We start from the raw sequence: 69,870 nt of genomic DNA, 5'->3' as shown, positions 1-69,870 counted from the left end.
CTTCAGATCCTATCTTAGTTGGAGCATCAGAAAACTCATCTCACCCAACACTTAGCTCTCACTTCAAGAATGTCAGCATGGCCTCTGAGAAGTTATGAAAGAAAAATAAATCCAATAAGTTTGGTCCTTTCCCCATCTCCTGCCACCAGTGTAGAGACCAAGTATCCAGGATTGAGGACTCCTAGTCAAAGGAAAGGGCCTCCCAGGCTGGTTGCCTCTTTAGCTAGCTTCTGCAGAGCTGGAGAGAGAGAGAAGGAGCCTCAACCCACTGTAACAGAGGCAAGTCCAGAATCCTGACTCCAGACTTCTAGTCCTTTCTTCAAAGAAGAGCACAGAGATGTTCACAGCAGCCAGATTACTTGGCAATAAGCACGGCTTCTGCTCCTGAGTAATTTAGTATTAGATGTCCAACTAACATTGAGATGGTGAAGACTCTCACCTCTGCTACAGCTAATGATGCAGCTTGGCAACCAGGCCCACCTCGTGACTCCTGGAACATGCGCCACCGAGAAGGAAAATCTTTCCATAGCAGGAAAGGTACCTTGCCTAAAAAATGTTTATATTAAAAACAAAGCAAAACAACCCAGCCAGTGTGACTCAGTGGATGAGGGTTGACCCATGAACCAGGAGGTCACGGTTCAATTCCTGATCAGGGCACGTGCCCAAGTTGTGGGCTTGATTCCCAGTGCAGGAAGCAGCCGATCAAGGATTCTCTCTTCCTCTCTCTTTCCCTTTCTGCATATATATATGTATGTATGTGTGTATATATATATATATATATATATATATATATATATATATACACATACATATATATATGTGTATATATATGTATATATGCACATATATATATTTAAAAAACACAAAGCAAAATGAAATCTATAGAGTCAAAGCTATTGCCAGTTCTTTGTGCTGCTAAACATAGACCCTGAGGAGACTGACAAATACTTATCAAAGTCTCTTATGCATTTTGAGCTACGAAGACGAACCCAGAACTTGATTGGATTGCAAACCAGAATATTCTGGAATTTTGGTTGAAGTGAGCTGGAGATGAGAGAGTTGTGGAGAGGATGTGGAGAGAAGGGTCCAAGAAGATGGTGGTTGCCCTGACTGGTTTGGCTCAGTGGATAGAGCGTCGGCCTGTGGACTGAAAGGTCCCAGGTTCGATTCTGGTCAAGGGCATGTACCTTGGTTGCAGGCACATCCCCAGTGGGAGGTGTGCAGGAGGCAGCTGATTGATGTTTCTCTCCCATCGATGTTTCTGACTCTCTATCCCTCTCCCTTCCTCTCTGTAAAAAATCAATAAAATATATTTTAAAAAAAAAGATGGAAGCAAGCTGGGGCCAAAGAGGAGACCAGCGAGCAAGCAACTCCTATTGGTGAGGAATGGCAAGTGAACTTTAGAACTATGTGGTCTTGGAGTTTGCTAAGAACTGTTAAGAATTATTTTTGAACTTCCAGTCAAGATGGTGGAGTAGGCTCCACAATAGTGACAAAGAGAAGAAGGTTATGGCAATTCTACTTTTCTTTTCCCCAAATATGTTTGATACTATTGAATATTGTTGAATTTTAAATATCTCCTGGGGTTTTCACTGAAAGTAGCAAAATAAAGTACAATATCATGCTTACCAAAAAAACAAAACCAAAACTATTTAGTGTTAAGAATTTATTGTTAAGAACTTGCTGTTACTATCACTTATTGTTAAGAACTTACTCTCAAAACAAACCTGTGTAACTGAGTTCACTTTTACCAGTCCACTGAATTACTGGGAGCTCTCCTAATTAAATTCCATGTAGCATACTAGTATACTGTTTATTAAAAGACTAGAGGCCTGGTGCACAAAATTCGTGCATGGGGGGTGTCCCTCAACCCAGCCTGCACCCTCTCCAATCTGGGACCCCTCGAGAGATGTCCTACTGCCCATCAGACCTGATCCAGGTCTGATCCAGGTAGGATCGGGCCTAAACGGGCAGTCGGACATCCCTCTCACAATCCAGGACTTCTGGCTCCCAACTGCTCGCCTGCCTGCCTTCCTGATTGCCCCTAACCACTCCCCTGCCAGCCTGATTGATGCCTAACTGCTCCCCTGCCAGCCTGTTTGCCCCTAACTGCCCTCCCCTGCAGGCCCGGTCGCCCCCAACTTCCCTCCTCTGCCAGCCTGATCACCCCTAACTGCCCTCCTCTGCAGGTCTGATCACCCCCAACTGCCCTCCCTTGCAGGCCTGGTCCCTCCCAACTGCCCTCCCCTGCTGGCCATCTTGTGGTGGCTATCTTGTGTCCACATGGGGGCAGCCATCTTTGACCACATGGGGGCAGCCATCTTGTGTGTTGGAGTGATGGTCAATTTGCATATTATTCTTTTATTAGATAGGATAAGTAACACAAAGGTGATCATTTGGAAACTTACATAAATATTAAGACTCAACAAAACCAGAGCTATGACTTAGAACTTGGATTTACAGAAAATTTGGGGGAGGAAAGGAGTGTTTCATGTCAAGCAAACACAAGACAAGGCCAAGGCCAAGGCCTAAGTGATTCCTCTAGTAAAAATACAGAAAGCCACCTTTAGATTCAGGCAGTTCATCCCTGACACAGACAGTGAAAGGAAGCGTAGCCAAAGGTGCCAGCAGCCCCATGATCCCTGTCCTACACATCAAAAAGGATCGCATTAAAACAAAAGGGGCCAGCCTGACTGGTGTGGCTCAGTGGTTGAGCATTGACCTATGAACCAGAAAGTCACCGTTTCCTAGTCAGGGCACATGCCCAGGTTGCAGGTTTGCTCCCAGTGGCGGGTCTGCAGGAGGCAGACAATCAATAATTCTCTCTCATCATTGATGTTTCTCTCTCTCTCCCTTCCTCTCTGAAAATCAATAAAAATATATTAAAAATTAAAAAAAATAAAACAAAAGGGGCCAGATGACTGCAACATGCACTGTAGGATAGACGGTTGCTGAGGAACCAATTCTAGACTGCAGCTAAGAAGGCTCATGCACTGCAGCTCTACCCTGAGGCAAGCAGGGCAGAAAGCCCCATAATGCATCAGAGTCCAGAAGGTAATGATAAACTGCCCACAATAGCCTCCCAGGGAAGATGGGTGTTAGGTCCATTTTGACGGGAGCCAGTCCAAGAGACGTTTTGAGAGTTTAAAAAATTTTATTGCATTCTCTCACAGAGGGCTGAGACCAGTGTGTTGATGTCAGCCCTGAGGGGGTGGTTAGGTTCTCTTATATAGGGTAAAAGTATGCAGTAGAGGGTCAGGATGTGGGTGCACCAGCTGGTCAAGCGGAGGGGAGGGCTCGAGTGGGTGGAGTCAAAGGAGGGGAGTGCACAGGTCAGTCAGGTGGAGAGGAGTTTTTCTTCTCTTGTCTGCCCCAAACTATGAGAAAAGGCTTAAAACAGTATATATTTCAGAAAACATGTCCTAGCAGGAGAGATTAAGGTAGTTCACCCTAACATTCTTCCCTTTTTCTTTGTTTTAATGATATTAATCTTAATAATCAACTCAGAACTGGGGAGCATGGGTGAAGGTCTGTCTTCTATAGTGTCTTCCATGCTGTTAAGGGGCATGAACCCTGACTGAGAGTCTGAGAGTCCGAATGAGAGTCACCTAGGGAGAGGAGTTTGTAGTGAACAGTCCAGAAAGCTAGCACTGTGGCAGGAGGGTGGCTATGCTGTAAGGAGTGGAGGACAATTATATCAATGTTTAGTTATTATATTATTTATCTGTACTAAGTTTTTGTTTCTTAAAGAGGAGCTTGAGGTCCTCAATGGGCTCACAAGAGTAGGTCTCAGGTTGAGGTTCCTGTGGGGACTTACAAGAAATAGGTTTAATTCAAGATAAAGAAGTAATCAGGTACCAGTATTTAATAAAGTCATAGGCATATACCCTATGAAAATAGGAAGAATAATACAAAGGTTAACCAATATATAAAATTATAAACCAGTTGAGAAGATTTCTAAATGCAAAGCTTTTGCTGGAAAGAAAGCAAGCAGTGACAATTGATAGATTGTCTGTAGGTGGAATATCTCTGGTGATGTTATTAGGTGCTAAGGTCTGTACAGCATATGATACAGCCTTAAAACTTTGAAGGCAGCTAATTGTACTTGAGTTTAATATTATAATTGGGCATTGTGATTTTTATTGGAACAGAATTTTTCTCCCTAAAATCATCCTCATTTTTTTTTTTATCAACGAGACTATTAGGTTTTAACTTGCCCTGATTATTTGTATAACCACACTAACAATAGTAATTTATTATATAGGCTTTTTCAGATTTACTTTGCTGGAATTCCACTTATAAAAAATATTCAGAGTGAGCTTCAGTCAGCCCCTCAGGCACAGAAGACAAGCCACACAGTTGCCTTCTGGCTTTGCCTGTAAAGGTCTGGGTGAATTCCTCAAGTTCTTGAGGTCCCCCAAATGTCTTGAGGTTCTTTCTGCCATCTCTCAGGAAAGCAACCTTCGTCCCTTACCTGGAAAGATTGCTATGAACCAAGGTAACAAGGAAGGCACCAGGCCATTTCTCCAAGGTGATTTTATTGGTTTTAAAGCCAATCTTTTATTCCTTAAGGCTTCTCAGTGACATCCAGAGTCCTGGCATGTCTCTCTCAGATATGGCCTTCCAGTCAAAGTCTTGTTTATTAAAACCGTAATGGGAACCTGATTTTATAAAGAGAATAGGATATATATATAATTAATTTTTTACAGAGAGGAAGGGAGAGGGATAGAGAGCTAGAAACATTGATGAGAGAGAAACATCAATCAGCTGCCTCCTGCACAGCCCCCACTGGGGATGTGCCAGCAACTAAGGTACATGCCCTTGACCAGAATTGAACCTGTGACCCCTCAGTCTGCAGGCCGACGCTCTATCCACTGAGCCAAACTGGTCTCGGTGAGAATAGATTCTTATTGGATTTATGCAAACAAACATATTGCCATAAGAACAATTATACTCACTCATTGAGAGTTGTCAAATTCTGGAGGGATCATGTAAGGAGAAAAATAAAAATGCTTCCACATTGCTTATGAAGATACTAGAGGCCCAGTGCATGAAATTCACGCACAGTCGGGGGGGAGTCCCTCAGCCAGGCCTGTGCCCTCTAACAGTCCAGGAGCCCCACGATGGATCGCCCCAAAGAGGTAAGCCCTGCCCACCTGGTTGGGGCTTCGTGATGGATCGCCTCCACAGAGGGAGACCCCACACACCTGCTGCAGTACTGCCACAGGGTAGCCTGGGCCTCCCTCTTTGGGGTGATCAATCGCACCTGGCAGAGGGAGACCCCACCCACCCACCACAGCCTGCCAGTTGGTGGCCTGGGCTTGCCTCCCTCTTTGGGGCAATTGTGGACACCCCCCTGCCCCCGCAATTGACTGATCACCCTGCAAGCCAGTGGCCTGGGCCTCCCACTGCAGGGCAATCATGGGGCAATGGCTGGGCCCCTGACCAATCGCATTGCACCCACCTTGGCTGGCCTGGTGCCAGTGAGTGTCATAACGTGGTCGTCTGGATGGTTGTTCCGCTGTTTGGCCGTTCAGTTGATTTCCATATTACGCTTTTATTATTATAGATAATTTACCAAATCAGTCTAGGGAAATAAATAAGCTTCCTTATATCTGGAATAAACTATAAACTTAAAATGACATGGTTATAGACTTGACCATAAATCAACTGACAAAGAACCTTGCTTTTCTGTAAGATATAACATTCCAAGATAACAATTTCTTGGCAAATAAAAATTATTATGAAATGACGTGAAGTTCATATTCTTAGATTCAATATAGAATTTTAATATATAAAGAATAAACAATATGTAAGATTTAAAAATGCTGCACATAGCTTATTGGAAGTGTTCATGGAGTACTGGAAGCAATTCATAAATGTCTCAATGTGTGGATCACACACATCTGGAGTACTACTGCCAGATGCCTCCCATAGGGAACCATTACTCTAGGCTTGTCTGGTGTCAATGATAGGACACCTGATACTCCTGAGAATTTCCTGTTTGAACTTGGTTCTGAATCTTTTAAGTTCCTTCCTAGAAAAAGACTAAAATTTCCAGAACACTTATTTTAATATTGATATATGTATATCATTAAACATACTTATTATTTTTTATTTGGCAAAGCTTCCCATGTCATGTGTCAAGCATCTTTTGAAATTTAAACTTTGGTAAGGCTATCAAATATACTTAACCAAAAGATCTATATATATAAAAGCCTAAGCGACCAGTTGACCAGCTGACCTGCCAGTAGCTATGATGCACACTGACCACCAGGGAGCAGACACTCAATGCAGGAGCTGCCGAGCTGCGGTGATTTAGCAGCTGCAGTTCTCGGGTGACGCACCCAGAACCAGAGAGGAGGGAGCCCGATTCCGGAATGCATCACCCGAGAACTGCCCTCTTGTAATTCAGGACCCCTTGAGGGATGTTGGAAAGCCAGTTTCAGATTGATCCACACTGCCCAGGCCGAGGGACCCCACCAGTGCACGAATCCATGCACTGGGCCTCTAGTTATATTATAAGTCTTTTGTACATTTAGGTCAAAGAAATGTACAGTTTTATGATAACTTTAAAAGATATTAATTATAGTTAAACCAGTTTTAATATCAAATATTTTGTCTAGACTATAGGATCTTATTTAATTTTCTGTTGGTCAACAAAATATTATATCCTAGTAGTACCAGCTGGAGCCAGAAAACACATTATAGATAATATATAGACAAATACATAAAGACCATATATATGATTCAAATTTCTAATTTTGTAGAGAAGATGTAAGATTTTTCATTTGCTTCTAATGATTTTTAAGAAGGCTAGAAAAGGGAAGTTCCCAAATACCAAGCAGAAAGACCTGCTGAAATTTTTAAGTGTTAAGGGCTGTGAATGAGCAGTGGAAACAAAGAAAGTCCAGGCTCCAATCTAAGGGCTTAAGCAATAAGAGAGAGCCTGGGAGGGGCCATTTTGGCTTTGCTGAAGAGTCAGAAATCACGATGACTTAATATGTGACATGAACCTCCTGTGTGGTGGGTAGGGAGTAGGTATAAGAGGAGGTATATATGCAAGCACTCTACACCAGAATGGCGTGAGGCTGTCATAGCAGGGCCAGGACTAGGGTGAGGTTAGTAAGAAACCTGGGCACAACATCCAGGAGGTACTAACTCTCGGAGTCATGCAAGTGCAGGGGTGGCATCAGAGTGTTTCCTCAGCCAGCATCATGGCTCCTGGTCAGAGTGGGGATTCAAGAAGGCCAGGTGATAAATTAAGCTCTTGCTCAAGTCTTTTCAAGGTGGTTCCAAGGGATCCACCCTCTGGCTATTTCGCCATCCTCAAATGTATAATTGAGACTGATTTTCTTAGCAGCTCCTCGTCTTCATATTGTTTTCCTGCCCTTAACATTATATAGAGAGGGCACATGAAAGTTCCTATGTTAGTGCCCTCTCCTAATAACCAAGATGGCAAATCAATAGAAATAATGAATCTTTGCTGAGTGAATTATTCTAAAAAATTTAAAGAATGCCGGGGTGGTAATACCCATTATTTCCCCCATTCAATTAACTTGTATGCCCCCTACAACACCACAGTTGTGGCAGATAATGGTGTACTAACTGAAGACTCAACCAAGTGGTATCTATAATTACAGCTACTGTGCCAGGTGTTATAGGTTTACTAAAACAGATATAATACTTAGTCTGTGACTAATGTGTTGGAAAATGCAATATTTTTTATCTCCATCAATATAAAAGAGCAAATTAAATAATATTTACATGGAAAGAACAGAAGTGTGTATAGACGTGCTCACTGTATTGCCCCAGGCTATATTAACGCTCCTGTTCCCTGTCACAATACAGTCCAGAGAGACTTTGATCATTTTAACATTTCACACTATATCTTGCGAGTCAACTATATTGATAAAATGTCATGATAATTATATTTGGTAAACAAGAAGTGAGACGGTCTAACGAAATGTGCCAGAGGGTAGGAGGTTTATTCTATCACAATTCTGGAGTCTGTCAGATCAGGTGAATAGTCTGACCACGCCAATTTATCCTTCCATAAGATCAACCCTTTGTATCTCTCATCCCTTAATACTAAGAAACAAACATAGCACCTAATGGGTTTCTGGATTTTGTAGACAACACGTACTTCTTCAGGGAATATTGCTACAACCCATTTATTGGGTACCTTAGAAGGCTATCAGTTTTGAGTGAGCCTCTGATCAAGAGAGAGCTCTATTGCAGGTCCAGGTTTTGAGCAGCCCTGACATTTAGATGCTGTAATCCAGCCTAGCCAAGGTGCTAGAGATACCCATGGTAGATAAGCACACTATGAAGAGTCTCTGGCAAGTCCCAACAAAAAAACTCATCATTCAGACCTCAGCTTCCAGAGCAAAGCCCTACCTTCTGCAGCAGAAAAGAAGGTCCTGTTCAGAAAGGAGGACCTGTTTGAAAAGAAGATTCTGAAGTGAATCTTAATAAAGAATGAGCACCTAACTGTGGAACATAAGCAACTATGAAACTGGAGTTATACATATTGTCAGATCCACCATGTCAAGAAATGGACCAATGCAGCAGTAATCCTTTGTATGATGGAAATGATATATTCAGGATTGAGCTCAAGTAGACACAGAAGGCACAGATAAGCTACATAAACAAGTGAGATGTTTGTCTCCCACATCTTTTGCAGCAGCACCTTACCTCAAACTTCGTGGGGTCCACACAACCTGATAAAGGAAGAAGGAAAACTTGGGTCTGATTTATGGATGGGTCAGGTTGGTATATTGGTATGAGCCAACTACTGCCCCAGCACATCCCCACTCAGGGGTGTAACTAAAGAACAGGACTGAGTGATGGTGAAGAATCCTCTCTGTGCCTAGGGCTTGGTGAAGAACAGCCATCAGGCTTATATGGACAGGAGTCCCCACCCCTGCTCCATAACTGGTCCATCCTAATGCAACTGAGGAATCCAAATCCTCACAACTTGATTGGTCCAAAAGGCACTTTTTTGATTGGTCAGAACAGAGCCCCTCTGATTGGCAAGGGCTGTACAGCTCTGATTGGATGGGGAAAGCCTTAGTCCTATTAGTTCTAATAGGATTCCAAGAACTCCTTAATAAGGGCTGACTAGATGGAAGAAATACAGTGCAGGCAGGCAATTCAGTGTAGGCTTGTCTGTGAAAAGCAGATTGTGTGAGAGGCCTCTGTGCAGAAATGACTGCACAATTAATATATCTAGGTAACGATGATCCAAGGTTGAAAAAATTACAAAAGGGGCCACAACCAGATGATCAAATACAATACCATCTTGAAAAAAAAAAAAAAGGAACAGAAAAAGAAAGACAAATTGAGTCTGACAAAGTTTCTACCAATTTACAGAAAATACAGAGGACAGGAAAATATATATTAAGTGGCATTATGGGGATACAATCAGCAAAACTCATATTGTGTAAAACCATAGGTCAAATGACAAATTTCTTTGATAAATAAATTTCAAGAACAGAGGTGGAAGAAAATCTTTAGATTAAAAGAGACTTATGAGTCAAATCAACCAGTCTCAGTGTGTGAACTTTATTTGGATCTTAATTCATACAAATTCTAAATTTAAAAGATTAGAAAATTAGAAATTTTAACATTGACTGGATATTTGATTATATTAAAGAATTATTAAATTTTTATGTGATGATATTGTAGAACTGGTTTTTAATAAAGCTTATAGAGCTTCAGTTATATTTACAGATGAAAAAGTGATCAAAGGTTTATTTCAACATAAAATATGAAAGAGGGGAAGGGGTAGGTGTAGGGAAATAAGACTGGTCATTAACAGATAATTGTTGAAACTGTTTAGTTTTGAACGTTTGAAATTTTCCATAGCAAATTATTTTTAAAAATAAGCATCATCAGCCCGGCCAGTGTTGCTCAGTGGTTGTGTTGACCTATGAACCAGGAACATTTCAAATCAGTAACATTTGATTCCCTGTCAGGGCACATGCCTGGGTTGTGGGCTCGGTCTCCTGTAGGGGGCATGCAGGAAGCAGCCAATCAATGATTCTCTCTCATCATTGATGTTTCTCTCTCTTCCTTTCCCTTCCTCTCTGAAATGAAATAGATATAGATATATATAGATATAGATATAATGCAATAATAGCAAATAATAAAGTTATAAAACAAAAACTAAGTAGTCTTTTTATAATATAGCTAATTGTGAGTCAATTATTTTTTCTCTCTACTATTCCCTCTGTCCCATATCCATTCAACTACTAAAATTCTGTTGATTCTACCCTTTTATTGCCATTTCTTTCCATCTAGTCCAAGCTAAATCTGTATATAGTGTACTTCTATTTTTATCTACCTCCAAAACTGTAGCCAGAATGGTATTTTTTAAAAAAACCATTTAATCATAGCCATCATACCCATGCTTTGTTTAAAATCCATGAGTGACTTCTTATTGATCATAGGATAAAGGCTAAAATTTTCAATATGCAGTGCAATGCCTTTCCGACCTCTGCCCTCACCAGCTTTATAATGAGGCACACTCCCTTGCCTTTCTATATACTCCAGCTACTTCTTGAATCTGCCATATTCATTCTCAACTCAGAGCATTCACACATGCTGGTTCCTCTGCCTGGAATGCCCCCTTCCCCCTACATACACCTCCATCCTTTAGATCTCACCTAAATGCTACCTTCTCAGAGTAGCTTTTCCATTATTCTTGGTCTAGGTGAAGTCAAATTTCTCACACCTTCATAACAACTTGTCACAACTGAAATTTAAATATTGTTAAAGTTATTTGTTTAGTGTCTGTCTTTCCTGCTATGATATAATCTCAAAGAGAAAAGAAACTAGATCTTATTATTATATCCCAAAAGCCTGCTATTTTGTCCAGTACATAGTAAAAGGTCAATATATCTTTATTAAACTAATAATGACTGGATTGATGAATAAATAAATAAATTTAAATACTGGTCCAATTATAAAACAGAGTTACCTGCACCATAATTACAATATTATACAGTTAACTTTAATGATGTTAGTCATACTCCCAAATAAAAGATTTGCAAAGCTTCAATGTACACGTACAGTATATAAACAAACAAAGGAGGAAATAAATGAGAAGAACTTTACTACCAATTCTGGTTATAGTTCCTCACTGATAATCCAAAAGTACTTACCAACAAAGAAAAAGATATATCTTAATGTATCATCCACTTTTCAAAGGAGGCACACATATATCCAGATAAATGTAGTTTTGATACAAGCTCTACTTTTCTATGCTAGTCGGACAGAAAACTCAGATTCTCTCAAAGAGTAATAAAGCCATACACCCTAAACATTTATACGCACTCATTTAAAACAAGCTACATATATAGATTGCACAGTCCTTAACTCTTATTAAATGAGTGAATCTAACCAATTTATTCAAGTAAAACCAAAGCTTAAATATTTTAAAGATTAGATCTTCATAATTTTAAAAATCAATTAATGAAAGAAAACTACAAACTCCTGAACCAAACTTTTATTTTAAATTTTTAGGCATATTAGTGCATATGAAAAATGTTCATAACATATGACATGTAAAGATGTTAGCACATTGAACTACAATAGAAAATATTTTATACAACTTTTGAATCACTAGTATGCTTATTTCTCCTGTTAATGAATGCCCAGTTTTCTTAGGTCACCTTTGTTATGGAACATCAAGTAGGTTTAAAATTTTTATATTATTGTTTAATAACTTCCTAATAAGGTTTTGAGTTTCTAGTTGATTTGAACATAATCTGTTTTTCAATATATGGATTACTGTAGTAGCTTTCTGTCTCATCTCCAATGGAACATATTTAATATCTAAATACTGAGATAACTTAGATCTAGAATTATACAGTGTGTTAATAATAGTTTCAATGTCATCACTTAGAAAACTGCTGCGTCCTACTGGTAAAAACTGGGATCTATACATTTTTTGTAATCTGTGTTCTGCTGCTTCTGCTAAAGCAAGGCTTCGTTTTAGGTTCTCTCTAGAGGCTCGAATGTCCTCTCTATATTCTGGCTTGAGGCTCTCACCAATAGGTACGTGTCGTGCTTCCGAACGAATATCTGATATTTTATCCAAAATTTCTTCATTACTCAAAATTAGTGGCTCACTTTCATATATTGGTATTTCATATTCCCCCGAGAGCTGAGGAACATCTTCTAGTTCTGTGGAGGTATCCCAGTCAGTGCTCCTACTTGAAGGACTTGGAGGTAATTCAGTAACATTTGGCCATAACATTGGTGCCTCAATTTGTGACTCCTCTGATTCTGGCTCTGGCTCTGGCTCTGGCTCTGGCTCTTCTCTTTCAATATAAGGTACTTTTGAACTTAAAATAACAGAAATATTATTTGGTTTAATCGACCAGAATGGTGTACTTTTAGTATGTTTGTTCCTCCTTACTTCAGGTTGGAAGTCTCTAGTAGGGAAAGGTGTAGCTTTATCACTGATAGGGTCACTTAAAACATCATTCTCAGTTGAAGCTTTGTCATGTGAAATTAACTCCTTAAATTGTGATACCTTCGGTCTCATAGAATAAACATTACTTGAAGACTTCGGTCTCATGGAATAAATGTTATTTGGAGACTTTGATATTTTCTCTTGGCCTGGCTCCCTAGTGGGAACACTTAGTAGTAGATTCTGTAAAACTTGTACATAATGATTCAAGTTTTTTTCTTCATCAGGTGTCACAGTTATTCCTTAAGGGGAGAAAAATAAAATAATAAGTAACATTTATTATCATATATGATATACTGACAAAATCTACTGACCCATATTTACTTCATATGCTACCACTTGAAAGTTAAAATAAAGAACCAAGGAATAAAGCATATCTGACAGTCAACTCTCACTTAAAATTATTCTTTCAGATTCTTATTTAAAACAAATGAGCAAGATCAGTGCAAAAGTTGCATATTAACACAATTCTGTTTTTTTGCTATTACTCTCCCATATAACTTATGATTCAGTATGTAACTTATCAAGACAAAATTCGTGATTATGTCCTCCAACTCAGTGGTGTGATGAATTAGATTCATAATGACTCACCAGAGCCAATTGTTACATTTTAGGAACTTTGTGAGCCAGATATTACACATAGACATCATTCATAATTAAATTATCTGAATTTGCATTTAAATAAATTGTATTGAAAAGGAAAGTAATAAATATTCAAACTCATCACTTTCTTATTTTATTTCATTTTACTATTATCTATGTTTTGAGGTTATTTACATCTAGGGTATCTGTATGATGAAACGCTATATAATGGTGTGCTACTATATATCTCTTTCTACCTTTCTGTTCAGTGATGTCAAGTAGGTAGCTTGAAATCAACCATGATGGGGCAAATGCTGTAAATCAGGCCTTACCCTTCTTTCCAAAAAGCCAGTTAAACATTTACCAGTACACCACTGCCTTCAAACCAAAAATGATCTAACTATAGCCTGTGGGTCATTTCCACCCAATTGGGGTTTTTTTTGTAAATAAAGTTTTATTGCAACTAGCCAGTCTTACCCATTTGTTTCTTTATTATCTACTAGAGGCCCGGTGCACGAAATTCGTGGATGGTGGGGGGGGGGGGGTGTCGCTCAGCCTAGCCTGCACCCTCTACAATCCAGGACTGCTGGCTCCCAACTGCTCGCCTGCCTGATTGCCCCTCACAACTTCTGCCTGCCAGCCTGACCACCCCCTAACCACTCACCTGCCAGCCTGATGTATGCCTAAGTGCTCCCCTGCTGGCCCAATTGCCCCTAACTGCCCTCCCTTGCCAGCCTGGTCTCCCCTAACTGTCCTCCCCTGCAGGCCTGGTCACCCCCAACTGCCCTCCCCTGCTGGCCCGGTCACCCCTAACTGCCCTCCCCTGCTGGCCTGGTCACCCCTAACTGCCCTCCCCTGCTGGCTAGTTGCCCCCAACTGCCCTTCCCTGCAGGTCTGGTCCCCCCCAACTGCCCTCCCCTGCAGGTCTGGTCCCCCCCAACTGCCTTCCCCTGCAGGCCTGGGTCCCCCCCAACTGTCATCCCCTGTAAGCCTGGTTGCCCCCAACTGCCCTCCTCTGCCAGCCCAGTCACCCCTAACTGCCCTCCCCTGCAGGTCTGATCGCCCCCAACTGCCCTCCCTTTCAGGTCTGGTCCCTCCCAACTGCCATCCCCTGCAGGCCATCTTGTGGTGGCCATCTTGTGTCCACATGGGGGCAGCCATCTTTGACCACATGGGGGTGGCCATCTTGTGTGTTGGAGTGACAGTCCAACAACATATAACCACTTTATTAGATAGGATAGTTGGCTCCAACAGCAGAGTTGAGTAGTTGAAACAGAGACCACATGGCCTGAGAAGCTGAAAATACTTACTACTTAGCCCTTTACAGAAAAGTTTGCAGATTCCTGTCTAAACCATCAATATTTAATTCTTACAACAAAAATGGCAGTTCTATACTGGTTTTATAGTGGTATTTTGCAACATCTGAGTGGTGAAGCTTCTCATATCCAATGTGGAAAACAAAAAAAGACTTCTGAATAAGATATTCTGATATTCTGCCCAACTTCCCTACTCCTAGTCAGGAGTTTTAAATTTTAAGGGTTGGAACTTTGTATTGCATATCATTTTGAATAGATTTTGCCACTATCATGGATACAAATTGATTTAATTCAAGGAAGTAAGTCACTTTTAAAATATATATATTTTTTATTTCAGAGAGTAAGGGAGAGGGAAAGAGAGATGGAAACATCAATGATGAGAGAGAGCCATTAATCAACTGCCTCCTGCACGTCCCACACTGGGGGTCAAGCCCACAACCCAGGCATATGCCCTGAACCAGGAATCAACCCCTGACCTCCTGATACATAGGTTGATGCTCAACCATTGAGCCATGCCGGCCAGGTGTAAGTCACTTTTTACCAAACTCTAATGTATAACATGTACCTGAACCCTCCTTCTGCAGGCAAAACGAATCACAGTAGTAACAAACTTTCTGTTAAGGAGGCACTTTTTATTCAGCTGTTTGACAAGCACAAAATAGTCCAAAAATGCTTTATATTTACATGTTTCACCTCTCTCCCTTAACTCTTCTGTTACAACTTAGAAAGACCAGATGAAGTTTAATCAAAACTGAAAGCATATTTCTAAATTTTAAAAGTCTTAATGAAATAGCTTGGTGAGGCAATATGATAATGGGAAGACACTAGACTTGTCTAGAGATCTAGATTCTAAAAGTTGATTCCTCATTTTATGTCATGCTGAGAAAAGTCTTGCATACTCCAAGATCCATTTAATGATGATGGGTGAAAAAAGGGAAGATACAGAACATAAGGTAGATTTTGGTATTATCCTTAATCACTAACATAGTATCATACATTTTGTTTGTGAATTATGGATTTTTAAAAAATGGACAGAAGGGTAACATACCAAACTCATGTGGGTAGTTGTCTCTGAGGAGAGGGAATGGGACTGAAGTTGGTCATTAAAGAGGACTTTAGACTTATCTATAACTAGAGGTCTGGTGGGGTCCCTCAGTCCAGCCTGCACCCTCTTGCAGTCCGGGAGCCCTCGGGGGATGTCCGACTGATGGCTTAGGCCCGCTCCCCACTGGACATCCTTAGTACTGCTGCAGAGGCGGGAGAGGCTCCCACCACCACTGCTGTGCTCGCCAGCCATCAGCCCAGCTTGTGGCTGAACAGCGCTTTCCCTGTGGGAGCGCACTGACCACCAGGGGAGCTCAGGCCCCCTCCCCATCGCCCCCTGCCACTGGTGGCCTCCCTCTGTGGGAGGTGACCAGCTGGCTGATCAGGAGATGGCGCTGGCAGGCAAGCGGCTGGCCCTGCCCCCTGATCGCCCCTCCACTGCTGCTGGTCGCTACAGACCCACTCCCCACCCCTGATTGCAATCCCCTCTCTCTGCCTGCTGGCACCCATCTTGGCTGGCCTGGCGCTGCCCACTTGCTGGCCCCACCCCCGCCAACCAGTCATTCTGCCATTTGGTCGATTTGCATATTAGGCTTTTATTATATAGGATGTTTTACTCTCAAAAAAAAAAAAGAATAAACCACACACACACAAGCACACACACTTAATAACCACTAAAAGTTACATTTTAAAAAGTAAAATAACTTATTTATATATTCTCCTATGTATAAAAAGCATTGTCCTAAATCTAGAGTTTTCCTGAAGGAAAAGTAAGTATGTAGCCTTGAGTACAGAAAAAAAAGAGCAAGTCCTGGCTCTACCACTTTCTAACATCATGACCTAAGGCAATTACTTAATTTCTCCAAACTATAAAATTAAAATGCTATATTTGCCCTTTTATCTCACAAAACCAAATAAATTAAATATTTAAAAATACTTCAAAAGCTACAGAGCACTATGTAAGACAATAATATTCCCTATAAAGGTAACTGCTTACACTCTAATTTTAAAATATAAACTTAAGTACCTAAAAAGAACATTAAAAACATGTTTTGTATCCTATTTGGTAAAACACTAGAAGCTTTTCCCCTAAAGACAAGAACAAGGTCAGGATACCAATATCTCCATTACTATATAACAGGGTGTTGGAGGTATTAGTCAATGTAATTAGATAGGGGAAAGGAATGGAAGCATGAGACTTCAGAAGACAAAGGCAAAACTATCTTTATATGTAGATACTAGAGGCCTGATGCACAAAATTCATGCAAAAATAGGCCTTCCTTCCCCAGCTGTTAGCACCGACTTCCCTCCAACACCTGGGACCTGGGTTTCCCTCCAGCTGCCAGCACCCAGGACCTGGGCTTCCCTCGCAGAGGGAGGCCCCGCCCACCCACCACAGCCCGCCTGTTGGTGGCCTGGGCCTCCCTCTTTGGGGCAATCATGGAGCCCCTTGATTGATCACTCTGCCAGCCAGTGGCCTGAGCCTTCCTCTGCGGGGCGATCATGGGGCGATGGCCAGGCTCCCGAACAATCACATCGCACCCACCTTGGCTGGCCTGGCACCAGTGGGTGTCATAGCGTGGTCCCAGATGGTTTTCCGGATGGTTGTCCAGATGGTCATTTTGCTGTTCGGTCGTTCAGTCAATTTGTATATTATACTTTTATTATCGTATATAATAAAAGCCTAATATGCTAAGTGTCTGGTTGTCCAATCGGCCGTTCAAGCAATCAAAGTGTAATATGCTAATGATATGCTAAGGCTGCTCAACTGCTCGCTATGACATGCACTGACCACCAAGGGGCAGGCAGTTGACTGGTCAATCAGTCGCTATGACATGCTCTGACCACCAGGTGGCAGACGCTCCAACCAGTAGGTTAGCTTGCTGCTGGGGTCCAGCCAAAAGGGCCTGAGCAAGATGGGCCAAACACACCCTGGAGCCCTCCCGTAGTTTTTCCCCGGCTGGCCAACCTCCCATGTCCCTCCCTGGCCCCGATCATGCACCAATGAGGGCCCTCAGCCTGGCCTGCGCCCTCTTGCAATCTGGGACCCCTTGGGGGATGTCGGAGAACTGGTTTCGGCCCAATGATGGAATGACCGGTTGCTATGATGCGCACTGACCACCAGGGGGCATACACTCAATGCAGGGGCTGCCCTCTGGTGGTCAGTGCACTCCCACATGGGGAGAACCACTCAGCCAGAAGCCAGGATCACGGCTGGTGAGTGTAGTGACGGTGGCGGGAGCCTCTCCCGCCTTCACAGCAGCGCTAAGGATGTCCAACTGACAGCTTAGGCACGCTCCCCAAGCAGACCTAAGCTGTCAGTCAGACATCTACCGAGGGCTCCTGGACTGCAAGAGGGCACAGGCCGGGCTGAGGGACTTCCCCCCACCCCCCGAGTGCATGAATTTCATGCACCAGGCCTCTAGTATGGGATAATTATACATCTAGACCACATAAAAGAATCAATTGAAAAGCTATTACAAGGAATAAAAGAATGTAATAAAGTAGCAAGTTAGAAAATCAATATACAAAACCAACATTCTATATAATAAAAGGCTAATATGCAAATAGACTGAACAACTGGTCGCAATGACCACCAGGGGGCAGAACTCAACACAGGAGCTCCCACAGGGGAAGCACCACTCAGCCAGAAGCCGGGCTCACGGCTGGCAAGCACAGTAGTAGTGGCGGTGGCGAGCGCAGAAGGGGTTGCAGTAGCGCTAAGGATGTCTGACTGTTGGACATCTCCCAAGGACTCCCGAACTGCAAGAGGGTGCAGGCAGGGCTGAGGGACCCCCCTGAGTGCACAAATCTCATGTACCTGGCCTTTAGTACAAATATAAACCAGTTCCAAGATAAAATGAGAGGGAAGATGCTCTTTTGAAAACAAAAAAATATTTTTTAAAATCCTATCTAATAAAAGAGTAATATGCAAATTGACCATCACTCCAAGACACAAGATGGCTGCCCCCATGTGGACACAAGATGGCCACCAAAAGATGGTCTGCAGGGGAGGGCAGTTGTGGGCAGTTAGGGGTGATCAGACCAGCAGAGGAGGGCAGTTGGGGGAGAACAGGCTGGCAGAGGAGGGCAGTTGGGAGAGACCAGGCCAGTAAGAGAGGGCAGTTGGGGGGGACCCAGGCCTGCAGGGGAGGCAATTGTGGGTTATCAGGCAAGCAGGGAGGGCAGTTAGGGGTGACTGGGCAAGCAAAGGAGGGCAGTTGGTGGGGGGTGGGGGGTCCAGGCCTTTAGGGAAGGGCAGTTGTGGGCAATCAGGCCAGCAGGGAGGGCAGTGAGGGGTGACCGGGCCAGCAGAGGAGGGCAGTTGGGAGAGACCAGGCCAGCAGGGGAGGGCAGTTGGGGGGGACCAGGCCTGAAGGGGAGGGCAGTTAGGGGGACCAGGCCTGCAGGGGAGGGCAGCTGGGGAGGACCAGGCCTGCAGGGGAGGGCAGTAAGGGGCCATCAGACCTGCAGGGGAGGATAGTTAGGGGCCACCAGACTGGCAGAAGAGTGCAGTTAGGGGTGACCAGGATGACAGAGGAGGGCAGTTAACGACAATTGGGCTGGCCGGGGAGCAGTTAGGCGTCGATCAGGCTGGCAGGGAGTGGTTAGGGGTGATCAGACTGGCAGGCAGTGGTTAGGGGCAATCAGGCAGAGGCAGGCGAGCGGTTGGGAGCCAGCAGTACTGGATTGTGAGAGGGATGTCTGACCACCCATTTAGGCCTGATCCCACTGGCCTAAACAGGTGGTCAGACATCCCTCAAGGGGTCCCAGATTGAATAGGATGCAGGCTGGGCTGAAGGACACCCTCCCCCCATGCACGAATTTCAGGCACTGGGCCTCTAGTCTAATAATAAAGTTGAAAAGACATGCTCAAAACCTATATGAGGAATTATTCTAGGCTGAATATAGAGATACAGAGATCAGGCTCTAGTCCCTGGAACCTGTAAATGTTACTTTATATGGAAAAGGGATACTTGCATATATGATTGAATTAAGCGTCTTGCAAAAGGGGATTATTCTAAATATAGTCACAAATGTTTTTAAAAGAGAGAGATGGAGAAAGATATGATACACTCATAGACAAGGTAGTGGTAATATGGGGGAGGTGGCAGAGATTAGTGTGGTCACAAGATAAAGAATGCTGGCAGCCACCAGTAGCTGAAACAGGCAATGAAAATATTGGCTCTCAGAGCTTCCAGAAGGAGCACAGTTTTGCCCTACAACTTGATTCTAGCTCAGTGAAACTGATTTTAGACTCAGGCCTCTAGTAAGAGAATAAATTTCTGTTGATAATTTGTTATAACAACCTCATAAAACGGGCACAAGAATATAATAAAATCTAAAAGGCATAATGCAAACTTCTACAAATAGAAAAATATACCATGTACTCAGACAAAAAAGATTCAATATCATAAAGATGCTTAGATGTCATATTCTCTGTTAATTCATTTTTTTTTTTTTAAATTTCAGAGAGGAAGGGAGAGGCAGAGAGAGACAGAAACATCCATGAGAGAGAATCATTGATCGGCTGCCTCCTACATACCGCCTACTGAGGATTGAGTCCGCAATCCGCAGGCTGTTGCTCCATCCACTGAGCCAAACCAGCCAGGGCCATACATTTAATATGCTCCTAATATCACTAGTTATTTTCTGAAGACAAAAAAAAAGGATTATGAAGTTCATTTGAAGAACAAATGAGTAAGAATAGCCAGAAAAACAGGAACTACCCCTTATTAGGTATTAAAATACAGTATGAAGCCTCTATTATAAAAATAGTTTAGCACTGCATATGAATAGATGAATGGAACAGAACAGAAAATACAGAAATAGACCGAATTGCATATTGAAATATAGCTCAAGATGAAACAAAGTTTCAATTTATGAGTTATTCCAAATAATAAACAAAGAAGCCATTTATAAATAGAATATAATCATTTTCAATGATTATCAATATTAATGATATCACAAAAAGATACAAAATTAGATATGCATCCTCATAAAATAACACAAAACCTTCAATGTAGCAGTCTTGCAAAAAAGGTCAAATTTGAATCTAATAGGACCTCTAGATCTAACTAACAATATACAGGAAATACATGGGACAACAAAGGAAAACATAAACTACACCATGGATATGTAATCAGCAAAATTTAGACTGCAGCAAACTACAGCGTATATGATCTAATTTCTTCAATTACATTACCAGGGGTAAAATAAAGATGAAGAACTATAGGTTAAAAGGGAATTAATGACCCCCTGGCAATGGGCAAGGAAACACCTGATTGCTGGTGTTGCTCTTATATCAATCAGGGGCAAAGCAGATGTATAGTCCTTAGTTCATCCTAGCTTGATGTCTGTGTCAGTGGCCAGAGCTGTTTTATGCCTGGGGTGGGGGAGGGGAGGGAATTAATGGACATTAATAAATTACATGTATGAATCTTATTTGAATCCCATTGCAATCAAACTGGAAGAGAGAGAGAATTAGGAAAATTTCAACACTAACCAGATATCCTACCTAATAAAAGAGTAATATGCAAATTGGCCCTAACTCTGCTACACCCACAAACCACGCCCACCAGCCAATCAGGAGCAAATATGCAAATAAACCCAACCAAGATGGCTACAGCCACAGAGAGTGGGAGAGAGGCTTGGTTTTCCCCGGCAACAGAGGAAGCCAAGCTTTCCGCCTGCCCTTGCCGGCCTAAGCCTCCACTCAAGGCTACAAAGTTTCAATTATAGAAGGTAAACAAATCCAAACAGAAATGGTGGCAGCTACAGAGCTGGAAAGAGCAGGAGGCAAGGGTTTCCCCTGGCAATGGAAGAAGCAAAGCTTTCCGCACACCCTGGCGGGCCCAGGCCTCTGCTTAAGGCTACAAAGTTTCAATTATAGAAGGTACACAAACCCCAAAAGAAATGGCTGCCGGCCATGGAGTGAGCAGGAGGCTTGGCTCTGCTCCAGGCTACAAAGTTTCAATTGTAGCCGAAACCAGTTTGGCTCAGTGGATAGAGCATCAGTCTGCGGACTGAGGGGTGCCAGGTTCGATTATGGTCAAGGGCATGTACATTGGTTGCGGGCACATCCCCAGTAGGAGGTGTGCAAGAGGCAGCTGGTCGATGTTTCTCTCTCATCGATGTTTCTAGCTCTCTATCCCTCTCCCTTCCTCTCTGTAAAAAATCAATAAAATATATTAAAAAAAAAACAAAAACAAAGTTTCAATTGTAGAAGGTAAATAAATTCCAGATACTAGGGCCTCCTCTTGGGTCGCCAGGGGGCGTGGCTGGCCTGCAAACCACCACAGGCCCCTCGCTCAGGCTGCCCCACACCCCAAGGGAACCCCCACACTGATCCGGGACACCCTTCAGGGCAAACCAGCTGGCCCCCACCTGTGCACCAGGCCTCTATCCTATCTAATAAAAGAGTAATATGCAGATTGACCATCACTCCAACACACAATATAGATGCCCCCATGTGGTCAAAGATCCTGCCCCCATGTGGACACAAGATGGCCACCACAAGATGGCCAGCAGGAGAGGGCAGTTGGGAGGCACCAGGCCTGCAAGGGAGGGCAGTTGAGAGGGACCAGGCCTGCAAGGGAGGGCAGTTGGAGGCGATCAACCCTGCAGGGGAGGGCAGTTAGGGGTGACAAGACCGGCAGAGGAGGGAAGTTGGGGGCAAACAGGCTGGCAGGGGAGCAGTTAGGCATCAATCAGGCTGGCAGCGAAGTGGTTAGGGGGTGATCAGGCTGGCAGGCAGAAGCGGTTAGGGGCAATCAGGAAGGCAGGCAGGTGAGCAGTTGGGAGCCAGCAGTCCTGGATTGTGAGAGGGATGTCCGACTGCCCATTTAGGCCTGATCCCACCGGGGTCCCAGATTGGAGAGGGTGCAGGCTGGGCTGAGGGACACCCCCCCCCTCCATGCACGAATTTCATGCACCGGGCCTCTAGTTTTATAATATATAAAGGATAACTATCTTTTTAGGTATGAAATTCACATTGTTGTATACTTATATTTTAGTTCTACATGTTAAAGTATTTACTTATAAAATTATATGATGTCTGGAATTTCCTTCTAAATAATCCAAGGCTGAGAAGTTGGGGAGGTGAGGGGGTGGAGATATAAATGAAACAAGATTAATTATGGGTTAATAATAGTTGAAGCTGGTTATAGATATATGGAAATTTATTATGCCATTCTTTCTATTTGTGGATATATTGAAATTTTTCCAAAATAAACATTTTTTAAATCAATTTTGGAAAAATCTATTCTGAGCAACTATTCATAAGCAAATCTAAAGTCTGCAAGCAACAAAAGCTTAAATGCTTTTGCCCTAACCAGTTTGGCTCAGTGGATAGAGCATCAGCCTGTGGACTGAAGGGTCCTGGGATTGATTCCGGTCAAGGGCATGTATCTTGGTTGCGGGCACATCCCCAGTAGGGGGAGTGTAGGAGGCAGCTAATTGATGTTTCTCTCTCATCGATGTTTCTAACTCTATCCCTCTCCCTTCCTCTCTGTAAAAAATCAACAAAATATGTATTAAAAAAAAAGCTTAAATGCTTTTAAGAAGACATTTCCAGCCTTGGCTGGTTTAGCTCAGTGGTTGGAGCATCAGCCCACATACTGAAGGGTCCCAGGTTCCATTCCGTCAAGAGCATGTATAGCAGGTTCAATCCCCAGCCCTGTTGATGTTTTCTCTCTTCCCCTGCTCCTCCCTCCCTTTCAATGTTTAATCATTTAACTTGTCTCTTCTCATAGTAGTAAATAGGATACCCAGGCTACTATTAGATGAATTAGATTGTCAAAGGACAGAAAAAGGAGATACTTACTGCTAGTTGATTTCTAAAAAGAAAAAAACCACCTGAAATACTCATTATCCCTTTATACTGTTACTCAGGCAACACTAAAAAGCCTATTCATGCTGCCTATCAACCAAGCACTTTACCTCCTACCTTGTTTTTCCTCCCTTCTTCATGTACCCTTTGTCTCCACATTGTTCTGTTGTTAAATCCATCCCCTCCCTCCACACCTCCCACTTCCTACTTTTGTCCCCTAAAATATCTATATGTTTGATGTAGACCTTGTCAGTTCTACTAACCAGAAATGCTCTTGCAAATCAACCTGTTCTTTATAAAAATTTTTGCAGGCAAGGTAATAAAATATAGTCAAGCCTCAAATATCCCTCCAAATGGCTCTGGCCACTGAAAACCTGCTTTATCCCATTTTTTAGGAGGTATTTAGAAGGATGAACAAACTTCAAATTCTTACAAAGACCAGACTACTCTGCTAGAAGTTGCATTATTAAACTTGGAATATTTGTTGTCTGCCCTTGTGTTCTTTATTATAACCCTTCTATTTTACCAGTTAGTGATCCAACCAAACATAGCAATGTTTCAGAACATAGCTAAATAAGAATCTCTTCCACCTTGAAAAACCACAATGCTGCTTTCCTATGCATCTAGTTAGCAGGATGGCTACCTGCTAAGCAGGCTTGAGGTTAGCAAGAATCACAGATATGGACGTTATAGCTGAGCTTGAGGCTATCTGCACTTCTCTTCTTGAAATAGAACATGAAGAATTATGCACATGACAAATAGTAGGAAAGTAAACAAAATGATCAAACAACTGTAGAAACAAAGTGGCATAAAATCTGAAGGGGAAATTAGAAAATACTGATGAAAGACCATAATAGTTCTGACTGACTGAGCAATTACTATGTGCCAGGCACTATATTAAGGGCATTAAATGTACCTTTATAAAGAGAAAAAGAGGGTATTTAGAAAGAACAAATAATTTGCCTAAAATTATATTCAACTTGAAAGTGGTAAGAATGGGATTCAAAAATATGTTGTCTTGCTTCAAAGCAGGTACATATAAGTAACTACACAATGTTGCCATAAAAAGATGACAAAAGGATGCTGGCAAAAGAGAAGTATGATGATAAACTGTCTGGGAAGGCCTAGTCCATGTGGCTCAGTGGTTGAGTGTCAACCTATAAACTAGAGGCCCAGTGCATGAATTTGTGCATCGGTGGGGTCTGGCTGGCCCTGCTCCCATCGGGGCAGATTGGGGCCGGGCCTGTCAGGAAGAGACAGCGGGAGGTTGGCTGGCTGGCCCACCCCAATCGGGGTGGAGGGGGCATATTGGAGGTGGGGCCGGCTGTGGGGAGGGGCTATGGGCGGTAGGCCAGCCAGCCCCGCCCCTAAGTGGGGTGGGGGGCCAATCAGGGTGGTGGGGGCCCAAAGGGGGCAGGGCCAGCTGGGGGAAAGGGCCGCAGGCGTTTGGCCAGCTGGCCCTGCCCCTGATCAGGGTGAGGGGCCAATCTTGGGTGGGGCCAGCCAGGGGAAGAGGCTGCAGGAGGTTGGCTGACTGGCACCACCCTCTATTGGAGTGTGGGGGGGGTGATCAGGGGCGGGGCCAGCTAGGGGGAGGGTCTGTAGGAGGTTGGTCAGCCGGCCCCACTCCCTGATTGGGCCAGTTCACTGGCCACAGTGGGTGTCACAGCAACTGGTCATTCCGGTCATTACGGTGTTCTGGTCGCTGGCTTTTTCTATATATAGACTAGAAGGTCATGGTTCAATTCCCGGTCAGGGCAGCCAATCAATTACTCTCTCTCATCAATGATATTTCTACTTCTCTCTCCCTCTCCCTTCCTCTCTGAAATCAATAAAAAAAATTTAAAAAATTGTCTTGGAAGAATACAACTCTATTTTAAATGTTAAAATATAATTAAATATTAAAATAATAGAGGCCAAGTGCATGAATTTGTGCATGGGTGGGGTTTGGCCAGCCCATCCTCAATCGGGACAGATCAGGACCAGGCCTGTCAGGAGGAGGAGATGGCAGGAGGTTGGCTGGCTGGCCCGCCCCAATTGGGGCCTGATCAGGGCCGGGCCGGCTCGGGAAGGGGCCACAAGCAATTGGCCAGCGGGCCCCACCCCCAATTGGGGTGGGGGGCCTATTGGGGGTGGAGCCGGCCATTGGGAGGGGCTGTGGGCAGTGGGCCAGTTGGCCCCGTCCCTGAATGGGGTAGGGAGGGCTGATGAGGGATCAGCGGCCAGGGGAGAGGCCAGGGGAGATTGGCTGGCCAGCCCCACCCCCAATTAGTCTGGGGGGGGGGCTGACTGGGGGCAGAGCTGGATGGGGGGAGGAGCCTCAGGCTAATCAGGGTGGTGGGGGCTGGTCAGGGGTGGGGCCAGCCATGGGGAGGAGCTGTGAGCAGTGGGCCAGCCAGATCCACCCCCGAATAGAATGGGGGGGGGCCGATCAGGGACCAGTGGCCTGGGGGAGGGGTCATGGTGGTTGGCCGGCCAGCCCTGTCCCAGATCAGGGTGGGAGGGCCGATCTGGGGCAGGGCCGGCTGGGGAGGCGAAGGGCCGTGGGGGAGGTGGCCGGCCGCCCCGCCTTTGATTGGCCGGTTCACTGGCCGCAGTGAGCGTCATAGCAACCGGTCGTTCCGGTCACTGGCTTTTTATATATAGATAGATAATAAATATTAAAGTATAAATATTTTGTTTAATATTAATAAAATGTAAATATTAAAATATAAGAAACTAGTGGCCCGGTGCATGAAATTTGTGCATGGGGAGTATTCCTCAGCCCGGCCTGCACCCTCTCCAATCTGGGACCCCTCGAAGGATGTCCTACTGCCGGTTTACAGGGATCGGGCCTAAACTGGCAGTCAGACATCCCTCTCACAATCCGGGACTGCTGGGTCCAGCCACTCACCTGCCTGCCTGCCTGATTGCCCCTAACCACTCAGCCTGCCAGCTGCTTGCCCCTAAATGCCCCCCCACTGCCAATCTGCTAACCCCCAAATGCCCTCCCCGCCAGCCTGATCACCCCCAACTGCCCCCCCTGCTGGCCTGCTCACTCCAAACTGCCTGCCCCCCCACTGTCCTGATCACCTCCAACTGATCCCCACTGATGGCCTGCACATCCCAAACTGGCCCCTCTGCTGGTCTGCTTACCCCCACCAGCCCTGCCCCCCACCAGCCTGATCACCCACAACTGCCGTCCATCTTGGACTGATCAGCCCCCCGGTGACCCAAGCTCCCAGCCACTCCTTTTTTTCTTTCTTTTTTTTTTTTTTCAGCACCTCCTTGAGCAGAGGCCAGGGCCGGCAAGTATCTGGGATTTATTTATCTTCTATAATTGAAACTTTGTAGCTTGAGCGGAGGCCAGGGCAGGCCAGGGCGGGCGGGAAGCTTGGCTTCCTCCATCACCAGGGCAACCCAAGCCTCCTGCTTGCTCCAGCTCCGTGGCCGCCGCCATCTTGGTTGGGTTAATTTGCATACTCCAGTGATGGCGAACCTATGACACGCGTGTCAGCACTGACACGCGTAGCCATTTCTGATGACATGCGGCCGCATGCCGAGGATAAAACATTTGCGACTAGAGTCTTGGAGTTAGTTTTTTCCTCAAAGTGACACACTACCCGAGTTATGCTCAGTTTTTTGGCGAAGTTTGACACACCAAGCCCAAAAGGTTGCCCATCACTGGCATACTCACTCCTGATTGCCTTGTGGGGGTGGCTTGTGGGCGTAGTGGAGGTACGGTCAATTTGCATGTTTCTCTTTTATTAGTGTAGAAAAATAAAATAAGTTTGTTAAAATATACAAAAGTTTGCTCTCCTGACAACTGGACTAAAATGCATACCTTTAATAGGTGTATACATTTTTGAGACCCCCTATATTAAGATTATGTATTTGGAAATATTAAAAATAGCTGATCCAAATTTAATGTTTTCTTACTACAAAGTATTGGTAGGAACTGACAATGACTTACAAAAGAATAAACTAACTTCACAGAGAAGTGAAAGACAAATTAATAAAATCATATTTTAAAATGAGCAATGAAATATAAAATTCTAACAAACAATACATTCAGAATATGTACTTCCTTCTCATTAGAATGCCCAATTAAAGGAGGAATAGGGTATAAGGAATAATACAAAATCCAATTAGCATGAAAACTTGCTAAAATTCACTGTTCATGAAAGAAACACAAGTTAAAAACAATTTTCATTTTGCCAGTCAAGTAGACAATATTTTTTAAACAATAAAATCTATAATTGTCATGTGCATAGTTTACTTCCTTAGTAAAGGAAGTAACTTCCTTACTTCCCTTAAGATGTAGAGATCCTTCATTAGTCTTTCTCTGGCCAGTATGGCTCAGTGGTTGAGCATTGACCTATGAACCAGTAAGTAACTGGTTCAATTACCCAACAGGGCACATGCCAGGGTTTCAGGCTCAATCCCCAGTAGGGGGTGTGCAGGAGGCAGCCAATCAATGATTCTCTCTCATCATTGATGTTTCTAATCATTGATGTTTCTACCTCTCTCTTCCTTCCTCTCTGAAATCAATAATATATGTGTGTGTGTGTGTGTGTGCGCGCGCGCGCGTGCACGCGTGTGTGTTTAAAAGCGTTTATTAAATGAATGATTGAATGAACCAAAAGCTTGCAAGTATGTAAATTAATTGTGCCTCCAGTAATTTATATTAAGGAACAGGTAAGGAAAAAAAATGTGTAAGCTCTATCCTGGCCCTGGTAGAAGTATGTGCAGGAAATAACCAATCAATGTGTCTCTCTCACATCGATGTTCCTTTCTCTCTCTCTCTCTCTCTCTCTCTCTCTCTCTCTCTCTCTCTCTCCCCCCCCCCTCCTCCCTCCCTCTCTTCCACTCTCTAAAAAAATCAATAGAAAAAATATCCTCAGGTGAGGATTAATAAATAAAATAAATCTGTTTTGTTTTGGCTTTTTTTCGGGGAGGGGGGCAGTCAGGGTTTGTGGGTAATATTCCAATATTTATTAAGGGGAAATCTGGGTAATTAAAAAATTCTCTTATTTTGGGGAATACAGGCAGTTTTTATAATAATAAAAGATACAACTTTAGCCATATTTTTCTAAATTTTGAAATCTAAAGTTTATCTAAAAGAACATCACATACATTGTAGTTAAACAGTTCCAATTTTCAGAAAACCCCCACATTCTTCTAGTTAGCCCTTACTAAATGGCCTAGTGTAAATTTAGATCACATAAGTTTAAGTTCTATTAATTTTATTATATTGGATTTTATCAATGTCTAAAGTAACATAATTACTTTTAATTTACTTAAAATAATTAACATAATTTTAAGTAAATTATAATCTTAAGCAATATTAATATACCTTCCTAATATATTAAATACGTATTTTAAAGTCTACAATTCAATGATTTTTAGTATATTCACAGTTGTGCAACTACCAGCACAATCTAAGTTTAAAACAGTTCCATCACCCCCAAAATAAATCCATTCCCATTTGCCCCTATCCCTCAATTTAGGTAACCACTAATCTATTTTTGTCTCTATGGATTTGCCTATTCTATATATTACATATAAATGAAATCATAAATATGTGTTCTTTTGTGACTGGCTTCTTTTACTTAGTATGTTTTTAAGGTCATTTATATTGTAGCATGTACATGAGTATTTTACTACCCTCCCCCCTTTTTTTTCCTGTGGTGTCAGTTGTTACTTCTCCCCTTTTATTTCCAATTTTATTTATTTGAGTCCTTCCAGTCTTTTTCTTCATGAGTCTGATTAAAGGCTTATTAACCTTGTTTATCTTTTCAAAGAACCAGCTCTTGGTTTCATTGATCTTTGATATATATTTTTTAGACTCTATTTTGTTTATTTCTACTCTGACCTTCCTTGTACTCACTTTGTAATTTGTTTGTTATCCTTTTTCTAGATCCTTTAAGTATAAGGTTAGATTATTTGAGATTTTTCTTATTTCTTGAGGTACGCCTGTATGCTATGAATTTCACTCTTAGGATTGCTTTTGCTGTGTCTCATAGGTTTTATGTAGTTGTGTTTCATTTTTATTTGTCACAAGGTATCTGTTCACTTCTTCCTTGATCTCATTGTTAACCCATATGTTGTTTTGTTGTTGTTTTTTGCCTTTGATCATATTTTTATTCAAAATTAGCTGTCCAAAGTGATTTGACCGTTATGGAATAAACAAATTTAAGTTTATGCCACGGGCTTCTTTTCTTCTGTGGTGGGTTTCTTTTCTGCGGGCTTCTTTTCAGCTGCTGGTTTCTTGGTAGCTGCAGCCTTTTTCCCCACCAAAGGCTTCTTCTGCTTCTTACGGCCAACAGCCTTCTTTCCTTTCTTCCCTACCACAGGCTTCTTGCCTGGAACCCCCTTCTCATCTGATTTGGCTTCTAGTGCTGCTGCTGCTTTATCCACCCGAAGCTTGTGGTTCTTGGCCTGGCAAAGAATGGTGTTCCGGCGCATGGTTTTGAATATGGGTTTAGCTTCAACATGATTCTCAAGTTTTTCAGTGGATTCTTCTTCAGGACACTACAGTGAATCCTCTTGTGTGGTGCTCAGAGGACTCTTTCAAGATTCTGCTAAGGTCTGAATCATGCATCTTGTGCATGGGAAGGCCATAGTTACTTCTGAGGGAGGCAGCTTTATACCACATGCCATACAGTCCATCTAACTTGTGGAAAGCACTTTCAGTCCAAATGCAGAAATGGCTCACATGCCCTCCAGGAGCAAGTTTCAAAATGTCCAGTTTGCCTACATTAAGCAGAGTAATTCCAGGAACGTTTCTGAAGGCTTTGATGATACTGTTGTCCTCATTATAGATAACACAAGGTCCCCTGCGCTGGATACGATGATGGTTTCTCATTTTGCCCTTGCCAGCTCTCATTCACTGAGAGGCATAGACCTTTTTTATATCATTCCAGGCCTTAAGTTTCTTTTAATTTTTTAAAAAATACATTTTTACTGATTTTAGAGAGTAAGGGAGAGGGAGAAATAGAAACATCAGTGATGAGAGAGACTCATTGATTGGCTGTCTCATTGCACACCCCCTACTGGAGATCGAGCCCACAACCCAGGCATTTGCCCTTGATCAGAATTGAATCTAGGGCCCTTCACTCCGCAAGCCGACACTCTATCTACTGAGCTAAACCTGCTAGGGTGGCCTTGAGTTTCTTAAGAAGCAAAACAGCCTCCTTGGTTTTCTTGTAGCCTTCAACTTTATTTTCAACCACCAAAAGAAGTTCAGAAACTTCCTCAGTATGGTGACCTTTAGACATGACCAGTGCTGGTAAGGCCAAGACAGCGAGGGCAGAGTAGATGGCCTATCATTTCTGTGTTGTGTTTACTCTGCGGTGCCAACGGCGCCAGATTTTGGTTGGTACAAAAATGTGGCCCCCACGACACATTTTTCCAAAAGCACCCTGGACAGAACGATGAGTTCCACCACCTATGACTCTGGGAATTCGAGCCATAGCTCTGCCAGTACCCCAGGATTCAGCATTGGTTTGGTGACCTGCCAATTCACTGACAGCATAGGGCTGTCTATTGCTTTTGCACAAGTTGGTGTGAACAAAGTTCACAATATCTGGTTGAATGGGAGCCTTGAATACAGCAGGCAAAGGGACATTTTTGCGAGATGTTTCCCTCTTTTTGGAGTACACAGATATCAGTGGATGAGTACACGCCATGGTAGGGAGAGGAGATGGCCACATTCCTCTCTACCCAGCGGCTCCCAAAGGAAAAAGCAACCCATATATTGTTTGTTAACATGATATTTAGCTCCCATTTGTTTGTGTGTTTTCCAGTATTTTTTTCTTGTAATTGATTTCTAGTTTCATACTATTGTGGTCAGAGAAAATGCTTGATATGATTTCAATCTTCTTAAATTTATTGAAAATTTTTTTTGTGACCTAATGTGGTCTATCTAAAAAAGTTCCATGGATACTTGAAAAGAATGTATATTCTGCTGCTTTGGGTATAATGCTCTAAAAATATAAATTAAATCTATCTGGTCTAATGTGTCATTAAGGCTGCTGTATCTTTTGTGTGTGTGTGTGTGTGTCTTATAGACAGCACATACAGGGTGTCCCAAAAAAATACATATATATATATGCACTGTAACAACTGGTAGCTCAATTTTGAAGATGAAATGTACAGTATTTTAATAAACACTGCTGGCACAACAATTTCAAAAATACAACTAAAAGACAAAACATCTACCACCCAGAACCACGGGAAAGCTGGCTGAATGGTAGATTTACAACTAAGAAGGAAAAAGAAAGGAGAACAAATGCGGAAAAGCTGAGAGGTGCGCCCAGCAATCAGTGTTTACTGCACTGGAACGCAGGACACGGGGACTGGGAAACGTGGAAAGGCAGAGACGGCTGATGGCAGCCATCGCCAGTTTGCCACGCCCTAGCCTAGTGACACCCTGAGACCCCGCCCCACACATTCTACAAACCCGCCCAGGCTTCACACAGCGGCTTTTGCATATAAATGGCCTGCCTTGTGGCAGCTTAACCAAATCAACTGAAGCTCCAGTCAGACTGCTCCAAAACCACTCAAGCAAAGAGGAGAAAACTAGTTCTTGCTGTAGCTCCTGCTGGGGGCCCTCAGACAGTAGCTGACCTGCACCCCATTGGAGATCCAGAAACTAGGGCATCTAGTGGTCAGTGTGAAACGACACCAGATTTCAACCATTCTCATAAGGGACACATTCAAGAGGCAGACTCAGTGAGCGCCAAAGACCTACTGGAACAAGTCTGGCCCCATAAACGTGTCTCCAGCACAGCAATTCCTCCTTTATAGACACAGCGGGTCCTCACAGCCAATTGGCCTGGAGGTCAGTTCCTCCCAGTGACACCAACAACAATCAAGACTTAACTACAACAAGGCTGTACACACAGTCCACTAAGGGGTGCACCAAGAGCGTCCACCTCAGGTAACTGGGAGGCTGAGCCGTTAAACCAATAGGACACCTAGTACACAAAGCTACCCTACCAACTCAGGGAAGCAGCGAAAATGAGGAGGCAAGGAAACAGATCCCAAACGAAAGAAATGGAGGAGAACAAACAAATGGACATAGAGTTCAAAACCACGGTTATAAGGTTTTTCAAGAATTTCATGGAAAAGGCCGATAAATTTAATGAGACCCTCGAGGATATGAAAAAGGACCAACTAGAAATGAAACATACACTGACTGAAATAAAAAAAATATTATACAGAGACCCAACAGCAAACTAGAGGAACGCAAGAATCAAGTCAAAGATTTGGAATACAAAGAGGAAAAAGACACGCCTCCAGAAAAACACGAAGAGAAGAGAATTCAGAAAGTAGAAGATAGTGTAAGAAGCCTCTGGGACAACTTCAAGCATACCAACATCAGAATTATGGGGGTGCCAGAAGAAGAGAGAGAGCAAGACACTGAAAACCTATTTGAAGAAATAATGACAGAAAACTTCCCCCACCTGGTGAAAGAAATAGACTTACAAGTCCAGGAAGCACACAGAACCCCAAATAAAAGGGATCCAAAGAGGACCACACCAAGACACATCATAATTAAAATGCCAAGGGCAAAAGACAAAGAGAGAATCTTACAAGCAGCAAGAGAAAAACAGTTAGTTACTTACAAGGGAGCACCCATACGATTATCAGCTGATTTCTCAACAGAAACTATGCAGGCCAGATGGGAATGGCAAGAAATATTCAAAGTGATGAATAGCAAGAACCTACAACCAAGACTACTCTACCCAGCAAAGTTATCATTCAGAATTGAAGGGCAGATAAAGAGCTTCAAAGATAAGAAAAAGCTAAAGGAGTTCATCACCACCAAACCAGTATTATATGAAAAGCTGAAAGGTATTATTTAAAAAGAGGAAAAAGAAGAAAAAAGATAAAAATTATGAACAACAAATACATACCTATCAACAAGTGAATCTAAAAGTCAAGTGAATTAAAAATCTGAAGAACAGAATAAACTGGTGAACATAATAAAATCAGGGGCATAGAATCAGAGTGGATTGATAATTCTCAGGGGGAAAGGGGTGTCTGTGTGGGGGGTATGTGAAGAGACTGGACAAAATCATACACCTATGGATGAGGACAGCGGGGGGGAGGTAAGAGTAGAGGGGGGGTGGGAACCAGGTGGAGGGGAGATATGGGGGGAAAAAAGGAGAAACAATTGTAATAATCTGAACAATAAAGATTTATTAAATTAAAAAAATAAATAAATAAACACTGCCTTTGTAATTATTCCAAGTGTGTGCCTACATTTTTTTTAATACCTATATATGGGTCTTGTTTTCTTACCCATTCAGCTACCCTGTCTTGATTGGAGCATTTAATCCATTTACATTTAAAGTGATTATTCATAGGTAGTATTTATTGCCATTTTATTATTTATATATTAATGTTTCTTTATTTCTTTATTTCTTTCTTCTTAAAGATGTCCCTTTAACATTTTAGCAGTCCCAGAATGTACAATATGTATCCGTGTCATCTAAACTCCCCCTATATGTTAGTTGTGACCTAATGATCTACAACTACCAAAATGCAATAACTGATGTTGGTAATAATGACCATCAGATATCAAGAAAAGGTAATTATCATTTTCAGTATTATGGCAAAGAACATTTTTTCAAATATTTTTGTTTAAAACAACTAAAAATCGTAAGTGCTTGTATTTAATGGACTAACTTATCTAAGACACTTTATCCAGAACTTTTGCCACTACTATTCATGAAATGTAGGCCTGCATAACTAGCAAGCACTTTAGTACTTTACACCTCCCTATTAAATTTTATTTGGTTAAACCAAACCCCAACATTCCAAAAATGCTATAATGAATTATAGTTAGACTAGATGGACAAGCAGCAAATCATATCTGGAATATCAGCTATCAAACGCTGGACTTCACTATTTAAATACCTCAAGGTAACCACCTTACTAATTTTCAGCTACTGGGGAGGGACAGGTCATAAGTTATAATTCTTCTTAACAAAGGTTTTGAATGCTATACTCCTGAGGATGCTCTGCAGGGGTGCACACAGGGTCAGTTAAGTGTCCCAGGACGCTGCACACAATCCACAGGTTCTCCATGTTTTACCACAGGGGTTGAACTTTTTTCTGTAAATATTTTCGGTATCACTGTGGCAACTATCTAACTTGGATGTTATAACAAGGGAGAGCAGCCATGGACAATACATAAAGGAATGAGTGTGGCTATGTTCCAATAAAACTTTATTTATGAACAATGAAATTGGAATTTCATACTTTTCACATTTCACTAAAGATCACATTTCATATTCACACTTAAAAATGTAAAAACCATCCTTAGCTAGCCAGCCATACAAAAACAGGCCGCCTAGGCCTGGCTGCAGTTTGCGCACCCTGCTTTATCGCATGCGCAGTGACTCTCCGGTAGAAGGGGGCCGCGTTAACATCAAGGACAGTCTCCGCCGGGGTAAGGAGGTCCGTGTGCCCCATGTGCCCAGCCGGTGCTTCCTGTGTCAAGTCTGGGACCCACTGCCTGGGTGGCTGCGAGGCCAGGCCAGCCTCGCAGCGTGCAGGAAGGGGAGGAGGAGGGACACACCTCAGCCTTGGAGGCCAGGGCCCTGGACAGTGAAGTTTGGGAGGAATGTGGGACCAGGGAAGAAGAGCCGGAATTCCGGCGGGTCCGACCCCGGAGGTTCCCCTAGTATCCCTGGGTGGTTGCAACCTCAGGCCGGTCACTCACTCGGAAACGCCGGCAGGAACGAAGGCCATGTCAACAGCGCAACTAGAAGGAGTAATGACTTCATGGGCATCTTCCGCAGCACTCCGCCATGCGACGGGAACGTCCTGGGGCCACCAGGCCGGGTACTTCAGAGCCCAAGGGCAGGGTGTAGGCGGCCAAAGGTCCTAACTCAGGGCCCTGGACGCCCCGCAACGGTTGTCCGCAGCGCGCAAGCGCAGCCGGTGTGAGGCGGACTCGAGCGTCTGAGCCCGCCCCCTCCTAGGCCACGTGACCACGCCACGCCACGCTGCCCTGGTGCGCATGCTCTCTCTACCTGTGAAGCTTTGCGGCTGCGCGAGCCTTGGAAAGTGTCGAAGCCCAGGAACGTGTCCAAGGCCAGGCAGGTGCTCTTGGGGCTTGGGGGCCCGGCATGGCCCCTCGGGGAAGCTGGCATGTAACAGTGCCTAAAGCACGTCCCAGCGCGCAAGGAACTGTGGGTAAGTAACCTGCCCATTACAACAACATGAAGGTGTTATGATGGAGGAAGTGTTAGGCATTGCGGAGTACACTGTGCCCCCCTCTCCAAAAGGGTTTGGAGGAGGTTGTCTAGTTGGAAGAAAGCTTGGAGCTCCCCAAGAGCCGAAACTAGATCACTCTAAGTGGTGAGGGCAGCTGTTGGAGGTGGGGTAGGCAGAGGCATTAAATTCACTTTAAGGGGCATTCTAGTGTTCTAAGCCTCAGGGGGAGCTCGGAAATGCTGAGAGAGCTCCTCTGAACTCGGACTGTGGCTTAGAAGAGAAGGAGACAGAGTGTATGGGCCTGGCACATAGTAAGTACCGAGTAAATATTAGCTTCAGTATGGGCTGGACCTGGTAACTTGATTCTAATGAACAGAATACAACAAAAGTGACAGAATTTCACTTCTTTTTTAAATTTTAATTTTATTGTTTAAAGTATTAACAAATAGTAGTACATATGTCTCCCATTTTCCCCCCATTGACCTTCCCCTGGCCCACCCTACCCCCCTGCACATGCCCTCACCCCACCACCCAGTGTCTTGCGTCCATTGGTTATGCTTATAATGCATGCATACAAGTCATTTGGTTGATCTCTTATCCCGCCTCCCCAACACTCCCCAGCCTTCCCACTGTAATTTGACAGTCTGTTCGATGCTGCTCTACCTCTGTATCTATCTTTTATTTCATCAGGTTATAATGTTCTTCATTATCCATAAATGAGTGAGGTCATGTGGTATTTTTCTTTCACTGCCTCACTTATTTCACTTAGCATAATGCTCTCCAGTTCCATCCATGCTGCTGCAAATGGTAAGAATTCCTTTTTTTAATAGCAGCGTAGTATTCCATTGTGTAGATATACCATAGTTTTCTAATCCATTCATCTGCTGATGGGCATTTAGGCTGTTTGCAAATCTTAGCTATTGTAAATTGTGCTGCTATGATCATAGGGATGCATATATCCTTTCTGATTGGTGTTTCTGTTTTCTTGGGATATATTTATAGAAGTGGTATTACTGGGTCAAATGGGAATTTCATTTTTAAATTTTTGAGGAAACTCCATACTGTTCTCCACAGTGGCTGCACCAGTTTGCATTCCCACCAGCAGTGAAGGAGAGTTCCTTTTTCTCCAAATCCTCTCCAGCACTTGTCATTTGTTGATGATAGCCATTCTGACAGGTGTGAGGTGGCACCTCATTGTTGCTTTGATTTGCATCTCTCAGATGATTAATGACTTTGAGCATGTTTTCATGTGTCTCTTGGCTTTCTGTATGTCCTCTTTCAAAAAGTGTCTATTTAGGTCCTTTGCCCATTTTTTGATTGCGTTGTTTATCTTCCTTTTGTTAAGTTGTATGAGTTCCCTGTAAATGTTGGAGATTAAACCCTTATCAGAGATAACATTGGCAAGTATGTTCTCCCATGCAGTGGGCTTTCTTGTTGTTTTGTTGGTAGTTTATTTTGCTGTACAGAAGCTTTTTATTTTGATGTAGTCCCATTTGTTTATTTTCTCCTTAGTCTCTCTTGCCCTAGGATCTGTGTCTGTAAAGATATTACTATGACATATGTATGCAATTTTGCTGCCTATGGAGTCTCATAGGATTTTTATGGTTTCCTGTCTTACATTCAAGTCCTTTAGCCACTTTGAGTGTGTTTTTGTGTATGATGTAAGTTGGTGATCTAGTTTCATTTTTTTGCATGTATCTGACCAAATTTCCCAGCACCATTTATTAAAGAGGCTGTTTTGACTCCATTGTATGTTCTTGCCTCCTTTGCCAAGTATTAATTGATTATAATGGCTTGGGTCAATTTCTGGGTCCTCTATTTTGTTCTATTGGTCTATATGTCTGTTCTTGTGCCAGTACAAGGCACTTTTGAGAACCGTGGCTTAGTAATATAGTTTGATGTCTGGTATTGTGATCCCTCCAGCTTTGTTCTTCTTTCTCAGGACAGCTATGGCTATTTGGGGTCTTTTTTTATTCCAGATGAATTTTTGGAGATGCCATTGGTATTTTAATGGGGATTGCATTGAATCTATAGATTGCTTAGGTAGTACGGACATTTTAATGATGTTGATTCTACTAATCCATGAACATGGTACATTCTTCCATTTGTTTATGTCTTCCTCTATCTCTTTTTTCAATGTCCTGTAGTTTTCTGAGTACAGGTCTTTTACGTCCTTGGTTAAGTTTATTCCTAGGTATCTTAACTTTTTTGGTGCAATGGTAAATGGGATTGTTTTTTCATTTCTCTTTCTGTGAGTTCATTATTGGTGTATAAAAAGGCCATAGATTTCTGGGTGTTAATTTTGTATCCTGCTACATTGCCAAATTTATTTTATTGGGTTTAGTAGTTTTTTGATGGAGTCTTTGGGGTTTTTTATGTATAGTATCATGTCATCTGCGAATAAGGACAGTTTTACTTTGTTTCCAATTTGGATGCTTTTTATTTCCTCTTCTAGTCTGATCGCTATGGCTAGTACTTCTAGTACTATGTTGAACAGGAGTGGTGAAAGTGGGCATCCTTATCTTGTTCCTGTTCTTAGGGGAAATGGGTTTAGTTTTTGCCCATTGAGTATGATGTTGGCTGTATGTTTGTCATATAGGCCTTTTATTATGTTGAGGTATGATCCCTGTATTCCCACTTTGCTGAGAGTTTTTATCAAGAAAGGGTGTTGGATTTTGTCAAATGCTTTTTCTGCATCAATTGATATGATTATGTGATTTTTGTCTTTCAGTTTGTTTATGTGATGTATCACATTTATTGATTTGCAGATATTGTACCATCCTTGCATCCCCGGAATAAATCCCACTTGGTCATGGTGTATGATCTTTCTAATGTATTGCTGAATCCGATTTGCTAGAATTTTATTGAGGAAGGATGTCACTTCTGAGATTAGGACACAAAGCCCTGTGGCTTCCATCTTAGGCACCTTCTGTTAATCCCTTGCTCATTCATTGTGAGTGATGCCACCTGCCATGTGAGGTACCCAGGTAAGCCATGCCCAGATTCCTGACCACAAAGTGTAAGATAAATGCTTATTTTAATCCATTTAGTTTGAGAGTAATGTGTAACACAGCAACAGAGAATGATAAATGGTGTTACACACAGCCCATGATCATTGTCCAGGTGAGCCAGCTGCAGTACCTGTTGCTGACGATGCTGCCATTGGTGCTACACCCACCATAACATTGCAGGATACCTGACACCTGCTTCTTTTGTTGCCCCCCCCCCCCCCCACAGCCGGAGCCCAGCATCACTTGTTCAGTGGCTTCCAGCGTGCCTGCTGCTGCTGCTATCTCTGTAATAACATGGGAACCCAGTGGCCCACTCTTGTCCACAGTTACTGCTGTCTGTAAGTAAGCCAGAAATAGAAGAGGGGAGGGACTTAATACAAACAAAATATGCCTTCTCCTGCCTTCTATCTTTCATTGTCAAAAACCTAATTGGAAGCTACCTTGCAAAGGGTCTAATAAATGTATTTGATATATTTTTAGCCCCTTATGATAAACAAGAAGAGTATAGAAAGGTAGAAATGTAGCTGAATGCAAACAAACAAATGAATAACTCTCTCTCTCTCTCTCTCTCTCACACACACACACACACACACACACACACACACACACACACACTTAATAATGGAGTGCTACCAGGAAGCTCATCAGCCTGGTGGACCACTATGATATCCTGTGAGCTAGTGAGATGATCATGATCTCTGCTTACCAAACAGATGCTTAGAGTTACATCAACACTAAGGCAAGATGGTGTTCAACAGTTGCTTCCAGGTGACAGCAAATTGCTTCTGGTATGTTTTATCTATGAAAGAGATGAGGGAAAGCATTTGCTCTGGCAATGGCTCCATGCCAGGGCCTCTGTTGATATGTTCCTCAAAAGAGACCACACCTGGAAAAGCACTGGCAGTTGGATACATTACCTTATTGAGTTTATAATCCTCAGTCATTCTTCAAGATCCATCCATCTTCATCCTCAACCAAGCTGGCAGGTTAAATGCATCTTTCAAACCTTTGATGGTGACCCTTACTGTGGTCATTAGCCAAGGGATTTATATAACTTCCATTTTACTCTTGATTTGGTGAAGGGAGGATAAAGCTCTGTGGGTTTCCACTTAGTCTTTTCTATCATAATCACTCTTGTAAAAGCCTGGAAACCAATGTGAAGAGTATATCTCTTTCTACTGTACACTTAAGATTTGGGAAGATAACCACAGGAAGGGTTTAGGGTCCCAATAAACTCACTGTAAGGTGGACTCAGGTTACAATTTCTTTGATCACCTCACTGCTGTATAGAGTCCCACTCTAACCAGTGAACTGCAGTGACATTCCAGTTCTCTAGGAGTTAATGTAATTCACAGCTAGGGTTCAGTTATCTCAGAGTACTGAATTTTCTTTTTGTCCATGCAGGTTTTCTATAGATGACCACTGGTCCCTTTGGGTAAAGCTAGGAGTAAGAGTCACAATACATACTTGTGATGTTATTAATGTTTACTCCTCAAGGGTTTTCAGCTTTCCCTTCATTTAGGAGACTCTGGATTTGTGAATGGGCTCAGGTCTGGGAATTGAGCAAGGGGCTGTAAGTGAGGGGTTCAAATAAGATGTCTGTTTGTTAAGCCCAGAAGTGGGGTTGTTTTTGCTTGTTTATATAAATCAGATCAGATCTTAGTGAGTGTCATGGACCATCAAAATGGACACGGTGAAATAGCCAAGGTATAGCCTTACTGTGGAATTCTAGTTCAGAAGAATGAGTTTTAACTCTATGTATTCTATAATCAATGTACTAACATAGAAACATCTCAAAAATATGGTATTGAGTTAAAAGTAAGAGTGCAAAAAACCACACCACACACACATATCCATTTATGTGAAAATACAGCACAGTTATATATTTACATGAATCATTATGGGAGGAAACACAGCAAGCAGATAACTACTGCTTGCTGGAAAGAGAATGCGATTGGGGGCAGAATGGGAAATTTTGAAGGGGGAGTTTTAATTTTGCCTGAAAATATTTTTCTTCTCCTTTAAACTTTTCCAAACAAGATTATACTGTATATTGTACATTGTTCATTTAATTAAAAATAAAAACAATTACTTTTTACAAAATCTAGAAACTTGGAAAGGGGGAGCAGTAATAGAAATAATATATACCTTATGTTTCATGCTTTCTATTACTGAAATATTTTTCAAGTGGTTAATTCACTACCAAAAATATATGTTTAGCCTGCATCTCTGCTTTACTTCTGAACTCTGTAGATTGTGCAATACCTAATCACACAACATCATTTAATATAACTTTTTTTCTCAGGGATATAGTAGTTCTTATGCTTCTCTATTTAACACAGTATCTTGTTGGTATTCAGTAAAGACTTTCTCAACAGTTAATCTCATAATCTTCCAACCAAAAGGAAAAGAGTTATTCCCCCTCCTGACCTCCCAGACCTACTAAAATCCTCTTGTGTTTCAAGGCTCAAATAATCACATTTGCTAGGAATCCACTCCTCCCTAACCTCTTCACTTAGAATATATTATATCTTCTAGATCTTATATTATTTCTATAATGCTATCTTATAGCCATTATTTCATTTAATTACTGAATTTTATGTTTTAACAAGTCGATCTTTTTTAGACCAAGGTCATTGAGGTCTAGGAACCAGATCTAAGTTATCTCTGCAGTGCACCCTCCCCAACCCAGCCAAAATCTTGGATTTACCAAGGTGCTCAGTAAATGCATGTTTGAGTTCAATTGAAATTAAAAGGTTGGGAATTTTATATAGGCTTACCGAGTCCTAAAAAGACCTAAGAATAGTAAGACAGCTACAGAGGCAACTTCCAGCACAATTTTTATTCTTAAGAAGGAACTCCTCAGCTCTAAATGTCTGTGACTCTGTTATTTAATCCCGGTGAAACAAATGGCATGTGGTCACTTCATCTGTTCTTTCCTCTATACACTTCTGCAAGTAATTCTGGACAATAAGTTCCTACTTGTAGAATTGCTCTATCAAATGAATTGCATCAATTTCTACACCCACCAATAGTATGGTGACTTACTAATATTGGCTGTCATCATCTTTGAGGAAAAACCATGTTAAATATGGTATCTTGTTGTTTTAGTCTGTTCACTTTTTTTTTCAGTGAGGCAAAAGGTTCTACCTACTCTCTCTGTCCCCACCTCAAACTTTCCCTATATTCATTCCTTTTAATGTATCTGTAAAACTCATGTTTACCTGCTTCATATTCTTTCTCCCAATGGGTTTGAATTAATAGGCTATGAGATATATTTGTGCCTTGAGGGGAATAGCATGTTTGGGAATTCTTGCCTTTATCATCATAGCTCACTTGCCCTTGCTCCCACTATTTTCTTGGGACCAATGCACTGGGTAGCTCTGACCATAGAGGTTTTCAGATGTCATATCTCAAATGCCACTTCCCAACAGCACTTGTGGCAGTGCTTTGAAAACAGTTTAAATTCTACCTTTATTAACTGAATGAACAAATAAATGAATCCACCCATCTCCCTATCCATCCATCCATCCATCCATCCATCCATCCATCCATCCCCATCATTTGAAAAGTTACCATAATACTTAGCGCAGGAGCACTTGTGGCTTTGTCTGAGAAAGGCTTAAGCCACCTGGGGGCAGCAGAGCCTCACCAATCTCTCTAGCTGTGCGTCTAGGAACTGGATTCTGATTTTGTCGTGCTGGAGTGTGTTTTGCTGTTGTGTGTTTTGCTTTATTTTCATACCTTGCATTCTAAATGCACCAAATAGGATGTGCTAATATTCAAAATGATTCAATAATAACAGTTTGTTCAATAAGCGAGATTTTCTTCACTGCAGGCTGTCTAGAGGGATGTTGTACATCTAGTCTTTCTCTGACTGTTAAAGCTACTCCACATGCAGCTCATTGCAGACAGACCTGGGCTGGAATCATTTTTTAAAATGAGACCTGGGGGCATATAGAAGAGGCAGGCTGAGCCTTGGGAGTGCCCTCTTTCAACAGGTTCTGCCCCACTTCGGTTAGACAAAATGCATTTTTTATTCACTATATAGGACTCTGAATTGGCTCCGTGGGGGTTGTTTTCCGATGAGGTGTTTTTGTTTTGTTTTAATAAGTAGATGGCAAAGAAATCCTGGAATGGAGATGGGAATAGTTGGAAAGTGGTTGCAAGCATATGAACCTCAGAGTGTTTTTAGTTCTGTCCAGGAAAACCCTCCCTCTTTCCTTTCGCTCTACCTAAGTCAGTGTGCAGTCTTATGGAAGTCTGCGAATGTGACTTGGAGAGATGTCAGAACCATGATTTATTGCTCCGTGTATCCATCCACCTAGAAAGGTCCTGTAATTCTAAAGGATTCCTCAGTATAAATTTAATTTGAATTCACTTAACCTTTGAAAAATGGAATATGTCCCCACTATGAAGAAAGGTTCTTAAGGACAGGGACCATGTCTTTTTGTGTTTGTGTCCCAGGGGCTTTTCACAGTGCCTGAAAGAATGTGGGCTCTGGAAGTATTGTCAAATAACATGTGACACTTTTTGGTGATGCCACCAAATCAAATAGAAGGTGAGAAGGACCTTAATCTCTTGGGATCTCATTTTCCTTATCCCTCAAATAATAACCCTTTAATTTGAATACTGGATTTAGTCTAAACTTTACAGACTCTATATTTCCTTTTATACTGGAAGGGTAGGCTAAACAGATATTAACACCCACCTTCCTTAGATGAGAAAACTGAGGCTTAGGCTAAAAGGTTTGGCCAGGTCCTCCAGCCACATCCTGAGGCAATAAGACTGCAAAACCCAGGTCTTTTGCCTCTAAGTACAACATGCTTTTCACTCCACCTCTCTGGATTTTACGAGGTCATTGGACTTGTCAGTCCCTTGAAATCATTTTTCTAGCTCCAGCAGTGGTTCTCATTAGAATTAGTGCAGAGCTTTAAAAACAAATAACCACTAATCAAAACTGTGTAGTATTGACAGAGGGATAGACACATAGCTCAATAGAACAGAATAGAAAATCCAGAAATAGACCATATATATGTGCCCAGCTGATTTTTTACAAACTACAAAAGCAATTCAATAGAAAAAGGACACTCTTTTAAAGAAATAGTGCTAGAGCAATTGAACATCCATAGGTTAAAACAACAACAACAACAACACTAAACCTCACCCCTTATACAAAAATTAATTCAAAATGGATCACAGATATAAGTCTATAAAACTTTAAGAAAAAAATAGGAGAAAATCTTCAGGACCAAGGACTGAGTAAAAAGTTCTTAGACTTGACACCAAAAGCTATACAAGAAACTATACAAAAAATTGATTAATTTGACTTTGTCAAAATTAATAACCTTTGCTCTAAGAAAGACCCTGTAAAGAAAATGAAAAGACAAGCTACAGTCTTAGAGAAAATATCTGCAAACCACAAATCTGACAAAGGACTAGTATGTACAATATATAGAGACCTCAAAACTCAACAGTGAAAGACAAAAATCAATTAGAAAATAGGCAAAAGAACAAACAGAAATTTTGCCCGAGAGAATAGACAGATGGCAAATAATGCACATGAAAAGATGTTGAACATCATTAGCCATTAGGGAATTGCAGATTAAAATCATCATGAGATACCACTACACACATATCTGAATGACCAAAATAAAAATAGTGACACCAAATGCTGCAGAGGATGCAGAGAAATGGCATCACTCATAAATTGCTGGTGGGAAAAATTGTGTAGTCATTCTGGAAGACAGTTTGTCAATTTCTTATAAAACTAAACATGAAACAACTGTCTGACTCAATAATTGCAATGTTGGGTACTTATTCAAGAGAATTGAAAACATGTTTTATAGAAAATCTGGACATAAATGTTCATAACAACTATTAATTATAACAAAAACATTGGAAACAACTCAGCTGTCACTCAGTAGATAAGTGGTTAAGCAAGATGTGGTACATCCATACCATTAAATACTACTCAGCAATAAAAAAGAATGAACTATGAATACATGCAACAACTTGGACGAATCTCCAAGAAATTATGCTTAGTGAAAAAAACCAATCCCACTAGATCATTGTTTATAGTCCTTTTTAATATACTGTTAACTTGGGTTTGCTCATATTTTATTGAAAGTTTTTGTATCTATACTAGTGGCCTTATGCACAAAATTCGTGCATGGGGGAGGGGGCGTCCCTCAGCCCGGCCTGCACCCTCTCCGATCTGGGACCCCTCGGGGGATGTTTGACTGTCGGCAGTCGGACATACCTCTTGCTATCTGGGACCACTAGCTCCTAACCGCTCACCTGCCTGCCTGTCTGATTGCCCCTAACCACTCTGCCTGCTGGCCTGATCGCACCCACCCCCGCCAACCTGCTCGCCCCCAATTGCCGCCCCCCCCCCCGCCGGCCTGCTTGCCCCCAACTGCACCCCCCTGCCAGCCTGCTCGCCCCCAACTGCCCCACCCTGCTGGCCTGATTGCCCCCAACTGCCCTCCCCTTGCCAGCCTGCTCACCCCCTACTGCCCCCGCTCTGCAGGCCTGCTCGCCCCTAACTGCCTCTGCCTCAGCCCCACCACCATGGCTTTGTCCTGAAGGTCTCCCGGTCTAATTAGCATGCTACCCTTTTATTAGTATAGATTTATATACTGGTCCATAGTTTTCTTTCCAGTGATATCTTTGTCTGGAGTTGGTATCAAGGTAATTCTGGCTTTATAGAATGAGTTAAAAAAGTGTTTCTTGGCCGAAACCGGTTTGGCTCAGTGGATAGAGCGTAGGCCTGCGGACTGAAAGGTCCCAGGTTCGATTCCGGTCAAGGGCATGTACCTTGGTTGCGGGCACATCCCCAGTAGGGGGTGTGCAGGAGGCAGCTGATCAATGCTCCTAACCTCTCTATCTCTCTCTCTCTTCCTCTCTGTAAAAAATCAATAAAATATATATAAAGTGTTTCTTCCCCTTCTATTTTTTGGAAGAGTTTGAGAAGAATTGGTATTCTTCTTTAATGTTTCATAGAATTCACCAGTGAAACCACTTGGTCTCTATCTATGAATCTGTCTCTGTTTTGATTGTTAGTTCAATTTGTTTATTAGAATCCACATATGTGTAAAATCATATACTGGTAGTACTTGTCTTTCTCTAACTGGATTATTTCACTTAGCATCCATGCTGTCAAAAAAGGTAAAATTTCCTTCTTTTTTCAGCCAAGTAATATTCCATTGAGTAAATGTACCATAGCTGTTTTATCCACTCATCTACTAATGAACATTTGGGCTGCTTCCAAATCATAGCTACTGTAAATAATGCTGCAAGTTTCTTAAGTTGTAAATTTAGGTTGTTGATTTGAGATCTTATTTTTAATGTAAGCATAGGTTTTTCCTCTTAGCACTGCTTTTACTGCAACTCATACATTTTGGTATGTTGTGGGTTCATTTTCATTTGTCTCTAAATATTTTGTAATTTCCCTTGTGATTTGTTTCTCTGACCCATTGGCTGTTAAGGGTATGTTTAATTTCCACATATTTTTTATGTTTCAGTTTTCCTTTTATTATCTAGGTATGTGTTTTTCATTGAGTTTGGAAAGTACACTTTGAATGCTTTCCATCTTTTTAAATTTATTGAGATTTTTCTGTGTCCTAGTATCTATGGCCTGTCCTGGAGAATGTTTCTTGTGCACCTGAGTGGAATGTGTATTCTGCTGTTGTTGGCAGAATGTCCTATATATGTATGTTATATAGGCTTAGTTGTTTTATAGTCCTGTTACATTATTATTATTATTCTGTTTCCTATTGATCTTCTGTTTACATGTTCTACTAATTATTCAAAGTGAGGTATTGAAGTTTCTAACTATTACTGTAGCACAGTCTATTTCTCCCTTATATTCTGTCAGTGTTTGCTTCATATATTTTGGGACTCTGTCATTTGGTGTGTATATGTTTATAATTGTTATAAATTCTTGATGAATTGACCCTTTTACTAATATATAATATTCTTCTTTTTCTCCTTTTAAAGGTTTTGACTAACAGTCTATTTTTATTTTATTTTAGTATAGTCACTCCAATTCTCTTTGGATTACTATTTGCATGGAATATCTTTTTTACATACTTTCACTTTCAACCCATGCATGTCCTTAGATCTAAAATGACTCTTTTATAGACAACATGTAGTTGATTGATCATTTTTAAAAATCCATTCTGCCAGTCTCTGCCTTTGTTGGACAGTTTAATCCATTTATATTTAAAATAACTAATGATAAGGAAGGACTTACTTCTGCCATTTGCTGTTTGTTTTCTGTATGTCTTATTCCTTTTCTCATTTTCTTCATTATTGCCTTCTTTTGTGATTAATTTTTCCGTAACGTACCATTTGATTCCCTCTCATTTCCCTTTGTGTATAATTTTTGATATTTTCTTAATAGTTACCATGGGATTACAATTAACACCCTACATTTATAGAAATCTAGTTTGAATTGAGTCCAGCTTAATTTCAATAGCACACAAAACTGCTCCTGTACAGCTCCATTTCCCCCTTTGGTTGTTATTTTTCACAAGTTACATCTCTATACATTGTGCATGCATCTATAGATTTATAATGATTGTTTTTACCTTTGTCTTTTAATCATGTAGGATATAAAAAGTGGAGTTAGAAACCAAAAATACAGTAATGCTAGCTTTTACATTTACCCATGTAGTTACCTTTACTGGAGATCTCTATTTTTTCCTAAGGCTTTGAGTTACTTCTTACTGTCCTTTGATTTCAACCTGTTAACATAAGAAATGTCTAAACCTGTAGAGAATTTTATAAAAGTTTATTTGAGCCAAACTGACACCATTTGGGGGGAACAAAGTCTCAAATGCTCTGCAGAATAACAGTTTTGCAGCTTTTTATACATTTGGAACTAAGGAGGGAACTAAGGAAGTTACATAGATGTGAGAGAAAGTAAGGGGGCATTGGATTACAGCAGCAATTTTCAACTGGTATGCTTCAACAGACATTGTGTGCTGTAGAAATTTTTAAAACATGCAATACCTGACTATTTAGTCAGAAGCAATGAACTCTTTTTTTAGATTGTCAAATAAAAAAATGGCAATAGCTATCTGGTTTGAATGAATCAAAATTTTGTCTATTTTTTTTCAGATCAGTAAAAAATTTATTTTTTGGAGGGTATGGTGAAGCAGAACATCTCCCTACAGGGACCCTCAGGAGCCCCAGATAAACTGATGAACTTAGACACTCTTTTCCTGATTCTCTTGCATTTCTCAGGGAAGTTGTTGAATAATAAAGTTTCCCTTTGTGAGAGATAGACCAGGTTCATGGATTGAAAAATTCAACATTGTGTTCATGTAGTCCTTTCCAAGAGAGCTCAAAAGCAAACGCACGCATACACTGTCACCTGACACTAAAAAAAACCCACAAAAACAAAACAAAACAAACAAGGAGTTCCTGTGATACTGATTTAGTATTTCTTAATTTGGATACTGATTACATGGGAGTGTTGTGTTTATAAAAATTTAATAAGCTGTACACTTATTAAATTAAATACGTACTTTTGTTTTTGTATATTATACCTCAAGAGTTTATTTTTAATCCCTTTATAAGAATTCAAATGATGTTTTCCAAAATTAAACTGCTACTGTTCAAAGCAATTCTCCTTAATTCTTTATACTTTTAATACTCTCCATTAGTTCTTTGGTTGCTTTCACAATGTACTAAGTTGATTGACAGGCATTGTTATTGGGTGGGAACAGAAGTGCCATCTTGGTGAGTTATCCTTGATCTCTGAATAGTTGCTCTTCAGTCTCTTTATAATTATTGGATCACTTGTTGGATCCCATAAGTATGTCCTGACCCCCTCCATTCACCTAGCCCATATGGAAACTTCCAGAAATACCACTTCTTTTAGAACCACTAATTGAATGGTACCTAGAGAGAGACAGATGTAGGTCTTGGAAGACCCAGGAAGTGAGAAATAACTTAGGGAAGAAGGAAAAGCATTCTTTATATTCCAAGTTTAAAAGAGAGCAATATGAATAGGTACAAATATATAATTTCAATTCTTCAAGTAACATATTATCTTTATTTGATAAGTGATTTTAATGTGTTACCTAATGGAAACCTTTGCCAAAAATACAGTAGGATATATCAACTCTCTCTCTCTTTTAATCCCTGTATTTGGGATGGGATGGAGAGAACTTAACTGACAACATGCTCCATTGTTCTTAAAAGAAACAAAAAATAAATTCTGCCTTAAAAAAAACAGTAATGGAAGTACATCCTAAAAAATTCAAATGAAGCACTCTCACCCACTCCCAAGCATTAACCATTCTTAACAGTTTGCTGTAAATATAGTATTTCCTGAATTATTTATGAGCACACATGTGCATGTGTATTCAGATTGCTTTTTTTACATTTATTTTACAAAATGAAATTACATTATGCATGCTGCTCTGCAACTTGCTATCTTCTCCCCAATAGACCCCAGAGTTACTTTCAAGTCAGTGCTTGTAAATCAACCTCCTTCTTGCTCATGGCTACATAGTATTCACACTATGGATCTACAATAATGTTTTAAACTCTATTCTTAGACATGTAGGTTGTCAACTTTTCACTTTCACAAATATCCTATATAATAAATAGGTCATATGCAAATTGACCATCACTCCAACACACAAGATGGCCGCCCCCATGTGGTCAAAGATGGCTTCCCCCATGTGGACATAAGATGGCCACCACAAGATGGCCAGCAGGGGAGGGCAGTTGTGGGCGATCAGGCCAGCAGAGGAGGGCAGTTAGGGTTAACCGGGCTGGCAGAGGAGGGAAGTTGGGGGCAACCAGGCCTACAGGGGAGGACAGTTGGGGGGGACCCAGGCCTGCAGGGCAGGGCAGTTGGGGGTGATCAGGCCAGCAGAGGAGGGCAGTTGGGGGCAATCGGGCTGGCAGGGGAGCAGTTAGGCGTCGATCAGGCTGGCAGGGGTGTGATTAGGGGGTGATCAGGCTGGCAGGCAGAAGCAGTTAGGGGCAATCAGGCAGGCAGGCAGGCGAGCAGTTGGGAGCCAGCAGTCCTGGATTCTGAAAGGGATGTCCCAGATTGGAGAGGGTGCAGACTGGGTTGAGGGACACACACACACACACCTGCCCCCCGTGCACAAATTTCGTGCACCGGGCCTCAAGTTATAAATATTTAATAATGAACTTTTCTTGTACATATATTTTTGTATACGTTCCAATATTTCAGAGTACCAAATTCTTACAAATGGTCTTGTTGAATCAGAGGACATCGTATTTAAAATTTTGTATATAGGGCCAAATTTCTCTCTAAAACCTTTGTACAGTTGTCACCCATTTTCTAGGGTTTAGCTTTCTTCAGTTTCAGTTACCCATGGTCAACCGAAGTCTGAAAATATTAAATGGAAAATTCCAAAAGTAAACAGTTCATAAGTTTTAAATTGCACACTCTTCTCAGTAGCATGATGAAATCTCTCGCTGTCCTGTTCTGCTGTGCCCAAGACATGAATCATCCTTTTGTACAGCATTTCCACACTGTGTACACTACCCACCCATTAGTCACTTAGTAGCTGTCTCCGTTATCAGATCAATTGTCATGGTATTGAAGTGCTTGTGTTCAAGTAACCCTTATAATAGACTAACACTATGTCACAATGCCTACATTATTCACCTCACTTCATCTCATCACGGAGGCATCATATCATCTCACATCATTATAAGAAGAAGGATGAGTACAGAGGGAGAGAGAGACCACATTCATGTAACTTTTATTACAGTATATTGTTATAATTGTTCTGTTAGTTATTGTTAATCTCTTACTTTGCCTAATTTATAAATTAACTTTATCATAGGTATGTATGCATAGGAAAAAACAGTATATGTAGGGTTTGGCACTATCTGCTGTTTCAGACATCCATGGAGACCTTGAAACATATGCCCTGTGGATAACAGGGGACTACTGTACTAAATTCCCTTCGCACAAACAGATATAAGTGTTCAAAACACAGTCTTGGGGTGGGACTTTCTCTTTTGGCTCTCCATTTTCATACAGCTGATCCATTTTTAATCATTCATGAATTACAATGGCCTTTGTTTTGACTGACCTTGCAGTTTAAATTGCAAGGTGCTGCAAAGGACCAAGTTTTACATGGTCAGTTAATGAAGTTTCTGTAACTTATTTATTCTTTTAACATGTTGATGATTATCTTTTAGGTCTAGAAGTCTTTTATTGCTTTTTAAATAACAACAGGCAAAGATGTTCATCAAACTTGAACACAAACGACTTTATTTCAAGGCTTAGGTCCCGCTATAAATCATTATTTATGGATTCCCCAGATCATGCCATTGGTTGGAAGGCAAGATATGATGCATGAAAAACAACATAATTCTCTTTTACTACTATCTGTTTCAGCACAAAACCTCCACAATGCAATAGCTTGGTTGTCGGTAACATTGTGTATTGATTTTTTAGTTATTTAACTCACAGGGGGTACAGCTTTAGCTGGACCATATATTCTCCAAACCTTTTATTTTATTACATATCCCTCAACTGTCTTGGATACTTCACATTTCAGCCCTGGAATGCCAAACTTAGGATTTTATGAATTTACATCACCTTAGGGAACACAAGAGATCTGGTTGTCTCATCCTTAGTAATAAGTAACAGAGTAAACCACTGAGCCTTTACATGTAGGATGTAAATCTATTTCTTTATGATATATGTAAAATAATCAAAATCAGATAAAAATTACCTTAGAAACTATAAATGTAAGTTGTATTTGTAAAATGTGGTGGGGAATGTTTTTATGTATATTGTAAAAAAAATTTAATGTTAAGCATGTAGTTGGTTATATACACTTTTTTAATACTTCAGCTTACAGAGTAGTTGATTCAAATTTGGTATAATTAGAATGCCATTCAGAGAAACCTTCTTTCAATTTTCTGGACCACATGAAAGAACTATCACTAAAGTGGATGGATCCAGGATGCTTCTAAAAATATAACTATAATGCATTGGACTTTGATCTAATTATCAGTCCAGAGGTTTTCAAACTTTACTACTCAATCTAAGGAAGGACTCTGACCATATTTTCAGTTTATCCTGAGGTACGCTCTGTAATGGGAGTGTGGGCCCCTAGACCACCCTCTTGTCTTTCACTACATGAAATATGCTGTTTGCCTCAGCGTGGAAGAGTTGAGTGGGACACATTTCATACATGAATTGGTAGAGGTTTTTTTTTTCAATTATGCTTTATATTCAGTATTATTTTGTATTAGTTTCAGGTGAACAGCATAGTGGTTATGTATTGGTAGGGTTTGAATGGATGCTTCTGCTGGGAAAAGGCCCCTATCCTACATCACACTATAAGCTGAATGGTCTTAGATGTGATTTTTAAAGTGTACTTGAAGATATGGCCCCGCTAGCATGGTTCAATGGTTGAACATCGACTTGTGACCCAGGAGGTCAAGATTTGATTCCTTGTCAGGGCAGATGCCTGAGTTGTAGGCTCGGGCTCGATCCCCAGTGTGGGGCGTGGAGGAGGCAGCTGATCAGTGATTCTCTCTCATCATTGATATTTCGCTCTCTCTATCCCTCTTCCTTCCTCTCTGAAATAAATAAAAATATATTTTTAAAAACCCAGCCATCCATTAAAAAATGTATATTTACCACACACCATATTGCATTATATTTTGACATTATGACAAAAGCTCACCCTGTGGCTGGTTGACATATGACGCATGGAATTTGGGGGCAGTCAAATAATTTTATGGTCCAAGGTGGCTAAAACATAGGGATGTTAGGCTGTGTGATACAAACCTATTTTGAAATTTTGAGATTGTAATCTCAGTTTTTAAAGTCTATCCCACTCTCCAGGGCCCTGTCTTTTCCCTACTAACACCATATGTTGGAGGAACAGAAAGTCCCATGAGACTGTTCATTAATATTTCAAGGGAAAATTCTTATATTTCTGTATATAATGAAGACATCCTGAGAACATATTTACAGTTAAATGTGAACAAAATTGCTCTCACCTGAATAAAATTAACCTGAGTATTATATTATTTATTTGAAAAGAAAAGAAAATCTCTATTTGCAGTCATTAGAGTCTCATAACTTTTTATAATAGACTTAACTTGTTTTAATAAATTATATTTTTAATAATGCTTAAATTTTGTATCTTAGTAATGTGTTCAGTGTAATATCAAAAATCCCCTATGAATTGTTTATGTTACTTGATAAGCTGTCAAAATCAGATGTACAAGAGATGTCCAGGAAATTTTGAGGATATTTTTTCCATTTATTTTTAGAGAGAGTGGAAAGGAGGGAGAGACAGAGAGAAACATCTATGTGAGAGAGACACATCAATTGGTTATCTGCTGAACACACCCTGACACATGCCAGGAATTGAGCCTGCAACCAAGGTATGTGCCCTTAACTGGAAACAAACCCTTTAGTCCTCAAGCTGATGCTCTAACCACTTAGCAACTGGCCAGGGGGAGTCCAGGAAATTTTTTAAAGAACAATGAGGAGAGACGACTTTCTGCAGAGCAAAAGATACTGTAAAGATATCAAAATTTAAACCATGGTGTACTTTAGAGCAGTCAAATTCATAGAGACAGAAAGTAGAATGGCAGTTGCCAAGGACTAGGGAGAGAGAGGGGTGGGGAGCTATTGCTAATGAGTATGCAGTTTTAGTTTTGCAAAATGAAAAAAGTTCTGAAGATGAAAGGTGATGATGGCTGCACAACAATGTGAATGTGCTTACTGGCACTGAACTGTACATTTAAGATGGTAAATTTTATGTTATCTATATTTTACACAATTGAAAAAAATGTTTAAAATATATTAACAACAGAAATCATGTGGTACTATCACAGAGAAATTAAAGTAAGGAAATATTAGCCTTCATACTGCTTATATTGGGCTTGCCCCAGACTCCACACAGCCCTATCTTCCACAGACTCTTTGACTACCAGTAGATGTACTGGTCAGAAAGGCTAGGCAGCCGTTACTGACACTGCAGCCTCGGATAGCTTGAGAAGTGTTCTGTTTCTCTGGGCCTCATGCAAAGCTAACAAGTTTTTGCTTCTCCAAAAATGTCCTATCAAGTATTGTGTCTCTGTCAAAATTATATGGGGGCATAAAATTGAGAGATTTATCTTTCATTCTGGAGAACTATCCATCATAATTCAGACTACTGGACTCTCAGAAACTTTACTAGTGTGATAGTTCCCTGGTTTTTCTTAAGATATATCTCCCACCTTCAGTATGCAGGTGTCTTACCAAGTCAACCAGGGTATCTGTTCCTTCCTGCTCACCAGGCCCTCTTAGCATGATGACATCTGTGTAGAGGCCCAGGACTGTGTCCTGTGGGTTGGTGAGATGATCAAGGTTACTAATACTAAGTACAAAACTGAAGCCAAAAACCATGGAGCTGATATAAGTCTGAGGCAAGAAGTTGAAAGTATTCTGCAGTCCCTGCCATGTGAAAGCAAATGGCTGCTTTCATTGAGATGAAGAAGCACTTTCCAAATTGACAGTGACATACCAGGAGCTATGAAAGAGACAACATCTGTAAAAGCAGATGCAATTAAAGCCATTGTCAATCCATTCTCCAAGTTCTTCTAAATTGTGCATCAGCCAAATTGTCAGGTAAACTGCAGATGTGACAGAAGTCATTACTTTGGCAACTGTCAAGGTTTTGATGGTGACACTAATTTGCTATGGTTCTCCCAGGGATACAGTATTGCTCTCTGGTGTGGTAAAAGGGGGAAGTCTGGGTTTTCCAATCCTAATATCTCTCACTGGATTAGGGATCCAAAGTAAATATTCTGCCAATTTCTAAGTATATCAGTTTCAACTATATACTCAGGAACTTGGGAAATAATTACCAGGTTCAAAATATCTTATCCCACAGGTTCTTTAATTCCACAATTTAAGTAAAATAAAAGTTCTCTCATTTTCTGCTTTCTCTCTACATATCTATGAGCTTTATTCTATGGGATATTTCTAAAAGTGGGTCTGCTGAGTCAAAGGAAAACACTGATTTCTTTTCTTTTTGTCAATCCGTCAAAAATATCTGAGGAGATTTTTCCATTGAATTTTAGAGATTGTGAGAGAGAGTGGGGGAGAGAGAGAGAGGAGAGAGACCACTGCTTTAGACTATGTTCCTGGTGGGCAGAGTCAGGTGTTACCCATTCTCATCATAATTCAGTTCCTCATCCTTGCCAAAGCCTTGCATCAGAAGGTACTCATTAAGTGTGCTAAATTCAACTGGAAGTAAAAACATGGAAGAGGTTGTTATATAGAAATTTTTATACGCAGAGATCTGCTCTTACATAATCCTACATGGGGTGATCAATGGCAATTCATCCACTGAGACAACCTCCCACATAACACTTTCTCTTCCTCTCTCAAAAAGGAACCTCACCTCCAGAAGGGGCTAGGATCCTAATTATCTAAGCCTAGCCATGCTCCCTTTCTCTGTGAGACACTCCACACATCTATGCCTATAATCCTCTAGGATGACTTCCTAGCAGTGAATTTGCTGGATCAGAGGCAAGAATTTCCACTCTCACCAGCACAGTGTATTATCCACCTTTGTCAGTCAGCTTGATAAAATACAGCACCTTTTTAAGTTGCATTTATTTGATTTTCAATTCTTTATCTTGTCTCCCTCCCTACCTTCCTCCCCTGCCTTCCTCACTCACACACCTTTGACTGTCCCTACAGTCAACAATTTCTTGATTTTAATGTTTTCTCATATTAACCCAATGAAATGAATAGTTAAATCATCTTAAATCATCCAGGGATATGATTGTTTATTTGGGGAAATCAGAGTTGAATCAAGAAGGGCCTGCCTCCAACTCCGTGGGCCATTTGCTCAGCAAAGATACCTGAGGCAATTAATTGGGAAGCTCAGTACATCACCCTGACCTAGTTAATTCCAACTCACACTTCAGATCTCACAGCAAAAGGCAGATCCTCAGGTAATCCTTTGCTAACCCCCAGATGAGTTCAGGTTGCCCTGTTCTTAGCTCTAATACCTATTTAAAAATTGAATACTTATTTTATTAGTATCTGTAATGTAACTGAGGAAGGGGACTGGTGTGTGTGTGTGTGTGTGTCTGTGTGTGTGTGTGTACACGTGTGTGTGCGCATCATCTCCATCCCAGTAGTTAGCACCTAGTAGGAGCTCAATAATATTTTGTGAAGTGAATCAATTAAAGGAAACCATCAATTGTTAATTCTAAATGAAACCACCCTAGCACATTGGAATCACTTGTGCTGTGAAGTTTTTTTGTGTGTGTTTTGTGTGTGTGTGTGTGTGTGTGTGTGTGTTTTAAACAATACCAGTGTCCATCCGTAACATAGACCTTTTTTTTTTTTTTTAAACGGACTTCATTTTTGCCCTAGCTGGTTTGGCTCAGTGGATAGAGTGTCGGCCTGCGGACCAAAGGGTCCCGGATTCGATTCCAGTCAAGGGCACGTACCCTGGCTGCAGGCTCCTCACTGGCCAGGGCCCTGGTCAGGACTCATAAAGGAGGCAGCCAATTGATATGTTTTTCTCACATCGATGTTTCTCTCTGTCTTTCCCTCTCTCTTCCACTCTCCCTAAAAATTAATGGAAAAATAACCTCAGGTGAGGATTAACAACAACAAAAAGACTTCATTTTAGAACAGTTTAGGTTCACAGCAAAAATAAGAGGAAAGTACAGAGATTTCTCAAATATCATTTTACTTATATGTAAGCATATACAATATACATAAGCATCATAACCAAATAAATTATTGTTATTATTTTGAACAAACTGTTATCTATTAAATCAATTATGAATAAGAAAAATAGGTTCTTATTTGACCTTCACTTAATTCTTCTTTGATGCTCTTCCATTCTTAATGTAGTTCCAAGTTTCTGACCCATATTATTTTCATTCTCACTAAGAAACTTTTAAAACATTTCTTGCAAGGCAGATCTACTAACAACAAATTTCATCAATTTGTGTCTGAGAAAGACATTTTTTCTTCACTTTCGAAGGATAATTTTTCAGGGCACAGAATTCTAGTTTGATGGGGGCATTTTGGTGGTTTTATTTCTTTCAACACTAAATATTTCACCCCACTCTTTTCTTGCTCAGACGGTTTCTGAAGAGAAGCTGGATATAATTTCTATCTTTGCTCCTCTATAGTTAAAGTGTTTTTGTCCCTTTGACTTCTCTCAGATTTGTTGTTGTTGTTAGTCCTCACTCAAGGATATTTTTCCATTGATTTTAGAGAGAGTGGATGGGAGGGAAGGAAGTAGCAAGAGAGAGAGAAACATTAATGTGAGAGAGAGACACATTGATTGGTTGCCTCCAGCACTTACCCCAAACGGGGCAGGGGATTGAACCCACAACCCAAGTATGTGCCTTTGACCGGAATCAAACCCGAGACCCTTTGGTGCGTGGGACAAAATGAGCCAAACTGGCCAGGGCCAGGGTTTTTCCTTGTCTTTGATTTTCTGTAATTTGAAAGTTATATACCTAGGTGTAATTTGTTTGTTTGTTTGTTGGCATTTGTGTTGCTTGGTGGTCTCTGAGCTTCCTGGATTTGTGGTTTGGGGTCTGACATTAACTTGGGGAATCCTCAGTCATTATTATTTCAAATATTTCTTCTGTTTCTTTCTCTCTGCTTCTGGTATTCCCATTACTTGTATATTATACCTTTTGTAGGTGCCCCACAATCCTTGGATAGTCTGTTCTATTTCTTTTTCCATCTTTATTCCCTTTGCTTTGCAGTTTGGGAGGTTTCTATTGAGACACCCTCAAGCTCAGAGATTCTTTCTTCAGCCATGCCCAGTCTGTTAGTAAGCCTATCAAAGGCATTTTCCACTTCTACAATAGTGAGTTTTTAACCTCTAGCATTTTTTTGTTTCTTTCCTGGTATTTCCATCTCTGCTTACATTGCCCATCTGTTCTTATATGCTGTCTATTTTATCCATTAGAGCCTTTAGCATATTAGTTATAGTTGTTTTAAATTCCTGCCTGGTACTTTCAACATCCTGCTATGTTCTGGTTCTAATGCTTGCTCTATCTCTTCAAATTTTTATCTTTTGGAATACCTTGTAATTTTTTTCTGGCAGCTAGACGTGATGTACCAGATAAAAGAAACTGCTGTAAATTGGCCTTTAGTAATATGGTAGTGAGGTGTGTTGGGGGAGAGGAAGCATTCTGTAGTCCCATGATTACATCTCAGTCTTTCCGTGAGCTTTGATAATTCTCCAGCAGGTTAGGCTCTGCTTAACTGGTTTCTCCTAAGGGCAGGTGTTAAGAAGAACAGAGTGCTCTGGCAATTTTTAAAATGGCTCCTTTTCCTCCTTCCCCTGCCGGAAGCATAAGAAAATTTTTCTCTGATATTTACTGTGGGAATCTGGTCAGCTCCTGGAGGTAAATCTCACAAGATTTTTTTGTCTCTCCCCTTGCCCCCTGACTGTTTTTAATTCTCATAGTTCCCAACTCTAAGCCTCCAGCAATTCATCAATTACTGTCCATGGTTTCCTACCCAGCACTGGTTCCTGAAGTGTCCGCTCCATTGGATTGTTATTCTCTGTATCCTCCTTGTCTGTCTCTCCAGGCATGGGGGCAGTCATTTGCCCTGTGTTCTTCCCTCTTACAGATCCTAGAAGAGTTGGTTTTTCAGTCTGTTCAGTTTTCACTTGTTCAGACAGAGTGGTGGTTTCTGCACTCCTTACATTCAGAACCAGAAACCAGAAGTTTCATACATAGACCTTTTAAATCAGAATCGCAGGGTGGTTATTAACATGTAGCCAAGGTTAAGAAACTCATGACCAGTGATGATAACTTCTCCAACAGGGACGGTCAATGGCCAACAGGCGGCGCCCAAACATCACCAGTGGCTCCAGGAACACACAGCTACCTAAGGACTCTCCCTGCTTGATAAGTTCATCTCTGCAGTGAAAAGTTTAGACACAGGGGTATTTATCAGGTTTTGCTTTTGTAGAATACACACACACACACACACACACACACACACACACACACACTAGTGTTCTGAATTGCAAATGCATCGAAGATCATGAGGGTTATAGGAATAGTGATTCAAAAATAATCAAGTGATATTTGCCCCAGTCCAGGATATCTAAATAGAGCTTTTCTGCTTGCCAATTCTGTTCAAGTTCTTGATCTGCAGCCTGACTGGGTGGCTCAGTTGGTTGGAGCATTATCCCATACACCAAAGGTTGTGGATTCAATTCCCAGTCAGGGCTGGGTTTCATCCCTGGTCGGGGCACATACGTGGGGCAACCAATCATTGTTTCTCCCTCAGATCAATGTTTCTCTCTCTCTCTCTCTCTCTCTCTCTCTCTCTCTCTCTCTTTCTCTCTCTCTCTCTCAAATCAATAAACATATCCTCCAGTGAGGATTAAAAAAACAAACATATCTGCAGCTAAACTGAGGACAGATTTTGGGCTGAAACTGCTTTGTTATATTAAAAACATGGAAGTGGGCCCTGGCCAGTGTAGCTCAGTTGGTGGGGTGTCATCCCATACTTCAAGAGGTCACCAGTTCAATTCCTGGTCAGGGCACATACCTGGGTTTCAGGCTCAATCCCCAGTAAGGAGCATGCAGGAGGCAGCCGATTGATGATTTTTTCTCTCTCTCCTCCTTCTCCCTTCCTCTCTCTTTAAAATCAATAAAAACATATTTTAAAAAAACACACATGAAAGTGAACAGTGGGCACAGGGTGTCCCTGTGGCTGCTGCCCTACCTGGGTGAAGCAACATGAGTTTTTAATCCTCTACTGCACATTGAATTGGCTCTGGGGGAAAGGAACAAACTGCCCTGTACCCTCAAGGTTCTTCTAGCTGGTCTAATAATCACATAGACATGAGATGGATTGGCAAGAGAAAATAACCAAATTTAATACATACATATGTATGGGAACCCCACATACATGGGAGAGTCTGAGACCCCACATGCACGATAGGTTCAGACACAGAAAGGGAACATGGGTATATAAGACATCCTGAGCTAGGGAAGAGATAAGGTGCCTTGGGGACTTCAAAGGGTCATCTATATACACTGAGTGGTCAGATTATTATGATCTCTGAACGCATAATAATCTGGCCACTCAGTGTATATCCTATATAATAAAAGGCTAATATGCACATTGTCCCCTCCACCAGGAGTTCGACCAGCAGGCAGGCCGGCCAACTGCCCATGTCCCCTCCCCCTGGCCAGGCTGGCTGGACCCCACCTATGCACAAATTCATGCACCGGGCCTCTAATACACACACACACACACACACACACACACACACACACACACACACACACTCTGAGTGGCCAGATTATTATGTGTTCAGAGATCATAATAACCTGGCCACTCTGTGTATATAAAAGGCTAATATGCAAAGTGTCCCCTCAGGAGTTCGAACAAGAGACCAGGAATTTGATCGCTTGCTATGACGTGCGCTGACCACCAGGGGGTGGTGCAGAACATGGCAGGTGACCAGCGGTGGTGGCAGGGCGCTGAGGGAGTGAGGGAAAGAGGAGGTGGGGAGGCGGGGGAACCGCATGGTGGCAGTGCACTGGCAGCGAGGGAAGGAGGAAGTGCGGAGGCAGGGAACCTGATTGGCCCTAATCACAGGCCAGGCCTAGGGACCCTACCTATGCATGAATTTCATGCACTGGGCCTCTAGTTGCAGAATAAGAAGATCAGATTCTTAGAAGTTTGTCCTGCCACATAGAAAAGTCAAAAGAGGTTATTCCTGATGATCTTTTATTATGGGCAAGGTCCCTAATTCAAGTTCTTCTAGATAGTTAATGGAGGGGCAGAAGTAGTTCTCTTGAGCCCAAGGGTTAGGTTGCCCAAGGGTAAAGCTCAGAACAAACTGCATACCATAGAGGCACATCATGGGGTGACTCATTCTGAACTCTATAGTTCTGTGGGCTGCACTGTTTGTTAACACACATGGATGGTGGGAAATTCTTGGCCAGGGGGTATTGCAGTGGACAGTTGCTAGCCTCAGATCTCTTAGGACAGGTCTGGGAGACAACAGCCATTTTTCCTTTCAGCCACCCCCAAGTCAAAGTCCAGCCTTCAGTCTTAGCTGCTTGGTCTCAAAGTTTAAGGCAGTCACTGCTCTGCTAGCCACCTTCAAGTGACAGCTAGATTCCCAAAGGTTTGTGTCCCAAATACCAACCATCCCTTTGCTGGCAGAAGTATTATGCCAGAATACTGTGGACGAAAGGAGCCACATGCTAACCTGACAAGCTCAGGGGAGGCCTGTGTGGCAGTCTTGAAAACTCAGAGACCTAAAATAACCACAAAAGATGGTCTGAAAATTAAATATTTAACTACAAACAGGTTATAGTGGGCAGTCATTCCTAGGCTGATATTTTCCCTGACAAAGATCAACTTAGATCTTTCCTGAGCCCATTTGCCTTTTTTTGCCTCTAAGATAACATATCTGTGAGATGTCTGGGTAACTTGTAACTTCCTTTTTTCTGGAGCCCCTGGGGCACAACCAAATGTGGTGGGCGCCAGGACAGATGCCTCAAATTCTTTCATTATCATGTTAATTGTTCCTGCACCCACCTAAGTGTGTGTCCATCATTTTACTTTTTATCCAATCCCAAGGGTTTCCCACTGCTTTGCTTTTATCCCACCTCCTTAATCCGTCACCAATTAATTTCATGTAACCCACCTATGTCCCTCCTTTGATTGCAATGTATAAATAGAAATGTAACCCGCCATTCTTCAGAGCATTATCTCAATTCATTGAGGTTCTGCTTCCTGGCATATGTCGACAGTCTGGCTCAAATAAACTCACTAAAATTCTTTACAGGTTTCAATGTGTTTTTTCCCCCCGTTAACAATACCCAACTTTGCGCCCAAATGGTCAACATGCATGTCTTCCTTGCCTTTTGTGGGCCAGACTCTATGCTAAAGATTTGAGTTCGTCTATATATGAACTCCCTGGATTGTGATAACCACCCTGCAAAATAGTTATTATTATCCCATTTTACAGATGAGGAGGTTTGAGCTCAGAGAAGTTTAGTAATTTGCCTGAGCTCACACGCATCTTTTGATTTTGAGGCCACAGATGTAGCCTCATCAGAAAGACCAGACCTGGGATCAAATCCCAGCTACACCACTACAGACTGTACTCAGTCATCTTCCTGAGGCTCCTCTTCTGTAGGATGGGTTGTTATGGAAATGAAACAATGCACAGGAAAGCAGCTAGTAAGATATCCGAACACGGTAGGCAGTTCATAAATATGTTTATCTGTCCATCTTTCCTTCTTCTCTTATTCTTGCCAGCTGGAGTAAGGTGGGCAATTTGATGTTAGCTATGAAAGAGAGCAAAGTCTGCTGTCTTGTCTCCTTCAGAATGCTTCCAGTTCTGGGCACTCAGCTCTAGTGCCACCTCCTTTCTGGTTGAACAATAGGCAGGAAGTGGACTGGGATAGCACGAGACTTCTCATTGGTTCTGCTCACATATACCCTAAAAGAATTTTACACTTTTTAAAAGTTGACCTCAAAGATTTTTATCGTGCCATTAATTGCACATCACAGGAACTGACATTTTAAAAGAAATCTTTCACATTCTTTTTAATGTTCGCAATGGAAAATAAATACCATGCTATTTGATTGCTGCTATTGTCCATTTATAGCATACATGAACAAACTTACCTCTTTGTTTTGTTTTTTGTTTTTATTTTGTTTTTGTTTTCTTTTTTAGTTTTTTAAAATAATTCTTTATTGTTGAAAGTATTATATATGTCCCTATCTTCCCCCATTGGCCTCCTCCAGCCCACCTCCACCAACTCCCCACCCCCCTCATCACCTCAGGCCCTCACTGCCCCATTGCCTGTGTCTATGGGCCATGCATATGCAAAGGTCCTTGGTTGATTACCTCCCACCCACTCTCCCCTGCCTTCCCTCTGAGATTCTGCATGCTTGAACTAACTTAACTTTAACAGTAAAAAAAATTTACACCATTCTTTTTTCTCCTTGAACTCAGAATTTTCCACAAAAATCTATCTCTATATTTCAGATTTTTAAATTGATTATCCTATCATCCTTATCTGCAACTAAAATATTGGAAAATTGATTTTAATTTTGAAATTTCATGTGACTAAGAGGCTTTAAATGCTTAAAAAAATTCTTGAAGACTTGTCATTGCAATTATTATTAGAATGAAATCAATTAAAACATCATAATCATACATTTTTATACTTCTTAAACAAAATGTTACATTAAATATATTTAAATTCTATTAAATTCTTTGTGTATTTCTTAATGTAATGGCTGTGGTTTTGTTTTTCAGTTAGTTCATATATCTATGATAAATTTACTGATTATTAAAATGAAACAGGGTTCGACACAAATTGTATTCCTATTTCAATTTCTATATATGTAAATAATTAGAAAACATGTTTACATATATCATTGAAGTGGAAGGAATTCCATTATGCAATGTCATTCAATTCTTTAAATGTTCTTTGAGTTATACGTCAAAACAATTCTATAATGATCTAATGCTATGTTGTGCTCTTTACACAAATACACCTAACCAATGGAAAACACAAGGCCTTGCCTTTAATTTATGGGCTCATGATTAATATTAATAATTTCTATTTAAGCCCTAACCGGTTTGACTCAGTGGATAGAGCGTCGACCTGTGGACTCAAGGGTCCCAGGTTTGATTCCGGTCAAGGGCATGTACCTTGGTTGCAGGCACATCCCCAGCAGGGAGTGTGCAGGAGGCAGCTGATCGATGTTTCTCTCTCATCGATGTTTCTAGCACTCTCTACCTCTCCCTTCCTCTCTGTAAAAAATCAATAAAATATATTTTTTTAAAAAAAATAATTTCTATTTAAGAGTACCCTCTGGTGCTCCAGAGGCAAGGAAGCATAGTAAAAACTGAAATGGGTGAGGTATATTCCTTTTGTAAAGTAAGAGAAATCTATATATATAAAAGCCAGACTGGAATGATGGAATGAGTGGTCATTATGACACACACTGTGGTGGCTAACTGGCCCAATCGGGGCCCCATCGCCCCCACCCCCAAACCTCCCGCAGCCCCTCGCCCCGGCCAGCCTGCCCCCAATTGCCCCCCCAACCCAATCAGGGGCGGGGCCGGCTGGCCAACCACCCACGGCCCCTCTCACCAGCGGGCTGACATCCGTGACGCCCCCACTTCCCGCTGGCCCAGCCCCGATCGGCCCCCATCGGGACAGAACAGCCAGACCCACCTGTGCACAAATTTGTGCACCGGGCTCTAGTAGGATTATAAAATGAGATGAAAGGAAAAGCTTCATAATACATGGGCTGCAGACACATTATCAGGCAGATTTAGGGGTTTTTCTTTCCTGTGATGGCAAGCTGGGCTAAAACATGGTCTTGTAATATATAAAACAAAAATGGACCGAAATGGTCTTGCTAGTATAGTATGTAAAGCAAAGTGGACAGAATTACAAGGATAGGCAAATCTGTAATTACAGTGCAGTATTTTAATATACTTATCTCAACAATTAATAGGACAAACAGACATAAAAGTCAATAAGGCATACAGATTTGACCAGCCTGAGTAACACACTTGACATTGTGCACATGTATAGACCAGTGACAACCATCTGGAACATATGCATCCTTCATATCACATATGGAATATTTACAAAAATTGGCTGTACACTAGGCCATAAATCAAATCTCAACAATTTCAAAGGATTGGATATAATGCAATTAAGGTAGAAATCAATAATAAAAACATAATGGAAAATCCATTCTTCCCAGTGACACGTTGAGTAAGAAGCATAGTTGGTGACTCCAGAGACATGGAAGCTGTATCTTCTTCCCACTGGGTCATATTGGGTGTCCGTGGGTATCTGTCCACTTTGAAGAGTCCCAGAATTCTTAAGTGACCTTCAATCCAAATCAGTAAGAAAAGGAAAACCCAGTAGAAAAATAGACAAAGTCTTGAGGAAGCACTTCTCAAAAGAAGAAATCCAAAGGTCAATGACAGCCACATGTTGAGCTGAGGGATGAGAGGTGGCTCCACCACACTGAGCAGCTGGTAATGGTGCCCTTGTGAGTTTCCTCTCTTCCAGCTCATGTGCAGGGCCATTTACAGGCACTAGATTACATGGATTCACAGACTGTATTGTCTCCTTTTAACTTAAGTATCCCTCCCAAAATATTGTAAAGTTGGGCCTTCAATAGGACCTTGGATCAAAGATAACACTAAAAAGCAAGCACAACTGAACAACAAGAAAGGGCAAACCTGACGCATCTCTTGCCCATTTACAAGGTTGAAAGTAGCAACCATCAACTAGCCAAAAAGGCTTGAATTTATCAAGACTACTAGAGATATATTACATACACTATTATTAACTATCAACATCACCTCAAGTACACGCTAAGCCTTAATATATTAGCTATGATAGTATAAGGCAAGACACTTAAATAGCTGTGTGTGTGTGTGTGTGTGTGTGTGTGTGTGTCTAGAAAAGTGTCATCAGAGCAATTCCTTTTTTGTAAAGAAAATTCAAAATAGTCCTTGCTATCAATAGGAAAACGTAAATTATTCAATCCTGACATAAGTGTATATGAAATGTGGTATACCTATTGTTGCTCAAGTTACTAAACATTTTCAGATTTTATTTCCATAAAAAGTTCCTAGTTAAAAAAAACATATGAGTAATAGTGAATGAGCATTAATGCTAGGGTATTCTGAATATCTTGCATCTTATTCGTCAGTAAGAGGCATAAGAAAGGTTGCCAAAACTTGGTACCAATATTATATGTCCAACAATATACTTAGAATACTCATTTAGCTTATAATAAAGTATATAATTGTTTATCACTTCAATGCCAGGCTATGAGCAGGAAATGACAGTTTGTTTTGAAGAACAATTAGAAATTATCTGAATTATTTTAAAATTATTTTACAAAGGCCATTATTTGACAAGCTGAGAAAAGAGAATTGTACTGCAGTTATTGACATCAATAATCAGGGGATCCCTGGCTGGTTTGGCTCAGTGGATAGAGCGTTGGCCTGTGACTAAAGGGTCCCAGGTTCGATTCCAGTCAAGGGCACATGCCCAGGTTGTGGGCTCAATCCCCAGTAGGGGATGTGCAGGAGGCAGCCAATCAATGGTTCTCTCTCATTATTGATGTTTCTATCTCTCCCTCTCCATTCCTCTCTGAAATCAATGAAAAATATACTTAAAAAAATAAAAATAATCAAGGGAAATGATGTTGTTGCTACACATCTGATACAGGAAGGACGTTATCTGGGACGTAGGGGTGTCACTTGGAATAGAGAAATATTACCTTAGAATAGGAAGTAGTTTTAAAAATAGTAATTGCAGGTCCAATACTAAAGGTCAATTAAAGACTAAAGTAACCCAATAAAGCCATGGAGTAACAAGGACTCAGACCATTCAGATATGAAGGTATTTTTCACCAGGTAAATAATCCCAACTGGCCAAAGTACTGACTGAGAACCAGGGTAACATGGAATGGGTGATGGATTAAAATATCAATGATAAAGTGATATTTTACCAGTGATAAAACATTAATGATAGCCTCGTGACCAGTTAAGAAATAAGAACTGGAAGATCTACATATTTTTTATGTGCATACTAGAGGCCCAATGCACAAAAATTTGTGCAAGAATAGGCCTTCCTTCCCCCGGGTGCCGGCACCAGCTTCCCTTTGGTACCCGGGACCTGGGCTTCCCTCCTCTGGCTGCTGGCAGGCACTCGGGACCAGGCTGCTTCCCTCTGCCCCCGCTTGGTCAAGAAGGACGTCCGGAATGACATCTGGTCTAATTAGCATATTACCCTTTTATTATTATAGACTTACCATTGATATCTTTTTCCTCTTTCTGTTCCCCGGCATTCTGTGAGTAGTGTTGTTGGTGCTTAATTTCATAATGAATTCACTAGACCATGAGAAGACACATCTAAACTGTGGGGAGAATTAAAATTCACCTGTAAATCTTGGATCTGAGATTCATATAATGACTGATGGTATTTGCAATCCCTCTTGTCAGAGGGAAGAAGGAGAAAGCATTTGTAGAAGAGAGGTGTTTCAAGTTAAAGTTATTAAGTATAGTTGGGAGGGTGAGAATGAATGCTGAATAGTAAAAGGGGTGGGTTATACCGTCCTGGGTTTATTTTCATAAGCTCCATTCCATCAAGACCATCTTCCCCGCACTGCTCTGTATTTCAAGGCTAATCCCTAAGGACTCCATTTCCCAGGCCCTGGACAGGTTTGGTCAATGAGAGATTCTGGACAGAGATCATAAAGTGGGAAGGAGGGAAATCCAGATATTTTCCCCCAACCCTTATCACTTCAGGTGGCATTTCCTCCATGGTTCTAGCTTCTGCAGGAAAAGTCTGCCATGATTCTAGTTTCTACCAAGTAACCCTGGCCCTGGGCTCTGGTTACACTGCCTTTCCCTCTCTCCTTACACCTAAAGGTGGTAATGCCTTCTTGCTGTTGCTAATTCATGGGTAATTTATTTTGCCCTATTTTATTTCTTAGCTTTCCTATCACCTTTGTAACCAATTCCCTGCATTAAACTCCTTCTGTTCTAAGTTTTCATATGGCTTCTATTTCTTAATAGTCCCTGATAGGTTAACTGTCCAAGAAGGAACTAGTTAAAGGATGATAATAATAATCACAATAGTTTATATTAATTAAGAACTTACTAAGATCCAGGAGCTATGGTAGAGATTTTCTATGCATTAACTCATTTAGTGCCGTTTTATGGAGAAATGGCACAATTTCCCTGAGGTTACACAGTCAATGGCTCAAATGAGACTTGAACATAAGTCTCTGTACTACCAAATTCATACTCATTGTAATCACTCATCACCATAATGCATATTACACAAACATCAAAACAATATTTTCAAAATATAAATTTATAAAAGTGCCCAAGATATAATATTACATCTTTAAAGGTAAGATTTAAAGCCCTAGCTGGTTTGGCTCAGTGGATAGAGCATCGGCCTGCAGACTGAAGGGTCCTGGGTTTGATTCCAGTCAAGGGCATATGCCCCAGCTTGCAGGCTCGATCCCCAGTTGGGGGCATGTAGGAGGCAGCCAATCAATGATTCCCTCTCATCATTGATGTTTCTATCTTTCTCTCCCTCTCTCTTCCTCTCTGAAATCAATAAAAATATATTTTTTAACAAGTAAGATTTAAAAATCTCAATGTATAAGTTCCTAAGAGGTTTTTTAATTGAATATGTATCTATTTACCTCATAAATGATACTGGGTATGTCAAAACAAGCTATTTTTAGGAGGTGGAATTACAGGTCGTTTTTATTTTCTCCCTTATGAACCTATGTTTTTCTCATTTTTAGAACATGAATGTTTTCATCTTTTTAATGAGTATTTTGCTTTTTTTAAAAAAAAATTGGGCATGTGATCATATATCATTGAGGATTAGGTATGACACCTCCAAAACGTCATCAAAGACCCAGGCTCATGCTCTTCTGTGGCTCCATCAACCTTGATGTGCCACTTCAGGTCCTTCCCATTTTCATACCAGCAGCAGGAAAGAGGAAGGGAGCTCCCTTTCCTTTGAAGGAGACTTTCTGGAAATGCCATCCACTTCCGTTTCCATAGCATTGACCTTCAGGTTAGTCACAGGGTCACCCCAGGCTTCAAGGGAGACAGTAAATGTAGCCATTCACCTGAATGCTATTGTGGGTCTTTGGTAAAGAATGGATATGTAGGCAGTTGGCATTTGCTTCCACAGACCATTATAATTGGTATAAAATAAAAATAAATAATGTTGCTTTAATCGCTCACATCTACTACATAGCATCTAACTAACTGGGTTCCATTTATACCCAAATAGAATGTTTGACCCTTTTGGCCTTTACAGAGGGTGTAGTATATAGGGAAGTGATTTTTAAAATAAACTTAATTTTGGAATAATTTAGACTTTCAGAAAAGTTGCAAATATAGTATAGAGAGCTCCTCATTTACTTAGTTTGTTTTCCCAAATATTATCTTCTTAAATTAGCACAGTGCATTTGTTAGAACTAAGAAGACAACATTAGTTCATTATCATTAAGTGAACTCCAGTTTTTATCAGATCCACACATTACATTCAGTTATCAGGTCCCCTTAGTCTCCTCTGGTCTATGACAATTTCTCAAGTCTTTCCTTGTTTTGTGTTTTTTCTAATGACCTTGACAGTTTTGAGGAGTATAGGCAAAGTATTTGTAGAATGTCCCTGAATCTCCGTTTGTCAGATGTTTTCTCATGATTGAACTAGAGTTACAGGTATGAGGGAAGAACAACACAGAGATGAAGTGCCCTTCTTATCACATCGTATCAGGGCGTGCCTGATATCTACATGACATCACTGATGATGTTAATCTTCATCACTTGCTTAAGGTGGTGTTTGCAAGCTTTCTACACTGTAGAGTTATTATTTTTTTCCTTCCTACATTCTGCTCTCTAGAAGAGTCACTAAGTCCAGGTCATACCTGGAGTAAGAGATGGGGGTATCTACATATATTATTTGGGATTCTTCTAAAGAAGAATTGCCCCTTCTCAGCAAGGGAGAAATTTTTAAGGCTCCGAATGCATTGCTTTTGCTTCAAGACAATGAACTAGTGATGAGAACATCTTATAGGCATTGTGGTCAGTGCTGGGGATACCTTAATATATTCCTGGTTTCTAAGAACATATGATCTTGTCAGAGACAAAAAAAAAAAAGTAAGCAAATAGTCGTGGTCCAAAGTGAGAGTTGCTCTAAGTGGTGTGGGCTCAAGGTGCCAAGGAGCTGTGATGGCCCAAGCGAGAAAGGTTTATTCTCTGGGAGAGACAAGGTCAGGAAAGGCCTCAGGAAGGAAATGACATATGAGGTTAATTTGTCTGGTTAAGTAACTAGCTGGATATCCTATTAACTATTTTCCACAAAAAGGACCAAAAACTGGTTTGTAGGCTATGAAGTTCTCAGTGTTGGGTTGTTGAATCAGAGGTGATCTAGAACAATTTTAACATTTGGATAGCTTGACCTGAGTCCTGGAAAGAAGAAGGAGTTTAAGAGATAGATTTAGAAATCTCACCTGGGAGAAGGGGATCGGGAGGCCTCAAGAGTGATTAAGGTCTTTACAACAGAGCATGAAGAGTGAAAGTGATTGGCAAAAGAGAAAAAGGAGAGGATACAAGGGTCCCTCCTACTTATACCATCTCCTCAGACACACTCTTCCAGGAGACCCAGGGCAGGCAAAGGCACACTGTAGTGTTAGGCAACACCACATTTCCTTCCAAGTATGGATGCATGGAAACCATCCGAATCTCAAAGCAAGTAAGCTAAGTAAGGATTTTTGAAAAACTTATTGGCTATGTTGAT

At 41.3% G+C, this 69,870-nt stretch overlaps 1 protein-coding gene and 1 pseudogene across 2 annotated transcripts; both read right to left on the bottom strand.

Moving 5' to 3' along the window:
• Positions 1-11,568: 11,568 nt before the first annotated feature.
• On the bottom strand, positions 11,569-35,040 carry SPESP1 (sperm equatorial segment protein 1; the record flags this gene model as incomplete). Its single annotated transcript, XM_079769776.1, has 2 exons — positions 11,569-12,723; positions 34,971-35,040. The coding sequence occupies 2 exons, from the start codon at positions 35,038-35,040 to the stop codon at positions 11,684-11,686; spliced, it is 1,110 nt and encodes a 369-aa protein (XP_079625902.1). The 3' UTR covers positions 11,569-11,683.
• On the bottom strand, positions 29,344-30,939 carry LOC307098728 (large ribosomal subunit protein uL4-like; annotated as a pseudogene). Its single transcript has 2 exons — positions 30,400-30,939; positions 29,344-30,161 (listed from the first exon to the last, which is right to left on the bottom strand). The product of its transcript is annotated as a large ribosomal subunit protein uL4-like (transcript).
• Positions 35,041-69,870: the final 34,830 nt, after the last annotated feature.

The sequence above is a fragment of the Cnephaeus nilssonii genome, assembly GCF_951640355.1.
Source record: "Cnephaeus nilssonii genome assembly, chromosome: 4".
NCBI classification, from domain to species: domain Eukaryota; kingdom Metazoa; phylum Chordata; class Mammalia; order Chiroptera; family Vespertilionidae; genus Cnephaeus; species Cnephaeus nilssonii.
This window is presented reverse-complemented; position numbering and strand designations above follow the sequence as displayed.